General features: G+C 31.3%; 2 protein-coding genes across 2 annotated transcripts in view; one reads left to right on the forward strand and one right to left on the reverse strand.

Annotated features, from left to right (window-relative positions):
• LOC118188591 (uncharacterized) overlaps window positions 1-13,808 on the forward strand; it is a 17,411-nt gene extending 3,603 nt beyond the window's left edge. Inside the window, exons 2-4 of the mRNA XM_035359072.2 lie at window positions 2,563-5,154; window positions 8,083-8,368; window positions 13,621-13,808. Of these exons, the coding sequence (XP_035214963.2) occupies window positions 2,563-5,154; window positions 8,083-8,343 (2,853 nt within the window). The 3' untranslated portion in view covers window positions 8,344-8,368; window positions 13,621-13,808. The remainder of the gene's footprint in view (window positions 1-2,562; window positions 5,155-8,082; window positions 8,369-13,620) is intronic.
• Window positions 13,809-38,622: 24,814 nt separating this feature from the next.
• Window positions 38,623-58,083, reverse strand: LOC118188600 (astacin-like metalloprotease toxin 5). Its single transcript, XM_035359084.2, has 6 exons — window positions 57,960-58,083; window positions 53,659-53,729; window positions 50,798-50,873; window positions 49,218-49,332; window positions 42,154-42,329; window positions 38,623-39,015 (listed from the first exon to the last, which is right to left on the reverse strand). Exons 1-6 carry the CDS (start codon window positions 58,021-58,023, stop codon window positions 38,792-38,794), a joined length of 726 nt encoding a protein of 241 aa, XP_035214975.1. The 5' UTR covers window positions 58,024-58,083; the 3' UTR covers window positions 38,623-38,791.
• Between the last annotated feature and the right edge of the window lie 12,170 nt (window positions 58,084-70,253).

Raw genomic sequence — 70,253 nt, forward strand, 5'->3', positions numbered from 1 at the left:
GTCACTTATTGGCCGGCCCCGGAGTCTGGCACGTCCTAGCGCGGCGTGGTTCTAGTAACTCGGGGGTCTCCCCCGGGGTCGCTGGGTAATGTCCTGCTGCGACGGGCTCGCCCAAGCGACTGGTAGGAGCATTAGACGACCGGTGCTGCCTGGGGCCTGTCCCCAGGTGGTGCGCTGCTCTCCTGGAGGGTAATAGTGGAGGTTGAACCTCCACGACGTGCCCAAAGAGAGAGTGGACCTGTAGTGGGATTAAGTTCCCGGAGCAGGGCAGCCAAAATCCTCTAGTTCAATTCAGCACATTTCATGCTACGTTATTTGAGTCAGCGCTTTCATTCATGCTCTTTCATGAAGCATAAAACGCGAAACGGATATCAAGTGTGTGGGGAGGGGGATAAGCGACTCGACCCTTCTTCCTAAGCTGTTGTTCCCATGGCTACCAGTCAAATCGGGAATAGGAAAATAACCTCGAAATTCTCATTTTAAGGTAACAGGACATAATTGCCTGTTTAAGTGGGGTTCTGTGTGCTCTCCTTTTATTTATAATAGCTAACTAATGCTTTGCATTAATTAATAGCCCATTATTCCTTATTACGAATCTAAAAACGTAATTATAGTATTTTTATGTTTATTTATTAAATTCTAGTATTACCTAAAATAAAAATGCGCAATTTACCATAAGTGATAGAATAGAAATGAGAAACAGAACAAAAGCAACCTAAATGCCTAACTCTACAAGTGTATAGAATAAAACAAGTCTTTCTTGGCCAACTTATGCATACCGTTTTGTATCTTCCATATAGGAATTCTATTCCAATATTTTATTTTATATTCCAATATTTTATTTGAAAGAAATGAAAGAGAATTAATTAATTCATTAGCAATATTTGGTTTGCTGACTATATTGTATGCAGAATAATAAAAGTTAGTTGTAATAAAAGCTAAATAAAGGTAAAAAAATGCGTGAATTTCTGAAAAGAATTCTCTGCTAACCATAATTGCAATATTATAAGCAAAAGTTATTATAAGTAATTTTTATGCATCCTAGAAAAGGCTTTTACATTAAGAAGAAAATATCATAATTCGAAGTATTAAATGAGTCTCATGATGTATTGCAGATCATTTAAATTTTTTGTAGTTATCTGAAAAAGAAAAGCCCGAAAATTTAACATAAGAAACTAAAAGAAAAAAAGTTAAACTTCGGGGTGTAGAGGTCAGCACAATCGGCGCGTATTCGAGAGATTTGAAGTTCGAAACCCGGCGAGGGCATTGCACATTTTCATGTCTCCTGCTTCGAAATAACCTAATGTCTCTACAGTGGAGCCCGAGCTAAAAACAAGTTGGTGGATGACGATTTTCCACCACCAGGATCTGGTGATAGGGTCACCTAATCCTTAGTCGCCCTTTAAAAGGGGGAGTTTTCCCGCCTTCCTAGCATGCCTTCGTGGTGTAGTGGGTAGCACACTCGGCACGTATTTGAGAGGCCCGTGGTTCGAGTCCCGGCGAGGGCATCGCTCCTTTTTCAAGTCTCCTGCTTAAAATTAGCCTAATTACTCTACAGCCATACACAAAAACAAGCAAGTGGGCTAGAAGACAGATATTTTGGTGCACAAAACTGAAGTTTATTTTTGGACTCACTCAGCAGAAAGGCATTGAAGGTACGGAATCACCATTCTTCTATGCTTCAAATGTAAATAAATATGGCTGCTATAGTAAAAACATTAGAGTTAGCCGCACTTAAACAACTTTTAAATTGCTGATACTTCTACAACTATTGAATGCAGATTAACTAAAGACATAAAAACCTTGACCGAAAGATAAGAACAACAAAATTCAATCATTTTTAAAGCAAAAACATGCACAATTTACCAACATAATAAGAATAAAAAAGATCGAGGTCACTAAGCCGAGTAACAGATTGGATATACATTTATATATACTTTTGATGCGGCTAATTGGAACCAAAAAAGGGAGGTGCGCAACTTCATGTTATAGCAGTCCTATATACAAATTTTCAAAGTTCTGAGGCAACTCGTTTTAGCGTTATGCAAGATACATTCATACGTACGTACAGAATTCACAAAAAAAAAGTGTCTTTTGAATCCCTTTTAAATCCCTTTTGGGGAAAAGAGTCTTAAAGTCCTTACGTACAGATTACGCAAAAAAATCTTTAAATTCCATCCGTTAGGGGCCAAAATGGACATTTTCGTTGATTATGATACCCGAACTTTTTCTCAACTACAATAGTTCCTTTACTTCTTACAAGGAAAGTTCCTTTACTTGCTATTGTAGTCGAGAAAAAGTTACTACTTCTTACAAGGAAGTAAAAATGGGAAAAAAGCTTATAAAGTTGGTACCTTTTGTTCACGGTTGGTAATTCTGAATTTAACATACTAGTATTTTCAGTCTGAAATATCTCTACTTAGTTTGTTTTAGAGTATGCCATAACTTTTTAATAAAATTACATAAATATTTACTATATTATTATTGTTATACTATGTATATAAATGTAACATTTAATGGTATTTGAAATAGAAAGAAAATTAGTAATTCTTTCAATTTCAGGTAATTTTGGTAGCAGGTCTTCTTACTGTGGCATGGGGCAAAGGATACCCACCGTACAAAACTACAGATGCGGATGAGTATGGTTTAATAAATGAAGACATATTAAAAAATAGACAACCAGTTCATCAAGTCCAAGTTGCTGTAGAGTATGATGACGATGACAGTAAAAAATATGATCTTCAAGCAGATGATAATCCACAACCTCAAATGTATGAACAAAAGTCGATAGAAATCTTCCCGAAGCGCTCGAAAGAACCAAAAAGTAGCATAAAGCTTGGGGAAAAACAAGGTAATTATAAAGGAACTGATTCAACAGAAGAAATTTCCCAGAAAAAATTAAGTTACCAAGCCGCAAAGGTCAGCCAAGAGAAAATTGAGGTAAAATCTCTTACTCGCAACTATGCAAGTAGGCTGCCCAATGAACCTAAAGACACGTATAATGTTTATAAATCAGGAAGCCATGTAACTTCTAAGAATACAGCCAGCCAAAAGCCAATAGAGTATTCAAGTCATATAGGACATAGCGATTATCCAAGCTTCAGTCATGACAGGCAAAGAACAAAAATAGAGAATCCGTATCATCCAAAAGGTGGTGATGTTTCAACGGGGCAGCAATATGTCGATGTCAGTTTTAAAGATCATTCTGAACCTCCAATATATGGAAGCGCCAAACTTAGTTCTCCGCAGCAGCATCAACATGTTTCTTATGAAACAGGAATTCGTCCAGGTAAATATGGAAGCAGTGGCATATATGGAGGTATGTATAAAATGAATAAAGGAGACTATAAAAATGTTATGTTAGGAAACAATGCAAAATATCCTAGTCCTTTATCACAAATTCAATCTAGCTATTTAGAAGAACCTAAATTTTACAATGAAAATTCTAGAGGAAATTTGGGTGTTGCGAACCATGAAGGATTACGAGGACAGTATAACTACCAGGGTCTAAGTAGAGGATTGGGAGCACAGCAAGACTATCAAGATGTAAGCGGAGGATTAGGAAGACAGTATGGCAATCAGGGTTTAAGTGGACTGTCATCCGGTTATTCAAAAGCAAGAGAAGTAGATAGTGGTCTTAAATCTTACAGATCATACCCCCATAGAGCTAGAAGTGATAATGCATTGGGACACCAAGGTATAACTGCTTTTAAATATCCAAATTCATTGGGCGGTAGTGGTGTAGAATATGGGGGAATAGGAAGTACAGCTGGCTTCAGATATGGTGGTGGAGTAGCCGTAAATCCCAAATACGCTCAGAATCAAGGCACAGGAGGCAATGCAAATTATCATGAATTCAAAATTACGAAATCCTCCTCATCTCATGGAATTTCAGGCAATAAGGAATTAGGCGTTTATGGTTCAGAGCTGCAGAGTGGCGTTCATTACAAAGGAACTGGAAGCACATCTGGGAAACATTTGACAAATGATGGCTTTAAATACCATGGTGGAACCAGTAGCTTTGGAAATCCCGGTTCTTCTATATACTCTGGAATCAAGCCTAGAAATGATGCTAGAAATTACGGAATTGGAAAAAGCAGTGAATTAGCATATGGTAATATTGAAAATATAGGCGGCTCTCATTTGACTCAAAAGAATTATGGTATCGGATCACAAGGAATCAAATATTCTCACGATGAAATCGGGAAATCTGGAATACATGGAGGAGCAGGTACAGCTGGTTATTTGGCTGGTGCACCTACTTTAAGTACTGGAGTAAATTCAGGATATTATAAAACTGATACGAATGCACAATTCAGTAGTTATCCCCATCAAGGTTCCGTAAAATCAGCTGGTGGAAAACCACACAACAGTGGATATCTTGGATTACCAAAAGAATATCAAGGTATTGGGGGACTTAAACAGAGTGACAATAAGCATCAGCAAAGTTCGGGAGTTGCATCAGTGCCTTATGCATCAGAACAAAGCGGAAAACCTACAGGAAAAGGAAGCAGTGTTCCTTCAAATTACCACATGAAAAGTGAATCTCCTACTATAGGAGAAACAACCTATTCAGACAATAAAGGCTATCGTCCAAGTTATGAACCCAAATTAATTCAAGTAGAGCAAAAGAAAATTCCATCTTCTCAACCAAAAGCTCTTAGTGTGAGTTCATCTCCTTCAGTGCAACGTGTAAAAGGAAGTCCAAAGAAAGACGATTCTGAATACCAAGGCATCGGGGAAATTAAATATGAACCAGAATCAAAAGCTAGAAATGAATATTCTCCAGCTTCAACACAATCGATAGGGAAAGGACAATCAGTAAAAGGTGGTTCTACTAGTCAAAGTGTTAAAGGTGGCTCTAAATCTGAATATGGTATTAATAAGGGAAAAAAATCCCAAAGTCAATATTTACCTATCACAGCCGTAAGTTCAGGCGTATCAAATGAAAAGCCTTCAAAACGTCAATATGCAGGCATCAAAGGTGCAGATAAAGCTCCTCAAATCGAACAAAAAGAGTTAGTTTATGAAGCAATCCTTGGTGGACCCGGAAGTCGCAATCAGGCTCATGGTTCAGGTGGATATGGTTTCTATCCAACAGAAGATGCAGCCAATCCACCAAGTAGTGCTACTGGATATGATGAAAATCACAAAGTAAGTATCAATACATTTAGATAATTTATACTAGTAAAAAAATAAGAATATATTATATTCCTTGATATAATCCTTATATTATTCAGGGAAGGATAAGAACCTGATGCACTGAAACTTTTACAAAGTAAGAATAATTGTTCAGTTGTTGCTCATCGGTGGTCGAATGTCTAAGACCAACGAACACTGTAGATCTTCCCAGTCTCAATGGATTCAATCGTACATATTGTGGTTTCCTTAAATGAGACCTGAATACGAGCCAATTTCCTTCAAACACTTTTGGCTAAAGCACATGTCCTTTACCATGTAGCCTAAGAAGGAGGTATAAAAAAATAACCTAATAAAATCTAACGAGTTTAAAACTTAAATAAAAGTTCTCTTATAACTTCATCGAATTTTCACAGAAAGTGAATATTAATTCTTTCTCAGAATTGCTACCACCAACATTTTTTAACTTATTTGAATTAAAAAAAAAATCTGTAACGTCATAAAACTCTAAAAGAAAGAACTTAAATACATTTTTGAAGCGTTTATAACATTTTTTAATCATTAGCAAGAAAATTTCAGCACTGTAACCTAGAAGATAATTTTACACCGCATACCTATTATATTTTCTACGTTTGAAAATGAAATAGCAATACAACGCTTAAAATAGAATTCAGTGCAAAAGCAATTTATTTTCTTTTAAATTTGTTTGCTTGTTTTTTGTTTGTTTATTATTAAACAACAAAGTTAAAAGGTATGGCCTTTTCATATTCTTTTATAATTATTTAAATGATTTATAACAACAAAATAAATTGAAAATAAATTTTCGTAAGAATATGAATTTTTTTCATGGGATTAATGGAAAGCTCTTAAAAACTTTAAAGATTTAAGAATGGATGTATATATATGCATTTAATCGCTTATGAAAAGAGATAACCTTCTGTTCTTTCAAACTGTTTCATGTCATCCCAGGGACATACTCATTAACAAACTAACTTTTATGCGCCAGGTAATTACGCTTTACATTTTATCATCTTTTACAGCGGAGTCGCAAATTACTTCTTATTTTGTTTTTTATCAGGAAAGATCTATAAAGGTACTAATTAATCCTTTTAGTATGGAATACGTATTTATCAGTATTTAAAGAAACTACAAATACTAACGTAAAAACTATTTTTTCGCTACGCAGCACTTTTAAGGAAGAAGCAGGAAACGCTTGAAATGCTAAGTAAAAATTTCGAATTGTGTTAACATTCGGAAAAAATTAACTTTGATTAGGCTATTTAATTATTTTGCCAGTGCTAATTATTTAACGAACGAGACAGTAAATTTATAATCGAAACATTAAAAGGCAAGGTAAGGTAATCTAGGAGTTTTAGCCAAGCCAAATTATTTCACCAGTTACTTAAAAAATTCCTTAACCAAATGAAGAACACAATACATTTGATTACAAATGAGTATACATTTAATATAATATTTCACAAAGAAAATGCAGCGACATGAAACAATGCTTCAGACAAAATTGGTCACTTAAATTAAGAAGTAATCTGCGTGAAAAAATTTAAATTAAAATAAAATTATTTCAGTAATGACATCTTTCGTCCAGGAAATTTGAAAATCTAAACTCCATAAAAAGTAATAGAAATCATTTTCTATAATTATTAATTAACAACATTTTTTTTTTGTTTCCACAACGAATCAAATTACAAAAGCTAAAAAATTTCAAGCTCCGCTGCAACTTGCGAGGTTAAATTTAAAAACATAATACCATAAAATGTTTTAAAAATCAAGCAATCTGCATCGAAGTGATGAAAATCAATTAACTCCCTCACTTTAACATCCGCTCTCTTTATAAGTTGTTAATTAAAATATATTTACTGCTTAAAATCACTGCCTTTTTATTTTCTATTTCTTTCTCAGTTTATTAACAGGCATAGAGGCATACATGCTGACCCCAACAAAATTACGATGGCGGAATTTATTAATTTCTAGCTGGATTTTCATCAGCTTTGATTCCCATTGCGCCTTCTTAAGTGCATCATAAATTCTCATATTCTAGACAGAACTGAATTAAACGGAAAAACGAATGAATGAAACCTTTAAAACTCTTTAAGGTAACAAATTCATAGTAACTGTATGAGGTTTTCCTTGATATGGAAAACGTTAATTCAGCATCAAAACCTTAACAGATGTGAAACAAATTATAGCTAGGTTAGAAGCCTTAGAAAGGTTTTAAATAAATCTTTTTTAAACAGAAATTAGAACATAAATCTACTCTCTTATACTAGCAATATCAGCCACAGCTCGTGATTTTGTAGCTAAACAGAACAATCAGTTTCATACAGAACGTAGAAATTGTAGTCCGTGTCCATGCAGGACAAAACCCTGCTGTCTTACAATCGAAGAACCTCAGTTTAAATACTATTTAAATCATTTATGTTCAGGTGAAGAAGCGGAAAGGAGAAATTATAGTAAAGGCTGAAGTATAAATAACTGGTAATAACCTTATACTTTAATAAACTATACTCCATAATTTTAAAACGTTATAATTATTTTCCAATTTTCATCAGCCGAATAATGCGGATAATGCAAATACAATTGAAGCCACAAGGGTTAGAGATGAATCAACATGAAGATACTAATTTAAAAAGAAAATGGCAAAACATATGAAATGACAAATAAAAAAAAGACGTCTACAAACTTATTAATATAATGCTGCCATTAATATCATGTAACACTTAAAGTAAAAATTTGAATCTCTCTCAGAATTTCTCTCGCCGCACTTATTAATAATTAAAGATCTTATGCAACTTTCAGTTTAGAAGAAACTCTTTCTTTAGTAAAAATCATGTTTCGACCTTATTGTTATTATTGTTATTCTATGAAGTTATTATTATTGTTATTCTATGAAGAAATTTATAATAAACTTTTTCTGGTGTTTCACAGCCTATGCCATATGAGTTTAGCTACAAAGTAAACGATGATGAGCATGGTGCAGAGCATTACAGACAAGAGAAAATGGACGACAATGGTTATTTGACTGGCAGTTATGGTTACAAAGACGCCCATGGAATTTACAGGCACGTAGATTATCAGGCTAGCAAAGACGGTTTTAAGGCTAACGTCAGGACTAATGAACCTGGCACAGATAATGAAGATCCTGCTGACGTCCATTTTGAAGTCGAGAAGAGCAGTGGCTCATATTAGAATCAAAACTCGTCGCTAGTCCAAGGTTAGCAAATTCTAATTTACTTTCTTATTTATTAATATAAATAAATATTAATAACAGTTATTAATATAAAAAAGAATCATATCCATTTAATTCCACTTTATAATATTTTTGGTATTTATGAGAAAAAAATATTCTTTAACTCTTTTCTCTTTTTCCAGCGAATATGGTATTTTTGTTATGCAACATAAACTGAACATATTTGACATATTCATAAGTAATATAAAAATCATTAAAAGGCTAAAAACTGGTTGTTAAAATAAAAATATCGAAATGCAACACGCGTTTTATAAAAATGGATTTTTCAATAAAGCTTCTCAACATACAGAAATGACTCAAGTTACAATAGTAAGAAAAACCTGAAATTAGCTTGCTTTAACTTAATTTCCGTACGTGCTTCATTTGATATACGGCAGAGCAGGAAATTGTATTTGATTTGTTCAAATTGTTGAGCTGCAGCTGATATAAGAACTGCACTTTTCTAAGTTAGGCGATAAAGATCACGAACATTTTATCAGCCACAATGTTATACTTTATCAATGCAGCATTTTATCTTATACGGTGTTTTTTCTTTTCTTGCAGATTATATCCATTAGTTAAAAAACAGAACCTTTTAAAACTATACTTTGGTATTTACTAGCAAAACAGAACTGAGCTAGTCCATTCTTTTCGATCCAAGAATTCGAGAATAACGGATTTACATATTTAGCCTTTATCATTCACATATTTATCCTCTAATACTAAATAATTTCGATTATTACTAACTTTACTGTCCTAAACTGTCTTGCTTGGAGTATACTTTTTCGATTAGGTAAATGTACGATGAGTAAACATTCCAGGTAAAAGGCACTGGTAAACTATATATTTTCTCAATGTGTCAGTATATTCACTTAAGCAACCGAAAACTTATATAAAGGTTAACTTGTCTTACTTTTTCATGCCAAAACCTCTTTGGTAAAACATTTCGACCATATTTAGTTTTTAAAATAAACATCTTGAAGAAACATCTTCACCTTCATCTAAGAACAAAAACTGTGGGAGTCAAACCGACTTCCAAACGGAAAGATAACTTAAGTCTAAGACATCAGGAACTAAACTGTTGCATTTCATGAAATTATAAGCATATGCATACCTTTAAACTTAAAATCTGAATCTAAGGATCGAAAGTTCCGTAGTTGCCGCAGAAATGCAATCGCAATAACTCATCTTCTGGGAACCTAATGATTTCTCATATTAAAGCTACAATATAACTAATATCATTAATAGTTTCATAATTTAATAATGTAATGTCGCACTCGAATCTCTTCTCTGTAACTTTATTGAGAAATTGTTTCTTCGAAATACTCTTATTGTTCCAAAAACAAGGAATAAAGCCACTACTGTTGTTTTTGTTACTGTCTTGTCCATGCATTTCCTGGAAGAATAGTTGCTAGTCTCAATGATGTTGAACTTCTACACTTCTACTGTCTTTAAGCTTAATGCTTAGGGAATTAAAGCTTTCCTTGAATGTGCTTTTGCGACTGAAATTTAATGGATAACTCATTACTTTAACAATCCAGTGATCCTAAGATGGAATCAGGAGAAGAGAACTATTTTGTTCCTATGGTATTTCGCTCAAAGATACTTTCTTTATGAAGTCCGAACTAAAGGTGATGAAAAATAATTTATCACCAAATTAAAATCGGTTTACCCGGGGTCTTTCTTTCTCTCTCCAACGGTCTTCAGGCTGAAGAGGGTAAGGAATTATGTATTCCTTTTACGTACTCCAGAAGACAGCACACCAGTTCAATAACTCAAAAGTCTCGAGTTCGAATAAAGACACTACATGTTTTTCTACCGTACTTAGATATAAGCTTATTCTCTTCTTAATGAAAGCAATTTTTGAAAATAAGTCCAGCTATTCATGAAAAACAATAATCTTTACAAGGTCGATCGCAGTCTATAAAATCTTCCTGACTTTTTGTAATTACCACGGTTTGGGCTGCAACTGAACTATGTTAGATAGTTTAAACTGTACTCATTTATTTATCAAATATTAGTTATTGCCTTAAATTAGTCATTTCTTTTCATTTTAAAAATTGGTAACCGGGTATGTAAGTATTCCCACTCTTAGATTTCTGTTTGATTCCTGGAATTAAATTACAATTTCAACTTATTAGTTACCAAACCGATAAATATAGAAAATCGTACTAAGAACTGGACAACAACTGCTTGTAAGACATGCGGAGGATGAGATTTTGTTTAAAAATTTCAGAATATCATTTCATAGAAATAATATATGAACTCATAATAGTTTCATTTATAAATGAGCTCATTCACCTGAATATTGGAACTTTATTGTTATAATCTAACCAGATAAATGACTCAGTTATTCAAGTAGGTGCTACTTTGGTAGACGGTTGCACGGATTTTTGGCGATTTACGTTGGCGCAATTGTTGGCGCGATTTTTACAATCATCAGCCATCTTGAAAAACGCTGCTTCTACGCATAGTAAAGTATTCGAAACTTAAAAAATAAATAAATAAATAAATATCGTTAAAAGTAATGGATTAATTTTTTGTTGAAAATGTTGTTTTTTAAGATGGCAGGCAAGTGTAAATAAATACATTTACTATGAGTATAAAATACTAAAGTAAGGCTATTATTACTTTCATATAGCGAAAAAAAAAGAATAAAAACACCGCTATAAAAACATTGTGTCAACGTTTAATTACATTAAAATATTACTGAAATTGAATATCGAATTAAAAACCATCCTACCAACATTTAAAAGAATTAGAATATTATTAAATTCAAATACTTTAAAATACATTATATAAAATATAATTAACATTAAAACATATGTGACAATAATTATCTCAGCAATTTTTGAAAATAGTGTATTAATTTTTTTAACAAAAATTGAAGTATACAATTATAAAATAAAAGAAAAATATGTACTTACATTTTTTGAGTAATTTAACCTCTTGTTTATTGATAAGTACCACAAAAAAATCGAAATCATAACTGAATTGGCTCTTTTAACCATCTTCATCTGTTATCCACATATCTCGCACTTCATTGAAGAAACAATTAGCGCGGTTTCCTCAAAAAATTTAAAATAAATTTCCTCTGACGCTATTAACAATTTCTAAATAAATCTTTGATTAGGAAAGACGGGTTGGCCAAAATAAGCTCTCAAAGGGAAATTTTTTTATTCCAATACCAATAATTCTTGGTAATTACCAATAACAACATTCATCTTCGAAACGAAGATATTCATTCCATTTGAAATCTGACGAATTCGAAGAGATGAATAATAAAATTTTAAAATGGCGCGGTAATGCACAAATATTCAGTAACCAATCAGGGAGCTGATTACATCACGCATAGAATTAAAATTATTTAAATATTTTAAAACAAATGCAAAATTAAATTGTATTTTAATATTTAACAGCCATAAATAATGTTTAAAACATTAGATTAAATTTATAGATATTAATAAAACCAATTACTTTTTAAGTAAGGTGACGTCATTGATTACATCATCAACAACATAAAATTATATAAAATATTATAAACAACAAAATTTTTATTTCAAATAAAAATGTAAAATTAAGTTGATTTTTAATATTTAGAAGCCATAAATAATATTTAAAACACGGAAGTTATGCATAATAAAACGCATTATTTTTTTAATAAAATGACAACAAAGTATCGGTTACCATAAATAACTTATTCAGCAATGGGTTTACCATAAGTTGTATTACTCGCCAAAAGAAAACTCGCCAAACAATCTCCAAAATCCGTGCAACCGTCTACCAAAGTAGCACCTTCCGTCTACCAAAGTACTAGAACGCTACATAATACTGATTCATTGATATATTTAAGAAGCCATCCGCGAATTCCTTTTCAATAATGCACGTACACGTATTTAAATATGATATTCATTTTATATATGCATGGTATTTCTACCAGTATCAGATATGTCGAAGTTGCATTAAAGAAAGGAATCATTATTATTATGGCATGACACGTTTTCTGAAATCTCTCTTTCTCTTCGGGATCTTTTTTAAACGAGAGAAATACACGTAATCTCCACAATAAAGCCTGAAATTGTCAAAAAGTGTATTTCATTATATTTGTTGGACTTCGGAAAAGTAACTTCTAATAATATTTGTTGGATTTCTTTAAAAAGGAAGAAATATATACAAGAACATACAATCGAAAATGAATAACTGTGCATACAGAAATATAGTAATAACCTTGCATACAGTGAATTTAATATTTGCAATAACTTGCAAAACTTTAAAACGTAAAATAAAAAACAAATATAATCACGAAATAATTTTCAAATGCAAGCAACAAATAAGATCACAATTACACAAATACATAATTTAACCAATTTTTCATTAAAAGACAATATTTTAAGTACCTTTACTATCTTTCACAGGGATTAAATTTCCTTTCAGGAACTCTGCTACAAAAGTGTCAGAATTTTTAGAATATCAACTAAAACTGTAGAATTCCATAATGCACTTGGGAGTTGCTAGGCTGAAAAAATTAATTATAAAAATTTAAGCTACAATTAACATTGCATTAATCAATAAATACGTTTTATATGTACTTAGAAAACTGAACATAAATGAGCGTTAGGAAATGCTTCGAATAAGAAAAACCTCTGAACCATTCTTAGATAAAAGCATTACTATCACAAAATTTTATAAATATATAATGCATTTCTACAGCTAAATTTAATCAACATGTTTTGGTGTATGAATAGTTGACTTTCGCATTAAAATAATTTATAAAATATTATGGAGTAATTAAATTACATGAGATGTGAATTTTATTATGTGAAGTATTAGTTTTGGTTTATAGATAATTTTTAATATCAGATTTTGTCATCAGTATTTTTTCAAAATTTATTGTTAAAAGCAAGCATGTTTAAGCATGTTTTAGAAATAAATTAAATAATTAAATACATATAAGATCCCAAAATATTCTTAATCCAAAAGACGCATATGAGAACAATTTAAACAGTTTTATTGTAATGTTTTGACTATATTTTCTTTTAAGTAAATTTTAAAAAGTACTTAGAAAGTTGTGCTTAAAATATTCAACAGCTATGAACATTATTTCATATGTTAACTATGTTTCCTTTTTTATTTCATTTTCATCAGTGAATTTAATATTTGCTTCTAAAAATAAAAAATTTGTGTAGAGCATACATTTCTAATGATTTTAATACTTATTCATTAAATTGTTTTTACAGGTCTGTAAACCAGATTTGCAAATACGTATCAATGTTCGCGTCCTCCAAGATTTTCTGTAATGTAAAGAAAGTGGAATACGCTGTTTTGCTCGTCAATACGGGATTTTTTTATTTATTATGTACAATATTGCTTGTGAATATGCATTTCATGCCTATCATTTTTAAGAAATAAAGCTCATTATATATCAGTTCTGTTATTCGAAACGTATTTCGCTACTATTTATTATTAGTACAGTTAAGCTAATTGATGCAATCTTTAATACTTCATCTATATAATATTCTTCTTAATTAACATACTATAAGGTGACAATTATTACATTATTTAAATACTGTTATAGTTATTCAGAAATCAAACAACAAAAATCAGCGTTATATTTTCAAATTTGACAGGGCTAGTTTCGATGGTTTTATCGAACTACCATCCTCAGCTGCAGAAACGCAAATGAACGAGATAGGATATAATGATCAGATTAGATAAGAAAGCCTGGACAGAAAATAAGCTAGTGACGCCATCTGTTGGTTAAACCAGAACTAAAGCATCATTTCTTTAAAGGCCGAAGGCAAAGATGGATTGGAATTAGGATCGTTAACTAGAACAAAAAGATGAAAGATTTTTTTGAATGTGAAATGCCTCTAGAAAATCCAGTTCTCCAATAGAAGATGTTTTTTGAATAATTTTGGCAGCAGAAAAATTGAAAGTGTGACTTTCAGACCAACAATGTTGAGCAACAGATTTTTTCTAACATAAGCCTCATGTTCCTTGCCGCGAAATTTTAAGGCTCTCTTAGATTGGCCAATGTAAATTAAACCACACTGGCAAGGAATCCTATAAATACCCCAGGAATTCATATCCGGAATGGGGTACTTGAGTATGGAGCTCGGAATTTTATTGATGGGAGAATAAACGATCCGAAAGTTAAATTTCTGCAAAATATGTGCAACTTTATAGCTAATTGATGGAAAGAAGGGAATGACAACAGAATTTTTATAATCTCCTAAAACAAGAGTGTACCTTTTAGTGTGTTGAGATGAGAATTTTTTAACTGCTTGATTAATAATGTTGGGTGAAAAGCCCCTGTCAGTAGCTATTGCTTTTAAATATAGTTTAGATTTTCATCAAGGGATAGTTTGGAGGAGAAAACTTGAAGAGCACGGAAAACATAGGAATAAAATGAAGCTAACTTTTGTTGAGGCCAATGACATGATTTGAAATGTGGTGGAAGGCAAACCGATGAAGGTATACGGTAAACTGTAGTACTGAAGTTGGATGTGTTACGTGTGACCAGAATGTCGAGAAACGGAAGAGAATTGCAAGTCTCAAGTTCAAAGTTCAAAAGTGAACTGAATAGCAGAATAAATAGAATTCATTGTTGAAAGAATTAATTTAAATCATCTTTATTACCTTAAAACAGGGTAAAAGTATCGTCTACGTAGCGGAACCATACCGGGAAGTTTAAAGTTTCAAACAATTTTGATTCATAATAATGCATGTAGATATCAGCCAGGATGGGACTGAGAGTGCTTCCCATAGCTAATTCCTCAGTTTGCTTGTAATATTTATTTTGGAAAACAAAATGTGTTTGTTTCAAACAGAGTTGAGTGAGAGAAATTAGCTCATCAATTTGGATGCAAGAGAAATGAAATTCGCGAAGTCTGGTTTCTAGATATCTTAATGCATCTTGGGGGTTCAGTAAAATCATCGAAACTAGTCCTGTGAAAATTTGAAAATATATCGCTGATTTTCGTTGTTTGATTTCTGAATTAGTATTTGTTTGGCGTGTTATTGTGTCTTAATTACTGTTATAGTTATTCATAAATTGCATTGAAACTTTTAGGACAGAGTAACACACATAAGTATTTCTTTGGACTAAATGCAGTAGAGAAAACATTCATAACTGCGAAGGTACAAATGAATTTTTGGAGCAAAAAATAGGGAAAGTAAATTTAGATTATGGGTTATTTATTGCAGAAAAGCTCTCGAATTTTGCTGAAAGGTTATTAGACTGGACATTCTGAACGCAGGAATTCAAAGCATAGTGAATATATATATTATTCCGTTTTATGCTTAATTTCTCGAAAACCTGAGTCGGTTCTCAAGCAACTGAACCAGTTAAGGACATAAAACATAGCATAACTCTTTCTGCATGTCCAAATATTCAAAACAAATGAACATATGTTTTAAGCTCTTCGAAATATTCCTCTAAGTCTGGAAACTGAATTTCTCACGAGACATAACGAAGCCAGCAAAACAGACTTTTTTACTCTCCTTTTAAATATTTTTATTAAATAGAAATATAATTTATATAAAATTTAAATTATGATTATATGTGTAATTATTTTGGAATTTCGTTTTGCCTTGAAAAATGTAGTAGACATTTTCTAGTAATAAGTAATACAAATAAGATGTAGACCCATGACAGACATCCGATTTGTACCAATGGTTAACAAATACGATGTTTAAGAAAGACATAGTTTATTTCTTCAAAATGAAATGGAGATTTAAGCAAGAACATTTTGAGCAATATGCAAATGAGGAAATGACCTAGAGGTTGATTATTAAAAATAATTTTAATAAAATTTCTGGAAATAAATTTAAAAAAAATTAATTCACCTTTAACATTCTTTTGTTTAAAAAAAGGCTTGCTAAAGTAATCGGAAACTTTATCAAAAAAGTTAATTTAAATATAACTCTCACTTAAATTTAGAAAGCCTAAAGTACGCGTGATGATTTGAGTCAATACAAAAACTGTAAATGTATTCAAATAGTTCAGAAATAATTTTTGGCATTATTACAAGCATTTAAAAAAATTGCTTATTTTTTAAGCATTACGTCTGCTGGACAATTATCTGAGCAGTTAGTTCATCTCATCTTGATTTTTAAAATGCCAGCACACTTTTCCAATTAGCCAGTGGCAGTTTGTAATATCTCCATATGGTGCTTTCAGTGGTCTAGTTTTGGTTTTAAATCCAATAAAAGGCATGATAAACCAGTGGTAAAACTTCAGAGGATTTCGAATAAGAAGGGATATGAAGAAAACTGCTGACTCTTTTGTCATTTTTCAAAACCTAGTAAATTTAAAGGTATAATTGCTAGCTTCAAGATGACGAAGTTGTTTTCAATAAAAGAGGAGAAATGTTTTCTATAAAATGTGTCAGTTATAACTTTGTTTTAAATATTAGCAAAACCCGGCAGTGAGAAAAATACATCCATTTATTCATTTACCTGATTCTGGCTTTTGTCACCTTTCAAATTTGTCAGTAAACATATTTAGATTCAGTTTCAGATTATTTATACTCAAGGAAGTATCTGTTATATTGGACGTAAAATGCTAGATTTCGGAGAGTACGTTTTTTACAATCAACACAACACTACTTTTTTACAATCACAACTACTGTTCCCCATTTAATGGTATAAACAATCATACAATAATTTGCAATTTACCATTTAAAAGGGAATCGCCTATGTATTAATTAGTAATTTATAAACAAATATGACAACTGCTTGTAAATTGGTCATAAACGTTCATATTTTGCCTTTAAATACTTACCGAAGGATTTAAGATATAACCAATAATGACAGCTTTGTAGAGCCCTTTATACGCTTTTGCACTGTCAGCATTGCTTTTAAATGCATAATATTTCAGTAAAAGAACTATCAAGAAAAAATGTCGCAATCTCGTATTTATGAAGTTTTTTCATCATAGAAGTGTAGAGAAATCTATAAAACATAGTTTCAAGAGTTTTGTTCGTCTAGAATAAAAATTCCGTTTAGGTTTAAAAAATTATGTCCGGGCTGTACCATTAAAAGCATAACAATAAGTAAGTTGTAGTACTCCAGTTGAAACAAAGAACTGGGCGCGTATTCCAGATGTCCGCGGTTCGATTCCCGGCGAAGGCGTGTTGCTAATTTTTCAAATCTCCTGCTTTCAAAATTATACCTAGTGTCTGTAAAATTTAATTATTAATCTTTTATTTTCTTCTTTTCAGCCTTAATTACACGTTATCAATCAAACTTCAACTGAAAAACCGTTCTTCAACAATGAATAATCACTGTCTTACTTCCGGCAATTCTCTTATTATTTATAACCATTCGCTACAATTTATAATTTTGAGTTTTAAATTAAAGTTTATGCATAATATCTGCGAAAAAATACGCATGCTACTCTGATGGCTTGCCTCTCAAGTAGCTAGTTAGAATATAAATTCTAGCAAATCTCCTGGATAACAAGTTTGTTTTACTATTCTTATTATAAAAGTGGGTGAAAAGTTTATTTCATAGCCTATGAATAGTTCAACTATTTCAAATAGGTAATTTAGTGATGTTAGAATTTTAAAATTCCAAAGGGAATATGTTATTATGCTTCAAAATAAAATTAATAAAATCAGCTTTTTAAAATAAAATGCTGAGAAAAATTATATAGTTTATAAAATGGAAAAACTAAAAATTCGGCGCATATTCCATTGCAAATAATTTCACTCTGTAATCCATCATCAAACTTTGCAGTTTTTGAGATTAGTAAGAGGAAAATAATACTCCACGGAAACGCTTTTTCTGAAAGAAGGAGTAATATGAACTCGAGTTTTTAAAATAGAAGAAGACTACTGCAGGGAAGAGAAATAAAAGAATAAAATCAATGATAGAGAATTCTGTACAAAATCCATAAAATTAATGTGACGTATGATGCTATCGTAATTTCGGAGTTCCAAGCGTATCACATGGTGCTAAAGAGAAAACCACAGTTTCTCCTTCAGTATATAAATTTTTAAATGAAGAAAGCGGCCAAATCAATATTTTTTATTAAACGTTCTTGTTTTAAAAGAGGGCGAAGATTTTGTTTCATAATCTATGAAACTTTCTAAGCATTAGAGAAGATACAGTTTTAGATGATGAAAATTTAAAGTAACAGATGTCACATAGTCAAAAGCATTTTCTTTAAAAGATTGTTTGAACTCTATCCCATGGTGCAAACAGTAAAATTCCAAAATTTCCACTTTTCGTAAAACGAAGACATGCGCTATTTATCGTTTATTACATATTACATTTTAAAGGACGAAGTCGAATTTTGAAGAAATCTCTTCACCACATTATATTGTCATTCAGGAAGTGTATTTGTGCAAACATTAGCTGTATATCTTATCAAGAAATAACTAAAAATCTGTGACCAAACATCTCACCATAACAACAAACACTATGAGGGAACTTAAAAAACTTTTATCAAAAGATGTTTCCTCAGTTTATTTTCTTAAACATTATTCTCAAGCACGTACTTATAATTGTAAGCTTTCTAGAATAAGGTAGAAAACTTTGTGAAAATGTTTCACAGAAGCAGGGAAGCGTCCTTAAGATGTAAGTCCATACAGGAAAAATTTCGTTTAGCAAATATTCATTATGATGTAGTAAATCGGAATAAAAAGGTCCTATCTCTGCTTGCAAAATTATTGGAGGTATTTGAAAATGATTTTACTGCATTCACTTTTTAATAGTTGTCAACGATGAAAACATATACGTTCTTCGGGCCAACTTAGGGATAAGGCTAGTCAGTTTGACCGTCAGTAGTTTTGTATTTAGCAAAACGGTATTTGCCATGAAATTTGCTAGTGTCATGAAAATATGTCCCTGAAAATTATGCATATAACGTTACGGGACATTTTATACTGAATATTAGAAGAAGTTAATATTTATTGACTGGATTACTTCCTCATTTGGGACTATATAAAAAATTAGATTTTGCAATTAGGGAAACACCTCAACCCCCATTTCTTTGACTTCTTTGTCTATTTTCAAATGAGACCCTCAGTGTCTTTTAAGAAACCAAGAACGGAGTGAGAATCCTCCTTCGTAGGAAACGTTTTGGTATTTCCTTCTTACTTTAACACCATTAGCAACACAAAAAATTTTTTTAAGATGAATTTTAAGCTTCCTGCATTTTAACAGAAATGCAGCCGAGTAATAGACGAATGTAAGCTATATAAAATCTTTAATAAACTGTCTTTGTTTCTTTACTATTTACCAAATCTGCAATTCTGTAAGTGATGTAGTGTAAAATAATTAAAATGCTTTGCTTATATAAGCAATCACGCATCTTAAAAATTTTTACGCACTTTTTTAATCTGATGATGGGCACTTTCCTATTCGACTTTGTCCACTCTTGAGGCGGGAAATTGTGGCCATTTTATGATGCAGTCACCTAACAAGCGGCCACAGTTGCCTTCTAGAAAGGAGCGGACAGTTACAGATGCCTTCTCCGGGATTCGAGCCCGGACATTTCAGTACCGTAGTTGATCCCCTAACCGCTATACCGTCTATGATATGTAATTAATCACACAACCTGAACTTTATGAAATACTTCATGAAAATCTTACTCAATTTCACATGTAATCTCCTAATAATCGAATTCACTTAATACCAATATATCAAAATACACTTAATGCATACTAAAAGCAAATATAACTCTCAAACAAAAATTAAATAACTAAACGTTTTTTATTTCAAAACCTTTGAGGCAGCATACTATTTTGACAACAAAAGGGCTTCCTTAAAGACAATATGCCACCTAGTATCATTCTCAAATATTTAAAAATGATATTTAAGCTGAACGGAGTTTATTTTTATTTTTTTTTTCTATTTTTGTATCTTTTTAGATGTAAACTGCTAAACAGTTGCTCTTTTCATCGACAGTTTTAGAAGCTATTTAGCATAATAGAGTAAATTCAAATAGGCGTACCTACTTATCGGAAATAGGTCGACATTAATTGCTTCCCGATTCCAAACCGGGTTTTTTAGATGATTGTGGGCTTTCTTGTTTATGTTAAGCAGATCTATTTCTTATCTTCAAGTATTTAAAAATATACTACTTAAAATAGTTCGTATATCAATAGTTGCTACACTTTACTTTTTCAATATTTAATTATTTGAAAAACGCGCGTACATTGCATACTACATGTTTAAATTCATTTTGTTGTGCATTTTTATGAAAGCGGGGCAAATGTTATTAATTATAATTTTCTGCCATTGATCATGGAAACAGTATAAAACCACAAAACTCAGAACTTGAACGGAATATACACGAAAGTGTAAAACGTAGATGGAAATAAATGAATAAATGACATTTCAGTTAATTTAGTATAAAGAAAAAAAAAAAGAAGACTTATTTGGGATTCTTCTTTTAAAATCAGTTAGAAATAATTTGAATTCTCGAAAATAGAAAAAGAATTAAAGTTCGAAAACCCGAATTTTTGGTTATGTTCCGCTATTTGAATCTTCCGAACCTTATATAAAAAACCGTTACATATTTTAATTTATGATTTTAGAAAGATTTCCTTTATTGAGTCAAACAGAAAGATTAAAAATTTTTAAATAAGTTTTTTTTTTTTTTTTTTTTTCTGAAAAAAAAAAAAAAGCTTTTAGTTAAAACTCATAAAAGAATTAATGAACTGGAATGAAAACAAAAATTATTATATACATCGATGGGAATAAGAAATGAAGTAATTCTCTTCACAAAATTCATCTACAATTTTATATAAAAAATTATTAATGTTTAAGACAGCTTTGAAAGCATTATTTAAGCGCCCATGCTTTTCTTATTCTTGACATGCAATTGTAAATATATTTTGTAAAGAAAATTATTTAATTTCTCGTTTCCGTTAAATTTTATAATGATTTTTTCTTTTAATTCATTAATTAGTATATGAGTTTTTTTTTAAAAAAAGTTTTTTTTTCCAAAAAAAATAAATTAAACTTTCTTTTAATGCTTTTATTTTCTTCTTTATAGACTCAATTACATGCTATCAAAAAATTATTCAATAAAAAATCTTTTTTAAATACTGATTAATCTTTCTTTTGCTTGCAACTATTCTGTTATTATTGCAACTTATCATAAAATACACTAAAAAAAAATAAGCAAAAAAACTAAAAGTAAAGGTACGGATGGTAAAAAGGGGAATTCAAAACATACAGCTTATAGCGGCTGCATCACCGAATGCAAATAGGGAAACAAAATTTGCATAGAACGCAATTCCGCAGTCGCACCACAATAACTTATAAAGGAGCATGCAATACCTATGCGTCAGTTTCTCAAGCAGCGATAGTTCCGTATAATCCGAGACAGTCAAAGCGGAAATCATGAGCTGTAGACACCATCTGCACGATGGAAGGCTTTGTTTCAAGTTAGTGCAAGACAATCCGCTGTTACGAGAGAGCTGAATGTGCATCGTAGTGCCATCAATAGCTGTGAAATCGTTACCTAAAGGAATCTAAAGTCCTGTAGAAGATGCAGATCTGGACGCTGTCAAGACGAAGATTATCACAGAGGCAGACGATCGCTTCCTGTTGCTATGTGCAAGACGCTGTAGATCCCTAACAGCACGAAAGCTGTCGCATCTCTCTGCTGCTGCAGGACAATCCATATCCCACCAAACTGTGTCACGTCGACTGCAAGAAAACTGCAGGACTGTACGCCCGACATGCGATGGGCAAGCAAACCGTATCTGCTGTTTGCTTCCCCATCGCATGTCAGAGCCCCGTTGAATCGGACCCGTAAACATCGCAGCTGGTCACCAGAGCAGTGGGGCCAAGAACTCTTTAAGGATAAGTCCCGATTTAACATTAATAAAGATTCCAGTTGGGCAATGATATGGAGAGAACCATGGACATCATATCGGGTGCCAAACATCGTCGAAAGAGACCATTATAGAGAAGAAGGCTTTTTTATGTCAGCTGTGATAGCAAGAAACGGCCTTACCGACCTCTACGTGTTTCCATTACAGCCGTCCAATATCGCCACGAAATCTACACTGTCTTGTGCATTCTTTTATGGCTGCAATGGACACCAATGCGATATTTATACTACGATGACGATTGTCAGCATAGAGCTCGAGTAGTGCGAAGTTATCTGGAAAGTGAAACCATTCCATATCTGCCGTGGCCTGCTAGATCCCCAGACCTGAATCCCATGCAGCATGTGTAGGACATGTTGGTACATTGGATAGCAGATCACAGTGTGCCGCAAGCGCCATCCACGAGGTCCGAGCTGCATTACTACAGGAATAGCCGCTACTGCCACAACAAGCCATCAGCGGCACTATTGGCAGCTTGCCTCGCCGTTATGCAGTATGCATTTCAGCTAGAAGGTATCACAGCCGTTTTTAGCTTGATGTATCCATTGCACATTCTTTCCATCCATTTGGTCTTTCTCGATGTGATGATCGTAATACATGTGTTTTTATAAGTCGTTGCTTTACTGTTTTCTATGTGGTCTAGTACCACATGAACTTATTGGATCAATTTCATGCCATATCTATCAAATAGCTTTTGTTTTATTCCTTGTTTTGCCATTTTTGCTTATTTTTTAAGCAGGATTCCATATCATTTCTAAATTTGTATTCATATTTATATATATTACCTTCAACAAAACATTCATGTACTTAATGGAAATTGTTTAAAGTTTCATTTAATGTAAGGTGTATCATGGATAATGAACTTGCATTATCTTCATTTCCATTAAAACTTTGTTATTATGCAGTTTTCTCCTTGTCAGCTTTGTGTTATCTATCTTATTTTTATAACATAAATTTTTTAATGTTGACTTTAAAACCCCATAAAAGAATATGATATCACACTTCAACATGAAATTAAGAAAATCAGCTTCTAAAAAGGAATGCTGAAAAACATTATATCTAAGCTTATAAAATGGGAAATATTAGAAGATTTTCTCAGTGTTATTTTTTTTTTTTTTTTTCGTGTTTCACGTCTGACATTTCTTTGCAAATATTTAAACACTTGTAATCCTTAATCAATACTTAAATTCTGTTGCTTTTGAGAACAATCAAATAAAATTTAAAGCATGCTCAAAATCTGTCTAAGAAAAAAGCCGTGTTAGCATTACTAATATGGCAGAAGGCTTCAATAATGAACTTAAGTAAATAATTCTTCCTAGCAAGCGGAGAGAAATAAATTAAAGCAATTTTAACGAAATTGTGATACGTTAAAAGCCCTAAGTGAGCGGGTCACATGGTTCAGGTTCCAGAAGTCCGATCCTGTGTGTATTGAAGTGAGAAACTAATAGCAGTTTATCGCTAGCATTGATATGACGGTAATTCTACAGCAACAGATTGCTCCAGCTGTTGTGAAAGCACTAGGTCAACTAGAAGAATCCAAGCAAGCAAGTAAAAAAATGATGAACTCCTGCCTTAGTACCGCTGATGAAACCAAGTGGGAGGAGATGTGGTGGCTAGATTGACGTCAAGAGTAGTGGGCTCCTATAGGCTGAGAATAAAAAGTTAACAAAATGATACCTCTGGATTAGTAGATGGGGATAGAGTGGGCTGACTAATTTCAGAGCCATACATAATTTCGTATAGAAAATATAAACCGAAAAAGAAAAAAAGGGAAGGGGAAATTAAGAATAGCAGGTGGTTATTTTTAATTTCCCTTGCTAATTCTTAATTCTTAATTTCTTAATACTCGTTAGATTTATTGGAATTAGCATCGACTGTATAAGCAGTTACTGAGCCAAATAAAAAAATAGTACGTACAAAGAATTGAGATTAATCATAGTGAATGGGCACAGGTATTCACAATCGTTGAGATCGGAGACAATTTAAAAGAAGGTATGCATTTTATCGCTATTATTAAACAAGCCGGGAGTTGGCATAAATTTCTTGGAAGTTTTATTCAAAGCAGTTAAGTTATTTTAAACAAGTATTTGATTTATTTCAGAAAAATTTTAAGAAAAGTTAAAGAATTCTAGGAAATCAGAGATTTGACATTAGTACGAGTAACTTTATTAGTGTCACTGCATTAATTAAATTATCGCCCGAAATCAGGGCAACAAGAAATAAATTGAAACTGTCAGTAGTTTGGCTATGATCAGTAATTTGGTTGTGTCAGTAGTTTGATGTGCTTGCTATTTTTATTTTTTAACATATGAGCATAACTAATGCCGAGTTTAAGTGAGTTATTCTTTCTTGTCTTGATGTTTCTAGACTTAGGAAAGTGTGATGTTAAATGATACCATAACTTATCTTAATCACGTGATACAAAGAAAGAAGAAAAACTTCCCCTTCTGCTTAAAATTTACACAGCACAATTTTCTTAATGCAACAAATTACTTAATTAAAATCTCTTTATCATTTTTATTTTAAAAGAAGACGAAGAGCTTGTTTCATAATCAGTGAAAATTTCAAAACTTTAAAACAGATCTTTTGTGATAATTTGAAATTTTTAAATAATAAAATATCAAATATTCAAAAAAGAGAAATTTTTGAAAATTCATCAAAAAATCCGAAATGACATTAAAAATTTCATTTAAAAGACTTTTTCGGTGCTTTTCTGTGATGTAAACATCAAATTTATGAGATTTTTAATTGGTTCGTTAAACGGAGATAAGTGCAAAACGTCATTTCAGCATTAAATTTAAAAAAAAATCTAAATCGAGCTTTTAAAAAGTCGTTTCATCACATTGTATTGCCAAAAAATATGTATGCACAATTTGAGAGCGACGGCTTATCACTATAAAGCTTAAAAATCGATGACAAAAATCGATGACCATAATGCCCAACACCATGAATGAACTAACAAAAAGTTTATAAGTTATTATTTCATTGACCTGGATAACCAGTCTGATCCAGTGCTGTGGCAGCTCTGAATGTCGCATCTAAGAAGAATTCAGAAATAGAAGGAATTTACCATTCTGTGTTACTGGAATTCAACCATGAATCTTTCAGTGCTAGGCTGACAATTAACTACTTACATCACGAGAGGTAAGTACGCAGAAAAACGCTAATTGCTTAAAAAGCGAGTGAGACATGATAAAGTCAGCAAATCATACTCTGTAATTCAAGCCATGGGCATCCTACCTCTTAGATTGGCATTTAACTACTGGTACTATGAAAGCAAGCGTTAGACTCACCATGAGAGGTAATGAATTTTAAAGATTTATTGTCCACCACGTAGTCGGGGGGGGCGTTGTAGAGACCGGTATATTTTTCGAAGTAGGAATATAAAAAGCCACCGCAACTTGTGCCACGAATCTTCCAGTTACTAGTTGGACGTATTAGCCATTTCACCACGTGGGCACGTAGAAAAGAAGTAATAATTCCTTACAAATAGTCATCTATGTTAGTTCTTGAAATAATCGTGTATCAGCTACACTTGCTTTGGTTCAAAAGCATTTTATTAAATGCAAACAAATCAAACTATTGGTCAAGTATTTTTTGCTAAATTATATTGAGAAAATGAACCTCAAAATTCACTAGTTTTGATTATCAGCTCTGTAAATGTAGGTGGATTTTTAAAGTGTTCTTATTTATCACGCATTAAATTACCAATTTCAGATTTTGTTTTTAAAAATTTTTGTTAATTATTTAATGCTGCTTTTCTCTCTTTTTCTCTCTGCTATATTCTTCTGTGAATATGTGACAGATTCCAGGACCATTTAACATTCGTCCTATTTGAAATGAAAATTCCTAAAATATTAAGTATTTACGCTGAAAGGGTTTATCAACATATTTGAAGCAAACATTAAATTTTAGTTTTTTGAAAATTTTAAATAAAATATGCCTCTATTTTGCCCTGATCTATGAAATTCAAAGTTACCCTATTTCATCGCAAAATTATTACATTATGTGCGTGTTTTTCCCCCTTAGGAAGGAAAATAAAATACGTTTAAATTTTATCTTTCTCATTTTCTTTTGTTGCTTTGGTTTGAAGATGATGAAGAATTACTCGGTATTTCAGGATAAAATTTAACATAATGCATTTTAAACTAACACTATGCGTTTTATCAATTTAAAATCTTTCTCTTACATTTCTAGAAATTACACGGAAAATAGATCAAAATTTAATCCTACAATCCTTAAATCGGAAATTTAAATGACTATTATATTATTATATTTAAGAATACGGAATATTTTTACTATTATAATAAAAAGATAAAATGAAATTTCAAAATTAATTAACATTTTAAATTTGCTTTAAACTTGTGTTATATTTACAATTTTTCATGGAGATAGAATTCCTCCCACCCTTTTTTGGGGGGGGTTGAACTTTACAAGTGGTGCTGCCATCTGTTAATAAATACTGAAACTTCTTCACTCTTCAGTTATCAGAAACTAAAAGATCAGCAAATAAATATATAAAATGTTTTGGTCGTTTTTAAGCATTTTCTTTATTTCTGAAGTCTTAAAAATTTAACCTATTATAAAGAGCTAATAATTATGCTGTCTTTAAAGTGAAATTTTTATTCTTCTATTTGTGCTTAGCGTAACAAAAATTCATTTTCTGAAATGGATTTGTTTTGCAGAATTAACGTCAATATTATATAAATACATACTATTCATTCTATTTTAAAAGCGGATATTATTACTGATTGTAATAGAAATAGGTGGGTTGTAAAGCTGATGATAAAAAATTAAATTTTGCTACTTTAATATTTTGACTAAAAACATAATTTTTAATTCTTTTATTGCTTCTTGGCAAGAATTTGAAAAACTGTGAACAGGCGCTAATTTATCCTATCTAAAAATCATATCGTTGAGTTTTCATAAATTCAGTGCTCCGCCAGATTATGGTGACCTCAAGTCAGTATCAGTGGCACCCGAGCGTCATGCGTATTTCCACTGCCACCTGACGTGCCACTCTTTTTGTAAACATTAGGTTCTATATCTGTGATCCCCTGAACGCCGAGTTATAATTACTGCAGGATCATTTCGCTTATTTATAATACGTATTTTTAATTGAAGTAATTTAAAAAATTTTGCGATTCCCTGAACCTGGAGAAATGATTATAACAGGATCATTTCACTTGTCTATAATAAGTATTTTTCAAATCAGGCCTTATCAGAAACTTTGCTGTTCCACTTTGCTAATCTTTGTTTCTGATTAAAAAAAAAAAAAAAAAAAGTATTAAAGTTTGAAATCCTTTACTGAAGACGGGAGATATTTGAGGGGACAAGACAGAAAAATATTTTAAGTTGTTTATAAATTTTAATCATAGAAAAATTTACTCTTAAACTATATGTTTTAATCATAGAAATAATTATGTTTGGTGGTAGACGGTAGACTAATTAGAGCTGTTTAGCTTAAAATGCGTTTAAACTGAAATTTACATGCAATTAACATGAAAAGTGTATAATGCATATTTAAAAAAAATTATAAACTTAATGTAATTGCAATTTTTAAATGCCGTTAGACTAACCTGAAATTTTTAGTTTTGAAGCTTACAATTTTCACTTTGGTAATATGTGATAAAATGCACCATAAATTTTTCATTCTTCATCTCTATTCAGAAAATGATAAGTAGAAGGCCGTTTCCTTGATCATTAAATCGAACAATAAACTTCATGTAATAAATAAAAAATCAACTGCGGAAGATATATACAAAAAATGCAATGTTTCTAAATCTTGCTGCCTAGAAGAAAGCATACTCTAAACAAATGCTAATATTCAATCTGTTTTCCCTTCGTACTTTTATAATTCCACTTTATTCAAAAAGCGTGTTAAAGGAACTTATATAACAGAGTTTTTGAAACAGAGAAATTGATTTAAAACGCTTGTAATCATATATTTAGGAAGTTATGTTTAAATTTTTTTAACCATTTAAAATAAGTTGAGCAGAGGAAAGTTTATAACGTAATGCGGCATATATATATGTACTTTTTATATCTATTGTTATTCAGTCATTTACTTTCTCGTTTATTTAAAAATTCTGAATTTCTTCCTAAATCTTTTGATGATGGAAGTTGGACCTGGAAATGAAATATTGGTATTCATGAGTAATTATATAAATTAAGCAGATGGTAATGTGGCTAGAGGATTGAATACTTGCGTTTAGATGATGCAGCAAGTGTGAATAATTATACAGCAGGTCAAAATTCTTGTTCCCAGATTAACTCACGGTTTATGGCAGCTTACGTAGTCGCAATGTCTTTTTCTGAGGAAATGTGGAACCATTTCTTCGAAGAAATTGCTTACAAGCGCCTTATGTCATAACACGGGCTGGAATCACTGCAATCCTTTATGCTCAATAACTGGTTCATCTCATAACTAAGAAAAGCTGGAATCTTGCACAATATTTGGTTCTAACGTAATCAAACATTAACTAATTTTCCATTTCTGCTCGATGCCGTCTGAACGAAGTTTTTTCGGAATTGTGGGATTTGCAAGGATTCAGCACTGTGAAGAAGCACCACTAACCCTTATCAATCCCACGTTAGGATTGACAAGGATTAGCTCGACTTAGTTCGAAGAAGCTCTTTCACGGATATTGCACTCTGGGATTTCGTCAAAGAACCTGTCCTGCTAAGCCGTTATTTAACTAATAATTATTTCAAAAATGCCTTCAACATAAAATGACTTTACGAATGTTGGGTAAAATTAGCAAGCGAATTTGGCAATGCGTTCAACTAATCAGAGACCATGGACAGACGTATGTAGATGCATTAAATTTTGAAATAGTTACATTCTACTTTTTCAGGAATTAGCTTAATATTTACCATTTAGAAAGTGATACTAAAAAGTATTCCTAGTTATTATAAATTTCGAGATTTGCATACAAAATTGTGAAATATACATATGACAACAGAAAACAAACTTTATGCTCTTTCTATATATATATTACAGCATGTTAATTAAGAAGTTTATTGAATTTATAATTTTATTGTGAAACATTATGAAGCAAATAATATGCTAATTAAAATACAGAAGTAAAAATAATTTATCACTTAATTCATAAACTTTACATAAAACCTGAAAAAAGAATTAATTAAAAAATAACACAATATAGCATTTCATAAAAATTCGTTTCGACTGCTTGGAAAAAATGAATGGACGCACAACTGTATTTACTTTATTCTATACAAGGCCGAAGACCAGGAAGAACAAAAAATATATTTCATTTCCAGAAACAATTTTAGTTTCAAACAAATGAATTTTAGTTTCAGTTTCTGACACTTCCCGCTTTAATTGCCAAATTTATTAGAACATTACAGTGCTGCTTCGAATAAAATAAAATAGATGGCACCACCTGCTAATAAAATTCACATATTCACAAAATGAGAGCTAAAATGTTCTACGTGTGGCTTTCTTAAAAAAAAAAAAAATAATAAAGTTCTAGAATATTTAAGTCTCAAATGTTCAAAGAAAGGAATTCATATGTATACATATTTGGGTTAATTTGTATGCTATTCTTGTAAATATTTTTAAACAGAGACATTATATTTAATGAATAATCATAGTTTCAAAACATTCTAATAGATGGCAGCATTAGAATAAATGCTAGAATGCTCAGATTTTGTTTGCTATCAGTTTTCAGGTAGCAAGTCTTTCTTTTGCTTAAAAGAAATTAATTCATTTAACTCATTAATTAATAAAACTCATTTTAATAAACTCATTTTAATTTTAATTTTCAGCAAAAGCTATCTGCTTTAATACGAAGTATTCCAGATTTTAAATCCCCTAGTATTAAACGAACGTTTAATGTAGAATTAGATTTTTTCCAAACTGGATACGAAAGGTAATTTTACATTCATTTACGAATTTGCGATTTAACGAAATCTTTTAGTAGTAAATTCGAGTTTGTAAAATGGAGAGTCTACTGTATTTAATTAAAAATTTGTGGGTCGAAAGGAAGTTTCAAAGATAAGTAAAATTATCCAATTTAATTTGAATTTTTTTCTTAATTATGTGTTTTGAATTTCAGTGTATCAGCAGATAATACAAATCAGACTTCTAATCACTAAACTCATTGGAAATATTATGAAGATAACTTTTGTAAGTAAAATATGTAAAATTCCATTTTGTGTTACTTCTAGTTTCGTTTATATTTTTCCTACAAAGATTTCAGACTTTTTTATTATTGTTACCATGACAGGCGACATACAGATAAATATCAAAATAATGAATCGCATTTATGTGCCTAAGCATGCTTAGCCACTTCATCAGTTACGGCAATGTATTGTCACTGATTCTAGTATTGTAAGAAAGAACTTTACTTTAAAGAATGACCCGTCAGTTACATAGTTACATAGTACATGTTTAAAATGTAAAACAGACCTGTACTTACCTATATGGTCTCTGCCTGGATCAAAGTGATGTACAGAAAGAAAATTCAGCGGTATAAAAATAAATGTACTAGAATTATTTCAAACTCCTCATGGTTTTTCAGAAATCCGGTGATCATACAGGTTCAAAATTCGAATGCATAGATTGTTGCCTGATTTCAGTGACATATTATACATTTCAGAAAATGAAGATATTAGTTTCATCATGTTTATAACCACCTAAAATAGCGATAAACTTGTACGTCGCTTAATTAAATGATCTAAAACTATTTTTAGATCAAGGCATCTACTCGTATGTACAGCATGGCTTATTTTACCTTTCAATACATAATTGGCACCAACTACATCACTAGCTAACGTTTATTCATCTTTAATGCAATGTAGGTCTAAATACTCCATTCGAAGTTAACATCTAGTGTATAACTTACGTAAATGACAGAACGTAGTTTTGCTATAGAATGTCATGAGGTACAATAGTAGAATTACATTCTCTCACGTACATGTGTTGTGCATTTGATCTACAATTTACAACAGGGTTGAGAAAATACTTTAAACTGCTAGCCAAAGAGGTCTTTATCATACGGGCAGGGACATTTTTCATGAAAAATTACCAGTGAAAGTTTACAAAAAATAATTTATTAATGACCTTCGTTAGTCAACTATGTAAGTTTAAAATTCTATTAATTGTTATAAGTTGCATTAACTGTCTATGCTTAAGTTTCCTTCTTACTTTTTCAGCAAAAATTTATTAGTTAATAAAAAATATGAAAATAAAAATTATCCATTCTTCCATCTCGTCATCACAAATCATTCTGTGAATATTAAAGCTGAAAATTATTAAAGCCTGAAAAACGCACGTCTGTAATGTTGTCGTTATGCGATGATTTGCAGACACTTTATTTTTTTCTACAATATTTTCGACGACGACGGTCTTAAACTGCTAAGTTTTTTAACCGCTTTATTTTCGACGGTGATATTTTACCCCACCGATGTTTTCCAGAGCTGTTATGTTTTCTCTTTGCTTTCTTTTCTCCCGCGGCGTTTTGTATCACGACGTTTTCTCCGCGATGTGTTCGGCGGAATTAAAAGAAGGTAAATTGGCATAACTCAATATTTTTTAACCACTAAAGCGAAGATTTAGCATAATAATGCTCACATAGTATGGTGATTATACGGAGTTTCTATGCTTTGTCGTGAGGGATCTTGGCTCCGAAATTCACGCCAGGAAAGTAAAATACACACCTTCACTTCGCGAAGATTTTCTGTTTGTATAATTCATCTTATCCTCAAAATTTTGGGCAGATGGTTAGTTCTTTCCGACACAATTATTTTCAGGTATATTTCAACATCTTATCTGCATCAGAAGCAATTTAGCCATCAACGGACGTAAACTTATTGATATAGAACAAGTATAAACATTAATACATATGTTATAGAATGATATGCCTTCTTTCCTTTTCAAAATACGCTAGCTCACCGGTCACACATCCTTTCAGAGTCTCATTTTATTCTCATATGTTCTAAGTAGCCTCATCTTAAGAATATATTCAATTGTCTGCAGTCGCAAGGGATCTTCTAACAAAGATCGTTTGTCTGCGCTTCAGTTGCAGGTGGCCCGAGCATAAAATATAATAAATAAAATTCATGCAATGTTTTAAAACTAATATGGCTCATTCTTATCTGACTACGGTTATAAATCACTACACTATCTTTACATTATTAGCACACTGTTGAAATATGATAATAAGTCAAGCTCTATAAATTCCTAACGTTACGAACCTCTGAGTCAAGAACTCGTAGTGCTGCCCTGATCGATGTACTTTCTATTGCTGGCTGCTGAATTGTGGGTCCCGGGTTCAAACCCCGGGCAAGGCTTGGATGTCTCTTAGTATGTAGTATCAATGCGGCAAGAGAACATTTAAAATACACCATTGAATTGATAATACTCTAGAGTAGTTTAGCAGCAGGTTATTAAGAGAGCCCTTTAAAATTTGAGAGAAGCGGCACTTCAACCTATAAGATGCTCATCCAAAGACTTTAAGTGCTCTGCTCATCGCCCCCCTCCCCAAAATTCGTGGGTATGTTCTGGTGACAGTCAGGTAAGTAAGATGAGTTACGGGTACAGTTAGAAGTAGTTAGGAGAACAGAATTTTACCATTATTGTTATATGTATAGTCTTGCCGCACTAACTGTACTATTCTTCCCCAGGTTTGAGAAGGAACACTCCGGGTATCGTTCTGAGAGTCTCCGATCCTGTTTCTCCTACTACCAACCTCTCGAGAAGAATTTCGGCTCACTGGATATTTTGAGTATCCTTTCGCTGCACAGGCACTATACTCTTACAAATATCGTCTTACAACATCATCTTTGTTTTCTTTGTTTTGGGTTCGAACGCTGGCTCTTCGGTGCGGCAGACTTATCACTGTATAGGCTGGGCGGCGTGAGATAATTTACAACAGGACTCGTAGTTATATCGTCATCCTCGTAGACTCGTCAGTCAGTGTTGAAACCTTTCCTTGAGTATAGAGCTTTATTGTTAAAGGTTGTTACCGAATTTAAAACACTGGAGAATTGAATGGACATGAATCTGTTTTCTAGTGAATCTAGACTGATGGGCTAAGATGGTCGGATTCCTGTCCCCAGATGGTGTGAATAATGATATCTAACAGTGGAAATTTAACTGAGCCCCCCTGAATGTAATGGCTTGGTATGCATTTTTGTTTTATACATGATCTTGTATTACATATATTGCGAGTGCCACAAATGATCAGTTGTGTATCATGGATGTCTTGCAAGCTTATGTCCTACTCTTCATAAAGATATTTTCTGATGTTATATTTAAAAGAAAATTGTCCTAATGTTAGTCATATTGTGCAGCATTTTCTATGGCTCGCTTAATTATCCGATGTACCAGAAAACATTTCGAAAATAAATGTCTATGCTGCAGTGCAATTCGTAATTGCTGTTTATTTACTAGTTTTAATGAAAGAAAGTGCACGAGCTATGATCATTCATAATGTACAACACACCTGTCATATTTCTTTAAAAGTTAATTGCATCAAAATTTCAGCAATAGCAATTCATTAATCATTTGAATAAAGAAATGCGTATCGTTAATTGAGAAATCAAACCTATAAAGTAACCCTTTAAAATAATGCAATGTAAGTATTCGCAACTTAATCACAACTATAAATTAATATTTTTAGTAAAGGAACACATACTTATTTTCAACAAATTCCTCAATGTCGTAAATACACTTGATTAGTATAGAATATATTTTATACGTGAGAAAATCTTGGAAATTTTTAAGCTTAGAACTGATATCGTATGTAAAGTAAAGTGGAAAAAGTGCAACTTCCCATGCTGTGTGTGCATAATTCTTATTATTTTAAGGAAGGGTACTGGGGGAAAAGTGCAACTTCCCATGCTAGTTTTGCATATTTCTTGTTATTTTAAGGAAGGGTACCGGTTCATTCAACAAAGATACGGGTGTTGTAATTAATACGTTCGCACTCATTCTTTCCTTATAATCTCCTACCACGTGAGTTATTCTTAAACTGGGTCGAACATTTTTCTCATTGTACAGAAACTCAGTCATGTTCTAATATATTAAAATGAAACCACGTTTAGTGACTTTATAATTAATTAACAACAACAAAATTGAGCAAGTCGTGATTTTAAAATCAAAGTACTTTTGCGCAAGGCATTTTGCAATGTAATGAGAGTATTAAAATTTATATGCCGTTGCTGTCTTTGAACACTAAAAGGTTTTATCTTGTCGGTGTTACACAAGAATCTTAAAAAACATGACATCGAACACCTGTTACGCCCTAACCTTTCTGTTTGTAGAAACAGCCTTCAGAATTTTACCTTGGACTAGGTCGAAGCTCTGCCATCTAACTTTCTTCTCCAGAACAGTTTCAGGAAGAAATAGCTTCATATTTGTATTTTGTCCTTTTTCTTCGAACACACAGATAAAAAACTGCAGTTGCACAATATTTCATTAATGTAGGTAAGAACTTTCAAAATTCTTTGATTTGAAGTTCATTGAATTTTGGACTTTTAATTATTCCACACCATTTTGACTTTTACGAATTGGTTGACTTGGTATATTTTTTATGCAAGTTCTAAACATTATTAAATTAAAAAAAGGATTGTTTGAACTAGAAATTTTTATTAGAACAGACTGTAGAATTAAATAATATTTATATTTTAAATTCTTACATTTAATAGAATTCATTATGCTACTAGAATCACGCTTTTAGTGATCCGTTTAACTGCAATTAGCTAACTTTCACTCGGTGATTTAACTGACGATTTTTTAAATTGGTACCAGTTAGGGGAAAAAAAATCAGCTAATGTAACAATAAGAAATATGGATTTAAGAATATAATTGAAGATTTATAATTACAATTTATTAATGCATTTTTCTTGTTTGCAAAAATTGGCATACATATCATAAATTATAAATTAAATCTTAAATAAATTTAAGTTTGTAAATTAAAGTAGATTTTTCAATTTACCGGAAATTATCAGAATTGATCATTTCCGAAAAAGTATCCGTTCTGAGCATATTTATATAAACATTACTTTTAGAACAAAGAGAATTCCAGTTCTTTGTCATAAAAAATACTTCAAAAAATTTAACAGGTCGTTTTTGATATTTTTAACATATTGACGTAGTGAAATATACTAGAACTGCATATTTAAATTTGAGATATCACCTTGCTGTTGTGAGCAAAAAAAATCCATCAAAAGTAGTTAAACATTCATTTCAAATTTTAAATTTTTTTATAAGTAAAGATTTAAATCCCTTTGGCGAATCAAAAGAATTTCAATAAAATAGTACAGAACACACTAATATAAAATTATATGCAAAGTAATCCAATAGAATAAAGAAGCAAATTAGCATTCACAAATTATTATTCACTTCATTTATTGCAAAAATATACTCATTAGCAGCACGGAAAAACCGACGAAGCGTAATTAATAAATCTCGGAAAGTGAGGTAACGTCAGACTTCGCTCCCAGAACTGATGTTGACAAACAAGCACTTCTTTTGTAGAGTAAATAAATCCATTTTTGATTAGAATTAATACTTCTTCAAATCGAGGCTTCTGAAACTGTACAACTTGCTCACTTATATTAAAGCAATATTTAGATCATGCGTCACGAAATGTTTTGATCCAGTGTTACCACAGAAAATCTACATTTCTCTGAAATCCTTTGTTTTAATAGAAAAGCTCATGATCATTAAAGATGTCCGACAAAAGGCATTCAAAATTGAATCAGTTGTTAGTAAAGGTATTTTTAAATAAGAAAAATGAATTAATATCAATCACTAAAAAATAAATAATGTGTTTAAGGAATATGCAACCCATATTTTATCCAGAAATATAATAATAAATAACATAATAATCATAATACGACATTGTAAAAATTAAGTTGTATAGCCATTGTTAAAAATTTTCTACAAGTAATGTAGAAACAACTCAAATCGCATTTAAAAAATAACATATTCCCGTTCCTACTAAATATTATTGTAAAATTTTCAAACACAATATTATGGAATTTGTCTTATAAAATATGCATTTGATTTGTGAGAACGAATTCTTCGTGTCATCTTTAAGGTATCTTGAAGGCATTCAAAATACTCGATTGATGCGAAAATGTTCTCTTATTTTTGTCTAACAATTTTTCTTGTTTTTCCAGGAACAGAAGAAACATTTCCTGTGTTTTGCAACAATTCTATAAGGGGGGATATTTCTGACCTCAGGTATCTTTCCTAACTCGAGAAATTTGCTAAAGTGTATAAAAATAAGTGGTTGTTCATTCTATACTTTGGTGTTACTGTTTGTGCACTTTTTGTGATCGCGAAATTCATTGTTTGAAAGCTGTTAATGATTTGTGCATTGATTCCAAAATTTGAAAAAATAAAAATGTAAGTTTTGTTTTTTTGTAATCAGCTGCAGAAAGCCCTGTCTCCCGTTTTGTAACAGCGGCTGTGGAGGGACAAAGGCAGTATATGAAACTCTTTTCTTAAACGCTTTGATTCTATAGGAAGACTTAAAAATTTTTTCACATTTAGAGAATACATGTCAGCTTCAGGAAAACGAAATGAACCTGTTCGGCGAGTTAAATGGAGCATGGATACATAAAGAATTTTGAATGCTTCTGCCCTTTCTTTCACGAAAAATCGGTTGAGTACAGCAATCCGTAAATATTGCAGTTGTTTTTTTCCATCGGATCAAAGCTACTATGATAATGAATTGATGAGCAGTTCGGCAAATGTAATGCTATTTATTTTATCTATAGTTTCTTCTGTCCATAAAAATAGTTTAGAAACAAATTTATCTTTTAGTTCCATTATACTGACGATGGAACAATCAAATCTTGATTCACGAACTTAATCCGTTCCTCTGAAGCATGTTCATCAACCGAAACGTCCGTAATCTGGAACAATTTTCCTCATAGGAATTAAGGATTAAGTCATTCCTGTATCGCAGATGATTGCTTATCTTACGACAATGCTTTGGCACAAGTTTGTAACCTAATGAAAATCATTAACTTTAAAAAAACGACTAATATTATTAAACAGGTGAAACAAAATAAAACTTAATGTATTTTACTGTACCTGTAGAATAAAGAGTATAGTAAGAAGAACGCATACGTAGAAAAGGATGAAATAGATTTTGTTTCAATGTAAAACTTCGTCCCCTAATCTCTGACATCATCGGAGAATTTAACACGTTGATAGAGTAACTACGTCGATAGAGTTTCCCATACAACAGCTAGAGATGTGTTAGTATTAAAAAATGTCGGGATTTCCGATTAAACTAAGTTATTTATTGTTTAATTGAACATACTGCAATTACCTGAAATAATTTTCAGTGTAAAATTTAATGTTTACGTTACGTTGAATTTCAAACTATAACCAACAGAAATTTCTTGCAGGTATCTGAAGAACCTTTAGGCTTCAGATAGAAGCTAAATATAAATTTAATATTTTCCTTTGTTTGGTTTGGTTTATGTGATTACGGCAAAGCCTCGAGGGCTATCTGCCTAAGGAAAGGGATGCCTTCGTGAAACTGGCCCAGATACACGTTACACATGGGAAAACCGCGAAAAAGCTCATGCAGCCAGTCCGTTCGTATTATTATAACCTCGGACCGAACTACCAGTGTTCAGCGACTTTACCACTCGGCCACTGGTGGGATCATGTTTTTCCTTTGTATTTTGTTTATTATTGTTGTTTATGTATGTTTTGATAAGTATTCAACAAGTAAAATTTTAAATTTGTTTTATTTATTAATTAATTTTTTTTTGTTAAAAATGTTTTTAAATTTTGATAAAATATATTCTGGTTCGTGATCTGTTTTTAGATCTAGTATTTGGCCCATATGACTTGAACTTGAGACCACTGGTTTAAAAGACAGAAAAATAATTTTAAAAAATGCTTTTCAGAATTTTTTCTTGAAAAATTAAAGATCAGAGTAGTAATTTTGATTAAATATTCTTGAGAAAATGCAAAAAATATATGCTATTAAAATACAATATAAGCTTTAAATGTCCTATACTTACTAAAAGATACACAGAATTCTGATTTCGTATTTTCTTTTATTTCCACAGAATTCAAAGAAATTGCGTTCAAATGCTTGAAAAATTAGAATAACTTTCTCGGAGTCTAAATGTTTTACTGAAACTGTGCGATAAATTTATCCCGTCGCTAAAATAATTTAACGTTATCTTTAAACTATTTTTCATAAACCAATCTTAGAATAAGTAAAGAGAATTAGAAACCTCTGAAATAACTTAAGGAGTCAACTTAAAAAAATCTTCCGAAAACTGCTAAATGTGCTAAAACTTAAATCTCATTAAAATCATTTCTGGATTTAAAATCTATCAAAAGAAAGTTTAAGAATTACTCATGTAGTTGGCATAAGATAATATGAAAAAACTTTTACTTTTTAAATATTTATCTAAACATTTAGTTCAGAAATATTGAATTGTACATAAAAAGTGATATAAATAACATGGTGAATTTTTAACAATATCGTTAATTGCGTTATCCAGTTTTAAACACGGGGAAATTTTGAGATATTTTAGTTTTTATTCATTTACAATTGTACATTTTCTTCACTCTTTGAATGTCAGAAGCTGTCATTCCAATTTTGTGGTAGGGGTCAAGAAGCTTCTGCCCGTTCTTGGCCCTCATGGTAACAGACGTGCCATCCTTCGAAAAGGCGTGGTTGCCGTAAATCATAATAGAATCATAATCGAAGGGAGTATACAAAATATTCTGGTTGGGTTTCAACTTATCGAAGTTATGTTCCATACCTGTGCAAACAAAAATGCATGTTATTCATAGTACCATATTTAAAAATTCAAAAGTATGTAAAATAAATAAATAAATTGAAACACAAAGCAGGAAAGCCTAATTAATAAAGAAACACTAAGAATGGTTATATCAAAATAGCATTGCAAAAATATTTTTATGTATATAATTAATAGAGAAAACGACAATTTACTGACAACCAAAAAAAGGAAATAAATTTAAACTAAAGCAATGATAGAAATTTATCTTAAGACAAAATGAAAAACTGAAGTGCAGTGAACACAAGAAAAATAAGCATATACAACGGAAATGATTGAAATAAAATTATTTTACTATAAACATTCATCAAAAATCTAATGTTGCTAGTATATTTCTTTATTGGTTAATATTTTCGTCCCTAAAGTGCTAAGTTATCAGTAGACTTTCTTATTTACTAAATGTAATTAATAATATTACAACAAAATAATATAAAAGACTTAATGATGTTTAATGCATTAGTTAGCGGAACAAATAATGGCATTTTATCATAATTTTAAGCAAAATATTGAGGTAAACTCCCTATTAGCAGTAGCTCATAAAACTTTCTAGTTCAAATTCTGCGACTACTCTTACCGTACACTTAATAAGAACCAGCTATTACTTTGTTCAGTTTGAAATCCTGGTAATTCTAAAAAGACTGTTTTTAATACTAGATAATATAAGTTTTATTTTTTTTCCAAATATGTTTTAACTCTTTTTTAATCTTTCAATTAATCTTTTTTTATATTTCCACTTGCAGCCAAACTATAAATTTAGACAAAATTCTAAGAGAAATTTTTCATGCTACGATTTGCAATGTCCTAATTACGAATACTCTTACATTTATATGAATGCACGTTACTGCAGCTATTAATAGCAATAAGTCAACTTTATTCAGTAAATAATTGATTAATTACTTCAATCTGAATTACAGAGTATTCTTGGATTATCTGTCAAATAATTTTATTCGTGTATTCATCAAAAAAAGGGGGAAAAGAGAAGAGGGGAAAAAATAAACAAACAAGAGACTTCCTTAATTCTCGATTTTTATATATTGAGAAAACTTTCATAGTATAATAGGTTTTTTTTTCCTGTTTTTATAATAAACAGAAAAAAGAAGACTGAAGACTTCATAGCGATCCAATTTTTAATTGGCGAAAGAAATTTATTAAACTTTTTGTCTTGTGTGTAAGTGATTCACTGAAATAAAAGCACAACTAAATCTTGAGTGATTCGTTTCCTTCCCACAATAAGTCTACATATTATTTAAATATGGCTCATTCACAAAGGCACATTCACTCATTCACATAATATTATAAAGATATTTTTTTCTACCGTTCGCTTTTTCTTCATCGAATAGTTCTTTTTAAATATAAGATTATACTGATTTCCTATCTGGTGAACAAATTTTTAAATTAGTTGACCTATCATTACTGCTTAGTTTAAATCTGTTTCAGGTACTAAAATGAAAGCAGTATATCAAGATCAGATTGAAAGTTTCTATTTAATCTCATGATTTTACAAGTTTTAATTGTTAGAAGTCCTTTAAACTTTTCTAAACTTGAATGGTGAACTCTTCGAGGTGTTCGACTGTCATCTAAAATTTTCAATTTGAATTATTGTTCTATACACAGTTCTAAAGTGAGATGCGCATAGGTATGGGTACTTAATAACATGCTCATGCGCAAATGAACTTATTACATGAAGAAGTATTTAGACACGACTGATAAATTTACACGTTTTACAGGGCCTTTCAAAAAGTCTCAAGTCAAAATTTTCTATGCTTTGTATTTGAAGTTAAAATCTCATTAACTGTACTCATTTTAAATTTTAAAACTCCTGTTTTCTAAAATCTAGTCGAGCATAAGGTTGTTTACATTAAAATTTTGTGATTTAAGACTTCCTTTAAATTTGAAGTACATATTTTCAATAAATATGCAGATATTATTATAATAGTTTTTGCGATTAAGAACTGTTTTCCATGCTCATTTTAAATGGTACTAATATCAAATAGCGCCCACATAATACTTTCAGGAAAACTAATGAAATGTTTTTTATCTTATTCAATGCAAGAAATTAAAAATTTTACAAATTATTACAATCGATATAAAATTCGATGCAGTATCATTTGTTTATACATATCTGTAATTTTACAATAAAGATTCATTCCTCCCTCGAATTTCAAAGAAAGAAAATTCGAGTTATTTAAATTTAACTTATTTCAGTAAAAGATGAACTACTAAAAAAGTATATAATAAATAAAATGAATAATATAACTGAATTTTATATGTACTTTAAAATTTCATTCAAAAACTGGGAAATATCGAAGTTAGACTCAGGCAGAATTTAATCTCTGAAATAATATTATACAGTTTGAAACGTCTATAAGAGAGGAATTTATTACAGGTTATGTGTTTTAATAAACCATAGTTAATTTTTCATGCACAATATTACTCTTTTATTAATTAAATAAAAATTATTATCCTTAACATTCATTAGCTATGCCTAAAACCTTTTTATGCTCGTCATTATTTATCTCGATGGATTGAGAACGAGTAAGCGTACGAAAGGTTTAGGTACGAAGGCAAACTGAAATTATCTTGAATTAACTTTCACTTTAGCTTTCACTCATTATATTCGATGAATTTCAACAATTACTACAACTTACTGGTAAATGTTAGACACTTGAATAGTTTGAGCATTTACCAACGGATTAATTCAATTACCACCATATTTGACTATCTGATGGTAAATTTTGGGATAACAGACAATCCCTGAAATTGAACAGCCTATGCAGTTTCGCAATAAATAAGGATCACTAGTCAGTATTTTAGCAATTACATTTGTAAGAATGAAAAATTAAGTTTTTTACCGTAAGTTTCAACAGCTAGTCTTTCATCATTAATAAGTTTAACCTACCACAAAATGAAATCAAGTTCAAATAGTATCTAAAGGTTTATCAGGGCATATGAAAAATCAACGCATTTTATAACAATCTTCCTACTAAGCCATTGTGGATGATTACATATGAAAAACCGCAATAACAAAGAGAACCATGGTGAAGACTCATCAAATTGCGAATTTTCAAAGAGAAAACACTAAACACTTATAACTATACTAACCTTTCTGAACATTGTTCATAAATATTTGGAGGTAATCATCTCTGTCTGATCTGTTTTGCTCGTGGTAGAACCCTAAAGCATGTCCAAGCTCATGGACAATTGTGCCTTTAAATATGCATCCTGAACCTAAAGATACTCCTTGTGGTCCTCCTGTCATGCCAACTTGGGAATAACACCTAAAAAGAATGGGAAAGACACTGTTTACGTATCAAAATATTTAGAATTACACGGAAACACAATTTTCTTTAATTGCAAGAATTTTGTTCTCTGTGTTTAGATAAAATTAGCTGATAACTACTTAATGAAAATGAAAAAAATCATTAAAGTTACTACCCTGGAAAGCAAAGAGCAGAAATATGTTTATTGTACGTATTCTGCATGTTGAAAGGATGTGATGATTAAATTTGAAGGTTTGTTTAGGGTACACACCGCGCAAAATTCAGTACACAGAGCTGCCACCTATGGCAACAACAACGACTGTAATTATCGAGTCGAACTGAGCTTAGATGATAGATGCAGGTACTGGACACTACATGCGGCTTCAGCTCTATTCTTAAGTTCATCAATCATAATTGCTGTTGAATGGGGGTTACCAGTATCTCGGAAGCCTATGACCAGATGTTCTCAATGGGTCACAGGTTTGGAGAATAGGATAGCCAGGGCAACTCTGTATTTAAAAATACTCAGGACAACAAGTGCAGTATGCGATCTCGTGCATTATCTTGTTAAAAGATACGTAACGGAGGTTTCGAAGAACAGGCACAGTCACAAACTTTAAAACGTCAGAAATGTAACGCCAACAATCCACGTTAAAGGCTGCGCAAACAAGAGATGATCAGGATGTGACTCATAGCAGGACGCCAGGTGCTGAGTCCATGTGAAGATGACGAATGGAAGCTGGCAGAGTTCGTTTTCCTCAGTATCTGTTCACACGAATACGTCAACCATGAATGCGGTACGTAGAACGAAGATTCGTCTGAAACTGTCGTTGTTCGTCACATCACTGTAGGTCCTCTTTTCTCTACTGCTTCGCTTTTTGAAGCTACAAGGTAGCAGTACTAGCAATCCATGGTACTGCAGACGTCTTCAGACTGTCCGTGCAGAAATTTCTCATTCGGCATTTAAGCCAAGTTTCTCACTCGTTTTACGATCCCGCAAGGCCAAGAGGACAAAATTTCTGTTCTCTCGGGCGCTTGCTGATAGGAGCTAACACTACTATCACACAAATAACCAATTTGCAAATGTGGTTTCAAATGAGAAACCCGCTGTGCAATCTTCAAATTTTATATACATGGCATTGCTCATACGTGCGTTATGGATGGAATCATTTGCCTACATAGTATCTAGCATGTAGTACCTTTCACGAAAATCTGTCATGCCACTATTAATGCTGTAGCCATTTTAATGGTCAGCGGTGTATTTTAGAAAATACTTCAGGTGTAAAATACTCATTTACTTTGTATATTGCTGAACTGAAAAGTCCACTATAATGTTGCTGTGTTGAAGCCCTGATCAAGGTAAACAAACTATGCACATATTTAATATGATTTCCAATACAAAAACGTTTTAGATGAATGTTTATTTTGAGTGCTATGTAATATCACTTCTGAATATTAATTAAAATTTATTATTAATTAAGAAGACTTATTGTATTGAAAACGTAGATATATGTAGCATAGTAAAAATAATGAAGGATAATAACTTAATTGTTTTGCATATTTTATTAGAGTTGAATATTCTTGCATTTCTAATATAGATAATTTTTGTTTCTTACGTTTTTTGAAGCAATCTATTGAAATTTACTATCTAAGAATGACACATTCAGTTTCCTTTCCCAAATGAAAGAGAGAGTTTCTTCATTTTAACCCTTAGTTAATCATAAAATGGAAATATGGAGTAGCTCAAGCATAAAACTCAAGCATAAAATCAGCATATCCTGGAAACAAGAAGTAGAATTTTTTTCATATTGTCTAATATTATGATATATTTAAATTTCAAATATATTTTAACACCACAAAAGTAGATTTTATTCTTTTCTCATGTTCATTAAATTGCATCTTGTCAAAACAGGAAGCAGTTGCGACCTTTGCAATTAAAATTAAAGGCAGGATTGCAACTATTTCTTTCCATTATTCGAAAATAAAAGGCGTTGATAAACATTTCTCTATTGCTAAGGTCAAAGTAGTTGCAGAGTGTTGACTGCAATGGGGTAAATGGATTTATAAGTAGCAACCTAACAGATTTATAATGAAATACACCAGAATTGTTAATTTTAGTTTGTTTTACTCAAACATTTAAAGATAAACATTTTTCGCTAGTTTGGCTATGAAATGACTTCAGGCAAATGTGCCATCCACCCCCCTCATAAAAAAGGAACGAAAGACTTATCTGTTTAATTTTTGAATTTTTATAATACAATCTGATCTAATTTAGCTTTATCTACTTTACATATGTTTACTCCGTTCAGCATTTTAGGGAAGCTCGTTTTGTAAAATTAAGTAACAAACTAAAAATACTATTTTCATTATAAAAATAATATTTTTCAATATAAAAAAATAATAAAATAAACATTATATCTTTGCGAATTTTGTACATAGGTAGATAAATTTAGTGAAATTGTATGTGCAATTGTTATATTCCTTTTGCATAATCTGACATGAAAATTTAAAGTGCGAAGCTTGCCGAAAAAATACGAATACAGGGGCAATTCTATTTAACATTGAGCAAATGGCTATCTCGTTAATTTGGCAGGATATCGCCAAGCTGGTAATGGCTTTGGCGACTAATTTTTGTTGCCCAGTTTTTAAAACTCGCCGAACTTAACGTCCATTTGGCGACATATTGGTACGATCCCTGAATCACCATAATAGGTATTGTAATTGAATAACTATAATTATTTTATCTGTAACTGTATTCTGCTCTCATACGCCTTTCAGTAATTTCGACAAGCAGAAAGTACTAGAAATATCTCGGCGTCCGAGTGAACACTCTCTATGAGACCGGAGAGAGCATTTGCTCTCAGTTATTGTTGTGAGTTGTTAGTTCAGAGCGACTTCGTAATATTGAAAGCTTCGCCTTTTAGATGCCCTTTGCTTGCGTTGTGTTTAGAGCTCTTAGTAATTTGAAGTGTAACTACCGATTGTACTGTGTGTTACTGTGAATACCTGTACTAGTATTTCTGTGGCATGTTCCAGAGCTCTGAAGCTTTTCTTTTGATAAGATAAATTTCATCAAACCCTCATCGGACCTGTGCGCATTCTGTCTATTACGAACCCGTGCGCACGCAATAATATTTTACACAATCGCATATTATAAGCTGCAAGAAAGGCAGTTAATTAGACCTCTAATGCACTGAGGTGCTATTTAAATAAATAAATAATTACGTTTTGAATATTTTTAATTTAGTCAACATATTTCTTTCTGTTATACTCTGATATTATAAAGATAGGTAAAGTTTTTCAACAAAAACTGTATGAGTAGTTGGAGTACACATAGTTGCAGCCCCACTCGAAAGTCTATACAATGTTATCACAAGTAGTGCAAGGAAGTTAAAAGAAGATATTGTCCTCAATGAAACGCTATCTGCGTTTGCAAGCGTGGCACCTAACAGTTGGTGAATAATTGCATTAAATGCTAGTGACTATCTTTTTTCTGTTTGCAAAAGAAAAAAAAAAATAAATAAATAAAAATAAATAAATAAATCAGTACGAATTTCAAAATTGTCTTTTTTTTTTTTTCATTTTTAAACACCGGAAGGATGATACACATTACATGTAAACTCCACTGTCTAACCTTATATTACAAAGGAGAAGAAAAACTGTGTGCGGCTTGGAGGTCCTCAGCTGCTTGAGATCAAAAGGATTCTCCTTTTTCCACCTTCTTTTCTCCCGCAACCTGAAAGCTTGGACGAATTTTTTCTGCGCTCCTTGTTTAGCACTGCTTGTATTATAACGTCTGTAGAGGCATTAGGATTTTTTTGGAAGCAAGCAAGATGAAAAATATGCAACACCTTAGCCGGGAATCGAACCACGGCCCTCTCAATTACGCGCTGAGTGTGCTGACCACTACACCACGAAGGCTCGCTAACAAGGTGGGAGAAATACCTAATATGTTTTAATTAAAGTAAAATCGAGTTTTCTGCTGTGAAGTTTGTATTTATTTTAAAGTATTGTAGTCATATATTACATGGACATTAATATTCGACAACATTTTTACTGGAAACATTGTCCACAGTGAAGATTTTTGATTAATTTCATAAGTCTATTTATTTTGTTAACTTTTATTGCTCATTGTCGCGAAAAGTTTGAGTTACGTTGTAGAGTAAAACAATAAAATGATTGTTCCACCTTCGTTTAATCTTTATTTAATATTATTTAATTTCTAATGTTGGATTTATTCTCTACTTTCTAATTCTCATATTCTCATCCCCATGCAATTCATACCGTAGCGAGTGTCACGCATTGGCTTGTTGGATTCATTAAAGAGCCTGTTAATCTAAGATATAATTATTGTCTATCTAGAGGTAATACACTGAAATAACGCGGTAAATGTTTCACGTATAAGAAATCACGTATTAGAAAAGGAGCAAAGTGGGTGTTGAATTCATGAGCTCCGTGACAGCAGTGAGAAGAGCTAAATAGGGTTCAGAAAATCAGATCACTTAGCAAGGTCATGATGTCAATAGAAGAAATCGGTAGCAATCTTACGGTAACGAAAAGAAAAGTGGACTTCTGTATTAAGAACATATTTTTTTTTCAGAATTATAATAAATCCAAATTAGTTGCATTGATAATAAATAAGTCAATAATAGTATATAAATAACAATAATCGTATTATTGCTTTTAAAGGATTAGTTAGATTTAATTTTAGTTAGTTTCAAGTATTGATCTGATTTAATTAGTTTTAAGACATCTGTTTGGGTGCGGCTACAGATACCAATCAAGTTTAAAAGGTTTTGACGGCAGGAACCTCAACCGAGAATTGAGATTGACAAGTAAGCTGATTTATCATTTCTGTTTTATGTAACTGCACTTTAGAAATTCATTGGATAACTTTACTTTTTCCCCAGACTTGATGCAAAACTTACTTACAAAACAATTGAAATTATTAAAACTACCATTAACTACTTTCAAATAACTGTAGCATGACGACATATAAAATATTTTACTATTGAATTACCACTGTGTTGTTAGAACATCACGCAAACAGATGATGGTTTATCAACTCAATAAGTTTCATATTATGCTGGTGATTTCGTTCTTCAAGAAATATAATTTTTATCTTTTAAAGCATATTTTTCCTATTTATGTCTAATTTTTATATCAGATTGTACATAGTTCCGTCAGGATTCAAAAAGAATGATTTTACGCGGAATATTTAATTGAAACAGACTAAAATATGTATTTATTTATTGAAACTAAAACTGACGTTACACGCTTTCTAAATTTTGAGTGTAGTTTTGAAGACATTTCACAAGGATATAAACAATCGATTTTTGTAATTTAAGATAAGAAATGTTAATTTAAGAAACAGCATTAATTAAGGAAGTAAATTTATTGTTAAATTATGTTTAAAAGTTCAAAAACATTGTAAGATCCAACTATCAATGCTTTTGATGCTTTTGAACTTTTAAACTTAAATTATGATTTAGCAGCATTTTGCGCTAATCTTTTCATTTAGTACTAGCATGTTTTATTCTCAAAACATTTACTACTCCTTTTCCATTGTTAAATTATAAGGTATTTCTCCCGCATTCTTGGCATGCTTTCGTGGTGTGGTAGTTTGCACGCTGGGCGCGTATCCAGAGGTCTGCGGTTCGATTTCCGGCGAAGGCGTCTGTTAATTTTTCATCTTGCCTGCTTCCAAAAAAATACCTAATATCTCTACAGTGGCTTCAGAACTAAAAGGGTGTTGGATGATGATTCTCCACACACAGGATTTGGCAATTGTGTCCCCTAAAACCCCAGTCGCCCTTTAAAAGGGGGAGTACATAAGGTATTTCTCTCGCCTTCTTGGCATGCCTTCGGGGTGTGGTTTGCAAGCTAAGCGAGTATTCCAGAGGTCCGCTGTTCGATTCCCGGCGAAGGCATTGCTAATTTTTCATCTTGACTGCTTCCCAAATAAATACCTAATGTCTCTACAAAATCCAAAAATAATTACCTTAAGTTATTTTCCTTCAATGCAAGTTATTAGCAGCGCTATTTTTATCACGAAGCTTGCCGAGATTAGCAGCACTTAGTGTTATGCAAAGCAAAGTTTTACAGTCTATTGCCATTCAACTGAGGTAATTATTACTCATATAATTAGTAATTAGTAATTTTAACGCAATTGGATTTAATTATATAAAACTGCATAATTTTCAATTGCGAATGTAATTTATTTGGCAATGACGGTGGCTGAAAATGCAATATATTTTACTACATAAAATACCAATTATTCTGTTGTTGAAATGGCCAAATAGGTCATTTTTCTCTCTAAATGCCTTGAGACTGACAATTAAAACAACAATAGAAAAGACTAAAACTGTTAATTACTATTAACCATAATGGCAACAAATTCTTGAAAATTTTCATTGTAATCTTGTCTTCTACTAGGCCACTTCGTAAGGAATGCGTCAATGCAACTGCTTAAACAATGTTCAAATATTATTTATAGCTATAGATAATCAGTAATTATTAACCGGAATTTTTGGTTCAAACGTCATGAATAATAAACATTCCCTGTTTCATTTTATGAAAAACTAAAACCATTTCAAGAAATTCGACTTTCAAAACAAAAAAGTTTCCTTTTTACTTCTATAGTAATATCTTTATTTTCGATTTTGTAATTGTAAGGTATAAAAAGTACTGAATTTGTTACCTTTAATTTGTTTATTTTTTCAATAATTACATTTCCTTTGCCTATAAATATTTAACTTACTTTGCATCTTAAGAGCTGTTCGAGTGATTTAAACTATATTTTAAGTAATAGCAAAGAATGCACATCTTATTTACAAATTAGAATTAAAAACTAAAATTTTGAATTATTAATTAAGATATTTGAGAAATAAGAAAATCCATTTTTACCCATTTCCAGCGAAAAGTCTGATGTAATCCAACTGATTCGTTCGAGGTACGAAGCGAACGCAAGTTGTAGAATGATAATTATTAATGGCCGCTGTGATAACGGCCATATGGGGTTCTGTTGGAAGCAAATAGAAAAACCTTGAACAATTATTCTACTCAAAGCAAATAATTACTGTACGAAAAATATTTAAAAAATTAAAATTAAATTTAATTAAACAGTGTACACTGCAACTAAATACTGAATGATAATAACTTATATTTTAAACATTGAGCAAATTAACAATAAATTATATTTACATTATCTTAGAAAATACTTTTGTATTGACAAACTGCAGAACCAATCATGTTAAATCGTAAAGTTTTTTTTTTTTTTTTTAACCTTTCTAAATTTTTGTGCATAAATTTCAATATTTGTTGCACATAAATGACATCTACGAATATAGAAAAATGGATTATCCGAATCCTTTCAAATATGCTTTAAAAGATGCTGGAGAACATCCGTGAAAATACTTGGAAACAATATGCAGACTCGCCTACAAAATTCTTCTATGCTCTTCCAATCGTTTTTTCTCTAATACCTAATCATTTTGTTCTTAGATCTGGGATCATTGAGTAGAATAGATGAATACATCTATTGCATTCTGCATGTTCTCTTATCATTCTAAACTTTTACTCATTCTGCTTCACATTGGTCTTAAAGGAAGAAACTTCTTTGCAAATTATTTCTAATCAGGACGTTAAAGCATTAAAGAATCGCGTTGGAAAACGTAAATAAATGCCGAAATAAAATATTGTATGTTTTAAAGCAATTTTTATTTAGATAAATCGATTGTCGAAACTAATGAATTATTCAAATGCATTTTGTCCTCGCTAAGTCTGATAAAAAAAGATTCGACTCTACTGTAATTTAAATTAAAATATGCATTTTAAATTAAAATATTATATTTTCTCTACACAAGTAAATTTAATTTATTATCACAAACATAACATTATATGAATTTTTAGAACTTTTAATTACTACATAAAGTGTTTACTTTTTAATAATCTAATATTTACGCTTTATTTTAGGGTTTCTGTAATCTGCTTCGGGCAATGTGATAACTAGTAAAAGTTCATTGCCTGTTCGAAATTGAGAATGCGAAAGGATCATGCCCTTGGCATGATTGTCTGCTTTATGTTTCTTAAATCTTTTACTGCTGATCTTTCCTGCGATGCCTGCTGGACAATGTCTTTGAAATGAATATGTAAATGAATCACGGGCTCAGTTGCACCACGGAGGAAGCCAAATAGCCAAGCGCTCGCCAATCAAATGGAAATAAATAAATAAATATTTTCTTAGGCGGAATCATTAACGTAACTAGAGGCTAGTCAAATTTATACAAAACCAATTAATTTGGCTTAATTATAAACAGCATAATGTATAATTAATTATAAATACGTCCGTTACTCATTTTTTCCGGTTAAAAAATATGAAAAAATGATAGTTAAAAGTATCAAACATCTAATCTTTGATGTTCTTTATACTACTCATTGTTTTGTCTATACTTGACTTGAATTTCATTGAATAGTTGATAACTTACTCAAGGAAGCGTCAATAACATAGGGAACCTCGGCATTAGGCCATCTAAACATATCAAAAGGAATACCATTTCGATCCTGAAATACAAAATATATTTCAGCATTCAAGAAACGCATTACACAACAATTCGAAAAATGTAGATGTATGCTGCAAGATATAGAGCAAAAATTAATTAAATGTTTGCTATAATGTTGTAGTCTGGCACAGAATAGAATCTTTTAAACTTTCGCTTTACGTGAAATAACTTGTATCCAAGCTACACGATTTTCAGTTGTTTTAATCCACCCAGGATTAAAATAAATAGATAACTCTATATTAATGTATACTACATCTACTAATAACAAGTAGCTTATACTGTGACTAATGTGAAATGTACCCTGTGAGGTATTACATAAAAAATTATGTGTTTTGTAACATGAAATTTCTATTAGAATATGAACGAAGACATTATAAATTAGTTCAAAAAGTCTGTTTATTTCATATATGTTTTTTTCTTTGTGACAATACATTTCTTTCTTAAAACCACTTGCTAAATACATTTTTGAACTTTTTTCTCATGATTTATTTGCTATAGTTTCAAATAGTTGCTACAACTTTGCTCACTGAAAATATAATCTTTCATAATTTGAATCAGTAGTTCAGAATGTTTCTGTTGCATTCAACTTCCATTTATTATATAGAAAAAGAGAGCAATTAAAAACAATTTACGAAATGGAAAACAGAATAAAATTTTCCTCACAAAAAACTATAAGGTATTTCTCCCGCCTTCTTAGCGTGAATTCGTTGTGTAGTGGTCTGCATGCTGGGCGCGTATTCCAGAGGTCAATGGCTCGATTCCCGGCGAAGACGCTGCTCCTTTCTCATGACTCCTGCCTAAAAAAAATACCTAATGTCTCTACAAAACAAGCATTTAATGCACTGTGTGTCATTTGGCTAATTTGAAGTAGAAGACGTGACTCGAACACGCGTCGAGTATGCTTCCAGTTACACCTAGAAGGCATGCGGAAATGAAGGAGAAAATACCTTATAACACAAAATTGCAATTACTAACAGTTATGCTCCATGCGTTTTATGATAAAATTGTAATTAAATTTATCTTTTCCTTTAATTAATCTCTATTAAAATTAATAGGAAAACTAATCACAGTTTTCCAAGGTAATAGGTAAAAAAATTTCGCAAAACTTTTTTTTTTTTTATCCAATGGCAGATTATGAACAATTACAAATGTAACCCACTCCATTAATCTATACAAGGCCAGATGTGGTGGTCTCTTTATTATGCAGGCACCTAATAGGTAGCCACCATCGCCTTTCCTATGAAGGGACGGACAGCTACAACCATGCCTACTCCGGGATTCGAACCAAAGCCTTTCGACATCGCAGTCAGCTTCCCTGACCACCATACCGACTGACCGGCATTTAGCAAAACTAAATAGACAAATAAAAATCTAGTTAAAAAAAAATGTCATTCCTGATTGGTACCAGACTCACTAAAAACGCAAACTTGAAATAATGCAGAATAGCAGTCAATGCACATTTTCTACCAAATGCGTTATAAATGCAGTAGCATTAACAAATTTACTCTTGAAAAAGCATTGTTGCATAAGAATTACAGTAATACTTTCAAACAATAATTACAATAAACTTAAAAAAAAAAAAAAAAAAAAAAAAAAAAAAAGGCAGTTTCTTCTATAACTTATTCGTCTACTTATACTACTACAAAAAGCTTATTAGTGAAATCAAATTTAATGTAGATATAAGGAATTTTCTTCTTCCTAAAGGTTCGTTTTCTTGGTGTAACTGAAGCACGTTCGGCTATCAAATCGGGAGGTCCGGAGTTCAAGCTCAGACGACAGCATAGCTGATTTTTCTCTTTCCTTCTCCGAAGTAAACCTCTAATTATACTCTATAAAGTTACTCAAAACGAAGACATGTTAACTCTTAAGGAAGTAACTTAACTTAGCAAAAGGATATACTCCGGGATTCGAACCGAAGCCTTTCGACATCGCAGTCAGCTTCCCTGACCACCATACCGACTGACCGGCATTTAGCAAAACTAAATAGACAAATAAAAATCTAGTTAAAAAAAATGTCATTCCTGATTGGTACCAGACTCACTAAAAATGCAAACTTGAAATAATGCAGAATAGCAGTCAATGCACATTTTCTACCAAATGCGTTATAAATGCAGTAGCATTAACAAATTTACTCTTGAAAAAGCATTGTTGCATAAGAATTACAGTAATACTTTCAAACAATAATTACAATAAACTTAAAAAAAAAAAAAAAAAAGGCAGTTTCTTCTATAACTTATTCGTCTACTTATACTACTACAAAAAGCTTATTAGTGAAATCAAATTTAATGTAGATATAAGGAATTTTCTTCTTCCTAAAGGTTCGTTTTCTTGGTGTAACTGAAGCACGTTCGGCTATCAAATCGGGAGGTCCGGAGTTCAAGCTCAGACGACAGCATAGCTGATTTTTCTCTTTCCTTCTCCGAAGTAAACCTCTAATTATACTCTATAAAGTTACTCAAAACGAAGACGTGTTAACTCTTAAGGAAGTAACTTAACTTAGCAAAAGGATATTTGTTTAACTGCAAAGTAATATAGAATCATGTAATATAATGAGATAACAGGAAGAAAATTTTGTATATTAAAACTGTGCATTGTGTGGCTCTGTTAAAATGTATCTGATCTAAATTCATCTTTCAGATTATAGATTCTTCAAAATTATTAGCATATGATGAATTCAAAAACAACAAATAATTATGTAAGAAATTTTCAGATGCTGAATCTCACTACAAAAACAGTTTTATTTAAATAATTAAATATTCTAAAGAAAGCAACTATAAATATCTTACATCCAGACTCTGTATTCCTGCCATATCACCGCCGAACAAATCAGGATTCTGCATAGCGAGTCTGCTAAGCTCTGAAAATAAAATTTAAACATTTGAACACTTCCAGAAATAATCATAATCACAATGTACTTCCTGCAATAATTATAGGTCAGAAAAATTTAATATTTATACTTCTGTTTTGTTCAGTTGTGATGTTCCATAATCAAACAGTTCCAAAGTGCAGATTAGTTTCATAAAACCAATATGCAACTGATTTCTGAAAACCACGAAAATAAAAATACTGTATAGATATTTTGCTGTTACAAATAAAGCAAAGAGAGAAGCTACATCTGTACTAGGATTTTTCGAGCCTCCTAACCGGTATAGTGGTTAGTGACTCTGAATGCTGCACCGAACGGCTCTGTTTCGAGTTCTGGAGATGATATGGATGCTTGTAAATGTATAGTGTCTCCTCGGTATCGGGGCACTGCAAATATGCGGCGAGTAGAAAGTCTTCTCGAGAGGCTGGTAGTAGGAAAAGAGGGTTGGGAGGCTTTGTTTCCAAATTGGGGGAAGGAAATTCTCAAAATCGCCCAGTCACCTGTATGGTGCCCAAGGCTCTTGCCAACGACAGGCGCAGTCTTGACTCCTTGTCACGATAAATTTTGTGGATTTGTTCTGGTTTTAGATAAGTCAGGTTAGTCACAACAACATAAAACGACAGGCGCAGTCTTGACTCCTTGTCAAGATGAATTTCGTGGGCTTGCTCTGATTTTAGACAAGTCAGGTTAGTCACAATAACAATAACAACATAAAACGATAGACGCAGTCTTGACTCCATGTCATGATGAATTTGGTGGGTTTTCTCTGATTTTAGACAAGTCAGGTTAATCACAACATGAAACGACAGGCGCAGTCTTGACTCCTTGTCACGATGAATTTCGTGGGCTTGCTCTGATTTTAGACAAGTCAGGTTAGTCACAACATAAAACGACAGGCGCAGTCTTGACTCCTTGTCATGATGAATTTCGTGGGCTTGCTCTGATTTTAGACAAGCCAGGTTAGTCACAACATAAAACGACAGGCGCAGTCTTGACTCCTTGCCATGATGAATTTCGTGGGCTTGCTCTGATTTTAGACAAGCCAGGTTAGTCACAACATAAAACGACAGGCGCAGTCTTGACTCCTTGTCAAGATGAATTTCGTGGGCTTGCTCTGATTTTAGACAAGTCAGGTTAGTCACAATAACAATAACAACATAAAACGATAGACGCAGTCTTGACTCCATGTCATGATGAATTTCGTGGGCTTGCTCTGATTTTAGACAAGCCAGGTTAGTCACAACATAAAACGACAGGCGCAGTCTTGACTCCTTGTCACGATGAATTTCGTGGGCTTGCTCTGATTTTAGATAAGTCAGGTTAGTCACAACATAAAACGACAGGCGCAGTCTTGACTCCTTGTCATGATGAATTTCGTGGGCTTGCTCTGATTTTAGACAAGCCAGGTTAGTCACAACATAAAACGACAGGTGCAGTCTTGACTAATTGTCAAGATGAATTTCGTGGGCTTGCTCTGATTTTAGACAAGTCAGGTTAGTCACAATAACAATAACAACATAAAACGACAGGCGCAGTCTTGACTCCTTGTCACGATGAATTTCGTGGACTTGCTCTGATTTTAGACAAGCCAGGTTAGTCACAACAACTACAACAACATAAAAGGAGTTTTTCAAACATGCTGATCAATTTTTCGATCAGCACATTCTTAAAATTAATCTTTCCAGCATTTTAAAGGAATGGATATCGTCTATCTATCATAGGTTATACGTATAGACTGCGCCTGTCGTTTTATAGTTCTTTTTTCGATTCCATTGACAGCAAAACGACTTGTATTTGTAATATCATAACTTTCATAACATTATTGTTGTATTGTATTGTATTGGGTATATCATAGCTTTCATAACATTAGGATATATCTTGATCTACGTAATAATGTGATGGCTATCTTGATTCATGTAGTACCGTGAGGACAACATTGATCCATTCATTATTTAAGCGTTTAGCTATTAGCTGAAGCCTGCCTTTAGGCATCTCCATATCTGAATCATTACACTGAATCTTCAAACTCTATAAACGAGTTCAGTATAGTACACTTTATAAATGCATTAGCAATTAAATTTTTAATTAGATAATCAAGCTGTCTGACTCTTGAAAAAACACACTTTTTTAATTTGTGTACCGTTTTGCTTTGAAAAGGTTAATTCTCTGCTTTAAATATCATGTAAGGTTTCCAAACGGTTTAGTTTATTTGGTTACTGCAGCACTCGAGAGTTATCTACGTAAGGGAAGGGATACCTTCGTGGAGGGCTTTCTAAGGAAAACTGGCTCCTATTCACGTTACACATCGGGAAAACCACGATAATGCCCATGCAACCAGCCCGTTTGTAGGATTCGAACCTCAGATCGAACTACCAGCGTTCAGCGACTTAACCGTTTGGCCGCAGGTGGGGCAATAAAAAGTTTCCAAACAATTTAAATACTGTATTTATAATTTGCTTTACTTACTTATTTATTTATTTATTCATTCATTAATCTAAGCACTTAACATTCTTTATTTACTTACAAGTAAGTAGTGCATCTCCTATACCCGTTGGATGAAAAGTTCTTCCATTTCTTTTTGTATTATTTTACTTTACTTTCATAACTTACAGATCATAAAAAAGCTTTGCGAAAAAAATAAAATAATTGAACAAAGTACTTTATTCAAAGTATAAGGTTACATATATGATAAAAAGGAGGATCTCCTGACGAAATAAAAGAGAATCCATAGTCCCTCACTGAGGAGAACAGCACTGCAGATTTTATTAGCTATTAGTTACTTATCAACTAATCACTGCGTTGCTTATGTTTGCATTTATTTTTCATGTAATCAGATCAGTTGAAAATATAGTTATTAATGACTTTTTTATACTGCTTTCTTATTGCAAGGTACCAATAAGGTAATACACAAACAGCGTATTTGTTAGCAGTTTCAAAGGCACCGCAATTGCTTTTATGTGTCTGTATGGAATTTACTCTGTTTGTATTTTTTACTACTCTTCTTGAATAATAAGATATTCTTTGATATTCTCAAGCACAGATGCTTCCCCAGGAAACAGACGCTAATCTGATACTTAATGAAAATAATTGATTAATTATCCCATTATAAAGTTAAACGAGACTCATCCATACAGTGCAAGATTTTAGAGAAATTCATCATGGATTTGAGCAGGGAAATTGACACAGTTCTTTCTTTTTAGATCTCTTTTGTAGTAAGTTTTTATTTATCAATTTTCCCTTGAAATATATTTGTGTTTCTCAAAGAATAGAATTTCTAAGTTGTTTCAAGTGGCAGATGATTTTAATTGTTTCGTTCTTTTAAGAAGAGAAACATATATTCTCTATTCACACATTACTAACTTAACTGATTTATTTTCTGTTTATGTTTCATTTATACTCTTATCAACATAAATCTAAATAATTAAACTAATACTTCTCAGAACTATGTCCATTAATTTTTGTAAAATTCCATAATTTTATAAGAGTTTTACACAAATATCTTTTTTTTTTCAAAGAATATTTTCATTACAATTTCTACATTAATAAATACTTACATTAAAAAACACTGAAGTCTAATTCGCACAAAAATTTAATAAAGTTCTTATCATCTGCGCTCGCTTCTATTGATTTCGAAATGAAACAAAATTAATCTTTTTTTATGCTTCAGAACATTCTATTTATTAGAAAAGAAATACACGCAATATGTTTTCCAAATTACTGCGTACTCGCAGGATAAGATACAAGGATTGATTTTAAGGTAAAATATTCAGTAATTATATTTTATATAAGAAGTATATTTTAATTATTACCTTTTACTATCCATTATTATTCACATAATCAAAACAAATACCTGAAACGAATTTTTAAGAAGGATCAAAATGATTTCAAAAGGATCATTTCAATTTGGTAAGAAATGAATAAAATCTTTTAATTGTTATGAACGCCCTCTGATATTGAAATAATTCTAAATTACATGTATATTTTTGTTTGTAATTAACACAAAACTTCGGTTGCAACAAAATTTAAGCTCTATCCTATTCATGAAGTTTCAATGGAAAATATGGCTCTTTATTTAACACATTATTTAATTCTCATAACAAATATTTTGGCAAGAAATGACATACCATCATTTTAGGTATTATACATGAAAGTTTTTATAATATTTGTAGTAGCAAATAACAAAAGAAATTTAGGGTTAGTGAAATCGTTGGAATAAATTACCTTCATCATCTTTGTTAATAGGAGCTGCAGAAGCAGCGCAAATCAATAGAAACAGACGAAACATCTTAACACAAGCAAGTAAAAAGGCTGTAATAAGTTTTAAAGAATAACATTTGGTGTTTAACTATGAGATAAACTGATAAACTATGAGAAAAAATGACACCTGTGTTCCAAATCTGATTTTATACTAGAAGCAATCATCTGTTAGATAAAAATAAGTTCTGATTAAAATAGTATTTACTCTTGTATTGTTTTTCTTGCTGTTCAAAATATGAATTTTAGTTTAAATTTAAAAAACGAATTTTAAAGAAATTAAATTTCTTTTTCAAAACATTTTTATAAAAATTTAAACTGCAAGTAGTAGTTCTTCAATTTTTAATGTAAAAATAAGGTTAAGATGAAAAAAAGTAGAGTAAAATAATTAAAGACAATTCTTAAACCAGATTTAAATCTCTGTATACTGTTTCAATTTCATCCATTTCATACATATGGGCTACTTACTTTAGTATGCAATACATGTAAAATCAGACTGCGTAATTTGTAGTAATTTTACAGAACAAAATAATAAAAATCAAATATGTATTTTAACACTGCTTTGAGAAATTCCCAATAGAATATTAGCTCTCTAAATTTGATAAAAATAAAAAAGCGAATTTAATATCTGATGCCAGCTTAGATCTATAAATCAGCCTAATCTTTGGAATCAAATAAAAAGCGATAATCCTATCATCATTAGAGTGTAAAATTTTAAATTGTAAACATTTAGTTTGGCATAAAAAATTATATCTAGTTTGATTGTGAAAGTTTTCGATTGAGGACCGTTTTCTAATGCTTCTTTTTTTTTTTTTTTTTTTTTTTTCAGAGTATGAAAATCCATTATTCCTTGGAATTAGATTATTTTATATATAAGAGAATTTTACATTTTAAATCTTAAGAAAAATTTTAGATTTTAATTTTATAATAAATGGAAATTTTGGGCTTATGCTTTGACTCAGATTAAAAGTACTCAAAAGAACAAATTCGTAAATTTAAATATATATTTTTGAGAAATTTACTGACATTGAAATCTTGTTATTTTGCTTAAATATGTAAATGGGCAATAATATGCAGATTACTGCCTAATTACAAGATTTCACTTAGCACTTTATTTCATAATTTCATTTAGCTTATTTTTTCTTTGATCACATATCTCGTTATAGATTTCAACACATAAATGGATTTTTATAACTTTCTTTCAAAAGAATAACAGTCGTTTCCCAAACTTTCATTATTTTTGTCTAACAGATTATGTAAGAAACAAAAATTGTGTCTGTAATTTTCAATTTCAGCTATTCAAAGCGGCTAAAAAACCTGCATTATCGAAAAGCATATAAAGTACGTTAATTTTACGTTTATTTGCAGCGATACTTCATAAGGATTTCATTGAAACTATCGTGTCACTTTCCTTCTTGGAATTTAAATGACAGAATTAAATCCTAATCCTTCATCAAGGTTTACTTATTAGTGTATTTCCTCCTCAGTTTCAAACAGTTTCCTATACATTGAAACTATTCTAACTATAAAATAATTTTAATATTCGTATTTTATGACGCATTTATTTGCGGGCAATATTTATTGTGATAAGAACACAATGCCAAATTACCAAAGAAAATGCAAACTTAAAAATTTTTAATTTTAATTAAAGTTTATCATCATTGTACTTTTTAAATTTATCATAATTCATAGTTTCATGCAATGAGCCTTGTATTTTTCATGAATGTCTTCTTATCTCTACCGTAAAAGTAAAAACCATAAATTTGTATTCTTTGTGGAATATGTATATCTTCTTCAGTTTTAAAACGGGTATAGTCATTACAAAATGCCCAAAATCACTAAATTTAGTGTATTAACAGACTGCAGAATGAAAATTCTTCAAAATTTGTATTTCAGGGAAACTTTTAAAGTCTTTTTCCGCCATTTTATACTTGCTTCTTATTCGTATCTTGATCGTTTATATCCCAAACGATGTATCATATTTTTTCCCGAAGTTTAATTATCATTTCTTTCTATAAATAATAACATGTTGCAAACAAAGCATCTTGTAAATAGAGCAACATCTTGCAAACAGGAAGTAATTAAAGCAATGTGGAGCCCTAGCAGAGAATTCTTTCAAATGTTCCCCATACCAATTTTTTTTAATGAGAAGAAGATAGTATTATGAGGAGTTGCAAGACAATTGTTTAGCCCATAAAACTTGCAGCCTCGTAGATAGGCAGTAATCAGTCTCTGTTTCTAAAAATGTTAAAATGCTTTAACTAATTTGTAGTGCTTCATCAGCATACATATACAAGACCGGATGGTAAGAACATCAATTTCAATGGTAGGTATATCTTATCTGTCTAGTATGTTTTAGGAATAGCGTAAAAGTATTTTTCAGATATATTATTTATCTATCTGTCTGTTTATTTTTTTTTATTTCTGTGGCTGATAATTTTGAGGTTTTAGACATGCTCAGAGCAAGTTGCCCGTTTGAATCAAATGAAAATAATGATAAAACAGGCTGTTGTATGTTCCATTTCTTGAGGGAATTTTGATTTTTCATGAGGGAAAATAAAGTTATGCATGGAGAAATTGTAGTTCGACAGAAATATAAGACGCGTAACAACTTTATCACATAAATCTGAAGCATAAATAAAAAGAATATTTCAATAAGTACCATGCAAGAACAACGTATTATAAACAAACTTTATTTCAAAAGAATTTAAATGTTTTGCCTTTATTTATATTACAGTACGTGCCGGGATTAAGGTTGAATTTGAAACAAAACTCACTAGTCCTCAGCGTTTCAACTAAGTAAGCAGAAGATTATGTCATAATTCAAATACTCATCTTTGGTTTTGCGTAATTTCTTTTTATTTCATGTATGGCAAAAATTAGTGAATATTTTGCCTTTGACTGGTAAGGTATAAGCTCTGAAAACTAAAACATTACATTATGCATAAGATTGTTTCATATAGCTGGGGTACATAGCTGTTTCATATTACATTTGTCTTTATTATTTTTGATGAAAGTATTAAGCACGTTTTTTCATATTTTGATAATACCTAGCTTTTATTCCCTTTACTGTTAATTTTTTCTAAATTTTGTAATACATGAAAAATTTTTATGGACACAAAATCATATCGAAGAATTTTGTTTTAAATTTTTGCAAGTTTATTTTTTAAGTATATTTTTTAAACTTATATTTTTAGACATATCAATGTCGCAAGACACCATACATTAAAAAATATTTAATCATTCTCCACAATTCGAGCCCGTATTCAACGATACTGCAAAAAGCATCGCTAACTATTTTATCAATCACGGTGACATCAAGATTAGTGATTTCTCAAGAAAGACTACTCTCCTTTCTGTATTTCAGAAGATAAATATTCTGGACTATAAGAATAGCGAATGCATGTTTTGATAAATTAAAAGGTAGTAAAATTCCATCTTTGTTATTGTTTATGATATTTGATTCTTTTCTTTGCACTAGTGATCTAAATATCCCAATGCAGTGCAAGATATGCCAAAATAAAGAAAACGCATTATCTCTTATTATTATGAAATTGGTTCCTTTCACGCTCGTTCCATTCTCAGATTACGCATATAAGAAAGACATGTTGACGAGATATACTTCGGAAAGATTTTAATTGAATATCAGAGGAACGATATGAAGAATTTGTTATTTCACAATATCACTATTATAATGAACTATGCTATACATATTGGGTGTGACTAGTGCGAGCGTATCAAATGGTTGAAATAGGACATATGAACTTGAAACAATATTTTTCTTGTCTTTCTTTTGACTTTTTTAAAGGAGAGGTTAATTATTGCCGGTATACTGATATTTCAATTGCTCTTAAGTGATGAGAAAGATTTTAGAGTCCTCAATAATACTGTACACTTATTCATCAATTTTAGTGTAAAACAATTTAGCTATCATTAATAGTAATATCTGTACATACGCAGGATAGTAATCTTAAATATCTTAATACATGAGCAGGATAATAGTCCTAAACACACCATTGGAAAATGCTTTTCAAAAACTCTTCAAATGCTAGTGAACTTTAATATTTTGATTTGTTAATACACAAATAATGATCCTAACAGCACACAACAGAACAAATGGAGTTTGATTTTGGAAAGCTTTTCAAAGTGTATAGACACTTTATTAAACACAAAAGTTATGTTTTCTTTTCATAGCCTTGTTTAATTACTTGTTAATTAGGTAAAAATTAATCTGGTTTGAAAAACCTTAATTTTAATTGCAGTAAAACCAAACTTATAGAGGAACTTTGCGTCTATGAGTTTAAATTAAGCATTACAGCTAATGTATATCTTAATCGTTTTATATACTTTCCAGTATTTTCTACCCTAGAAGTTTCAAACTTACCTTTTATGTTAAGTACTTTAAATACTTTCATAGTTAAAGTTTGTAAAAAGACAAAAATCAAATCCATAAAAAGTACAGTTGCGACTCCAGATTACTCGACAGATTACTACAGATACTCTTGACTGTGCAATAATATTCATTTTTTCACTACTTTTTTTTTTTTTTTTTTTTTTTTTGATGTGCGTGTTCTAGGAAAAGAATAACCTTATTAGATGTAAGTTTAATAAAACAATTACATGAAAACACTAACAAAAATAATAAGGTCGTATGAAAAGCATTTTCTCCCTTCTTATAGCGTATTTTCGAGTTGTAATTGGAAGCACGTCCAGTTAGAAATCGCTAACCACTACACCGGTTGGGCGGCTTCCAGTTGTGTTAAATCTGTTATCCATTGGTTGTGTTAATGTTTCCAGTTCCACTCTGATAAATACATCCACAATTTACTTTTGTAAAATGATTAGAATCGGGTTATCAAACAAAGCTACTCTTTACATATTTTCATGAATCTTTAAATCAGCATTTTAAAACTGTAGTTTGATTCTGAGATTTTGAAACTTTATTTAAAATGTGTCAAAAATTCATTGTAATCTAAAAATAATAATGCATGATCAAATGATAATTAGCAGATAGTATTGAGGGAAAAGAGAAATTTTCGCCAAAAGTTTGGTGATGGAATTTTTGCCAAACTTCCTAACTGAGAGATTAAACATTTCTCTGAATTATAATATGCTGTTAATAGTCATACATTTTGGAGGGGTATATTCCGCTTTTTATTGAAACACTTTGATCATCAGGGACATTGTCGAAAAGGATGGAATGAAACGTAATATGATTTACTTTTATTACAAGCATTTAAGTTTTTAATTAAAGAATTTTCATTATTATGAGGATCATCTTCCTCATGAATAGAAAAAAAAATTAAAGTAAAACAAGATAATTACGTTAAATGGAAAAAAAATTTAATTTGAAAAGAAAAATAATGACCGTGGTCCTATTTTAGATAGCATATTTACTAAATCAAAACGGTGAAGACAGTTTGAACGACTTTCGTCATACCATGGCACGGCAATTCGCAAGAACCTCAAACTTAGAAATACGATTTGTATCACCCTGTGTTCTCACCAATGCTCCAAGTTTTCAACAACTGTCACTTTCATTAGCATCTCGCAACGTGACAGCTGCTAAGATTATAAGTGCGTGCCTAAGTTTTATAATATTATGAAACTGAAAATATTTTAAAGTGAAAAATTATACGATATTTTCCCCTTTTTTACTCACTTAAAAGGCCATGACTTAAAATTATATAAAATTTGTAGCGGATTCAAAAGATTGAGTGATGAGAGAAGAAATCTGCAACATGATAAAAGAAAGTACAAACGTTATCGAAGTTATTTTAAAAGCAAATTACTTCCCAAACTATCTCATTGTCGACAGAATGTCATTCGAATATCCGCTGTCATATGTATTGATATACTATCTTGAAAGTGAGAGATTACGTTTAGGATTCAAAATTCCAAGGTAAGTCAAGAATTTTATGTAAACTATCTTCGTAGTCTGTACTGTATAATATTTATATTCGTTAACAAAGGAGAATAAAGTTGTTTGCTTAAAATTCTTAAATTTCCTAATGTTTCATAAAAATTCAAAAGAATCTATAGTTAATTATAAGCAATGCATCAACATTTAAAAAGAAGGAATTTTGGTTCTTTCCGTACATCGATTATACTTTATTATTGGAAGAGCAGTTTCAAGAAAAAAGCTTTGCATTTTTTAAAGTTATCCATCGATTATCGTTGAATGTAGACGTTAATGTGAAATGTTAAGAGTCCTTCATCACTAATTTCAAAATTAGAAATTGAAGAAAAAGTAAAAATATACTCCCATGCTTGTAAACATATAATCTAAAGAATTCGTTGTCAGCTGACGATTTATTTAAAAAAACGATGTCCGCCTTAAGGGCATAAAAAATAGCAGTTAACTAAAGATAGCGTTGTAAAAATCAGTCACGTAATTGGGAAATGAAGAAGAAATGCCATGTCTTCCTTCTGCACATATCAGTCCTTTTGAAAGAAATGAAGAACTTCATGAGAGAAACAATCATTACAAAACGTAATACAGTCGTAATAATAAAAATACAGTCCTAAAGCGTAATAATAATAATTTTACCGAATATTTTATCAAGTTCTTTTTTTTATCTCTGAGTTAATAGAACAGTTAAGAAGATTAGTAGATTATTATATAAAAATACAAAATTTTATGATTTTTTAACTTCTTATATAAAATTTTCTTATACCTATTATATGTTATTTAAAGGAAATTTAAAAATATTCGAGATTATGTTGAGTTTCACCTCTATAATAAACATTAATATTGCAGAGTCTTTCCTTTCCGCACTTAACAATGTCCTTTAGAATTCAAAAATGATGAACTTATATTACGTTCCAATTAATATTCACCATTAACTAAGACATTTCCAGAGTTACAAAGATAAGATGTGATGAATTAATCTGCTTATGGTGATGATTTTATTTAGTAAAATAAAATTATTTGAATCTCTGTTTCATTTTAAAGGGATCATTTACACCACAAAATATCTGAACATAAAAAAAATTAAGAGATTTAGATTTATGCTTCGTGTGCATAGAATCATGCCTCCTTTGCTACGTTTTCAACAATCACTTGAAATATTAGATAATAATATCTTTTATACGCGTCTGAAAGTAGAGTTTTTCTTCTTTCACAATGTAATTCTTTTAGATGATTATACTTTTATTTACATATCACAGCGCTTAAACATTTTTATCTCTTTGAAATATTTGCATTCTTTGCCAAATATTTTTCGCCGAATATATATTTTTATTATAAATATATATTTAATTATATATATATAATAAAAAATATATATTTTTGCCAAATATATATTTCTGCCGCAAAAATTGTAAAGACATTAGGTTATTTCGAAGCCGGAGACATGAAAAATGCGCAATGCTCTCGCCGGAACTCTAACCACGACGTCTCGATTACGCGTCTAGTGCGCTGACCACTATACCACAAAGGCATGCTAAGAAGGCGGGAGAAATACCTTATAAGGGTACCAAATATAAAATATCTTTGAGTTGATTTTTCGAAGTCTGGTTGTTTAAGGAGTACGAATGTTGTTATCGTTGTTTTTATTTAATTTAGTAAAAGAAGGGAAAAAACTGCACACCATATCTGCACCTTCAAAGATTGCAAAATATGTAAAGGTTTAGTGAATTTATGGCAAACATATTATTAAGCATTAAAGACAAACAATTTAACATACTTTATTGCTGTTAAGTGGGTTAGACTTCGTTTGTTGGTGTTAAGTGGATAAGTTTAATTACCCAGGTTTCAACTCTGGTTTTCAATTTTCTCATTTTTTGAATCTACCTTTCGAAAAGAAGTCCCAAATACACTATGAATAAAAGAAGAAGCAATCTAGATCTAGATTATCATACGGGTAGCAGATCACAGCCAATGTATAACTGCTCTCTGTCTTTTGTAGCACTGTTTAATAAAAGCTTTTAGAGCTAAGTTGTTATGATTATTTAAACTTAGGTATGTTTAGCTGGAAATTTGCCAAACCTTTGTCGCAAAGAAGATTTAAGTTAAAATTCTGTGGACTTTGGAATGACATAATAGTTAAGTATTTATTTCTAGGAAATAAAAATGTGGAGGAAATCTTAATTTATACATGCAATGAAACCCCGATTCAGAAATTGCAGAGAGACTGTCAATTATTATCATTACATTCTTGGCATCTTCAAATCGAGGATGTATCTTAAATTTACTATTTTAAACCAGATATACATTACATTGCGGTAAAAGATTTATTTGCACTTACTAATTATATAGTAGTTTTATGTTGTAAACACACATACAAAAAGCACTGCTTTGAGGAGTGGTAATACAGTTCTGCATCATTTCTCGCTTTGACCCTAGAATGCTAACCTGTGTAAATTTTACTCACACAACAATGAAATGCACGCATAACTTCTAAACCTTGCACACTAGCTCCAATATTACTCAGATATACTACCAACGTTCTTTTATATTTAAGATGCAGTTGTAACTGAATGTGAAATATTTTCTGTCTTTCAAGAAATACCCTTTACTAATTGTAAAGGGTTAGTATCCTAGGGTTAAATCAATGTTAGCCACTATCAATAGTAATGAAAGTACTATTGTAATGAATATGTTATAATAGTAATGAATTATGTTATCAATAGTAATGAATTATGTTATCAATAGTAATGAAAGAATTAAAAGCAATCTCATGCATGTCAGTGTTCATTTAATACCTTTCCGCAATCTATAAAACTGCATTTCCTTCTTCAGAGAGTTTTTTTTTTTTTTTTTCATAATTATGTTATCTACTTTATTTTAATTTTGGAAGAAAATGGTACTGCAATCCCGTTCTTCTCATCTTAAAATCTTATTTTTCAGTGTTTGAAATTTTACATCACTGAATCTTAATTTCTGATCATAATTTACGTTATGTAGAAATTAATCGGTACTAGCTTGATATTGGCTTTGCTACCCATCAATAATGGTAGATTTCTGAAGATTTAAACTTGATTGGAGAATTCTCCCTTTAGTACACTAACTACCAAAATTTACGATATTTCAGAAAGTGATGCGTAGGGAAAACTTCAGATTACGGACAAATAGTGGCAGAATTTACTTTAGAGTGGAAGAACTGTCCTTTCTGCCAAAATGAAGAACTTTCAAGGCTAAAACTCTTTGAGATGTTTTGTGCGTTTATGAGAGTGATTTGAAGCGTGAGCGCCTTGTGTAATATTGCCCCTCGGCACCCGAAATGAAGGAAGTGTCTTTTGTTGTTGGTGAGTTGAGAAGCGTATGGAAAGCGGGAACACGTTTTAGCGAGGATAATATTTGCTCCATGAGCAGATAAGCACTTAACAGTTACATTATACAAGGAACAAATCTGATATAACACAGACCCAGATCAATAACTTTCAACTAAATTATTAAACTCATTCACTTTTCCTCTACCGAAGATCCATTACGAAATTCTGAGTCTTGGATAAAGAGTTTCTTTCCAGTCATTGGATCCCAATCGATCATTTTGAGCATTTGATTACAAGAAATTCCAAAGTAAGCTACCTTAGATCATATAGTGCACTTTTATTCTTATATACATTTATAAAAATATATAAATGTATTTTGACGCTAAATAATTTGAAACGATTTTTGCATTTCTGTAGAGATTATATAAATGAAGTATAATACTGTTTCTTAGGAATTTTCGAATAAATCTAACTGACTGTTCAGACTTTTAGACTTACTTGATAATTTCTCCGCTACGTAATCAGGTCTTAGCAATTTGTTATTTAAAATTCATTTCAGGAAGTTCTTTCATATATAATAGCAGTCTCGCTTTGATCAAGCCTTATTTTATCACTTAAGGCGGATTTCACTGCAATAATTGGTCTTATTTTCTTTTTTCTGTTGTAAGGTACTTCTCCTGCCTTCTTAGCATATCTTCGCGGTGTAGTGGTCAGCACGCTCGCGTATTCGACAGGTCCGTGGTTTGATTCCCAGCGAGGGCGTTGCTCATTTTTCATCTCTCTGGCTTCGAAATAATCTAATGTCTCTACAGTGGCGCCCGAACTAAAAGGGTGGTGGATAATGATTCTCCACACCCAAGATTTGGCGATTGGGTTCCCTAAAAGAACACTGAAGTCGCCCTTTAAAAGGGGAGTATATAAGGTATTTCTCCCGCCTTCTTAGCATGCCTTTGTAGTGTAGTGGTCTGCACGCTGGACGCGTATTCCAGAGCTCCGTGGTTCGATTCCCGGCGAGGGCATCGCTCATTTTTCAAGTCTTCTTTCAAAAAATACCTAATGTCTCTACACTGTAAGATCTTTCTATAAGAGTTTCTACTGTGATCGTAGCATTTACACGTAAGACATGATAAAATTAATGCAAATATATTTAATCTATAAATGCTAACAAATTGATAACGGAAATATTCTTTAAGCGAATTTACAGATTCGCAGCACGAATACAAATATTAGAACATGCGATAAATAAAAGATAACACTAGATTTCATGATAAGAAGTACAATAATGTGATACAAATATAGTGTGATAAATAGCATAGATAAAAAGTGCGTTTTGCTCATTTTTTTAACTGCAGTTAAGTACATAAATAAATATCAGGCATTATTTTGTTTTATACTGCATTATTATTCTCTAAATACCTCAGAAACTGTAAAGTTTGCACTAAAGACCATCTCATATTAATATTTTAGGTATTTCAATTACATTAAAATGCATTCATATATGCATACGAGCACATATACAAGTAGGCGGTCATAAAGCAAGAGATCCTTTCAAAAGATAGAGAAAGAGGGATGAGCTAGATGTTCGAATTCTATCATCTGGAGTGGTCTTGGTCAGAACCGATAAGAAACTTAGGTCAATAGCTCTAAAGTTCTTTTGCATTAGTAAAATAATCAAATCCGTATGAAAAGGAATAGTTGGTATTGAGATTCGTCCTAAAATTCTCTTTAGTCTATGACACAAACACAAATTCTGGAGCACCAGATTCATATAGATTTCGAAGAAAGGTTGGTTCCAACAAATCTTTCTCCAACTGATGTCTTCGTGGACGTTTTATCACATTCATGAATTGGAAAAAAGGAAATTCTAGTTAGAAATTAAAAAATTAAATCTAGTGTATTTTTTAAAAATGCAAAGGCTAAATATTTGTAATAAAATGACTTATTTACAGTAGTGAAAACAGCTATTTTGGTTCGGTATCCATATAATATTTACTATTAAAAATTAATAAAAAAGGAGCCGCTGTTTTGAATAAATCTGTGTATTTTTTAAATATAAGCAAGATTTATTTTCTACATTGACAATTAATTCATCTTTTCTTTTATTTCGAATTCGCGGTGAATTCAGGAAGCAAATCTCTAAATCAATTGGTGTGATTAAATTCTGAAAATAATTTATTCATTCATTGTGAGGTTCATTGTGACTGTCACATTCTTGCCACTAGGTGGCGGGCATCTCTTCCTTTACTTTTGCTGTAATTAAGTTCCGAGAGGCAGTCGAGATTGGAACCGCTCTGAGGAGCGTAAAGACTCAGAACTAAAAATGTACTGTTTTAAAATAATTATCACCTACCTTGTAAATAGTGTATATTAGCTTTTTATTTCAATAAATAATTAAAAGACAAGATGGCCTGCTAATTGTAATAGAAACTCTTACTGGAAAACGTGATTATTAGAAGCCTGGCGTCGAGAACACTGAAGATGCAGCAGGTAAGGAATTTTACATTAATTTTATTGTAAATAGAAGAACCTGATGCAACATTTTTATGGCGCCCGAACAGGGATGCCAGGTTTTTCGAAAAGTTCTAATAAAGTGAATTCAAAAGCTGAATATTAAAATTGAAGATTTTAATACTTGTTCTTGAAGTATTCAGCAGAAGAATAATTTTGTTTTCTAAGTAAGAGTTAAATATTTGTTTTTCATGAGACGTATATTTTTTGTGTAAGTGTTTGAATCTAAGAAAGATAATGGCTGAAGTAGATAAATTAAAAAAGAAAAGAAGTATGTTAAGAACTGCCGTTACAAAACTATTTAAGAAAATCGAAAGTGAATTAAATAAATCTGAATGTAGTATTAATGAGCTCGAAGAATTGTTAGAACAGCTTAATGCTAAAACCGAAACGCTATCTAATGCCGATGTGGAAGTTGAACCAATTCTGAGTGTAGATGAATTCGAAAATGAATTCGAAATTACAGAACAATATCGCGAGAAGATAACGTTATGGAAATTCAGGCTTAAGAAACGGATTAAGGAACTTAATCATGAC

Source organism: Stegodyphus dumicola, chromosome 3, assembly GCF_044657685.1.
Source record: "Stegodyphus dumicola isolate Sdum_Otavi_A_Nest chromosome 3, ASM4465768v1".
NCBI classification, from domain to species: Eukaryota; Metazoa; Arthropoda; class Arachnida; order Araneae; family Eresidae; genus Stegodyphus; species Stegodyphus dumicola.

Coding starts and splice junctions, on each gene's coding strand:
- LOC118188600 (XM_035359084.2), bottom strand. CDS start 58,023: ATGTTTCGTCTGTTTCTATTGATTTGCGCTGCTTCTGCAGCTCCTATT. Junction 53,730..57,959: donor TATTAACAAAGATGATGAAG/GTAATTTATTCC, acceptor TTTTATTTTCAG/AGCTTAGCAGACTCGCTATG. Junction 50,874..53,658: donor CAGGAATACAGAGTCTGGAT/GTAAGATATTTA, acceptor TTTGTATTTCAG/GATCGAAATGGTATTCCTTT.